General features: G+C 41.7%; 2 protein-coding genes across 3 annotated transcripts; both read right to left on the minus strand.

The window, feature by feature from the left end:
- Nucleotides 1–34,213: 34,213 nt before the first annotated feature.
- LOC309593715 (fatty acid-binding protein 5) lies at nt 34,214–39,500 on the minus strand. Its single transcript, XM_082318705.1, has 4 exons — nt 39,351–39,500; nt 36,346–36,518; nt 35,229–35,333; nt 34,214–35,107 (listed from the first exon to the last, which is right to left on the minus strand). The coding sequence occupies exons 1-4, from the start codon at nt 39,424–39,426 to the stop codon at nt 35,057–35,059; spliced, it is 405 nt and encodes a 134-aa protein (XP_082174831.1). The 5' UTR covers nt 39,427–39,500; the 3' UTR covers nt 34,214–35,056.
- A 4,662-nt stretch (nt 39,501–44,162) lies between these two features.
- On the minus strand, nt 44,163–56,173 carry MRPL53 (mitochondrial ribosomal protein L53). Of its 2 annotated transcripts, XR_014228962.1 has the most exons (4): nt 56,068–56,173; nt 54,450–54,562; nt 52,293–52,725; nt 44,163–49,235 (listed from the first exon to the last, which is right to left on the minus strand). XR_014228962.1 is itself a non-coding variant. In XM_082319495.1 (3 exons), exons 1-3 carry the CDS (start codon nt 56,154–56,156, stop codon nt 52,598–52,600), a joined length of 330 nt encoding a protein of 109 aa, XP_082175621.1. In that variant the 5' UTR covers nt 56,157–56,173; the 3' UTR covers nt 51,851–52,597. The 2 variants fall into 2 exon arrangements, 1 of the variants encoding a protein (XP_082175621.1); XM_082319495.1 differs by lacking the exon at nt 44,163–49,235 and having other exon boundaries at nt 51,851–52,725.
- Nucleotides 56,174–72,089: the final 15,916 nt, after the last annotated feature.

The following is a 72,089-nucleotide window of genomic DNA, read 5'->3' on the forward strand; positions in this document are numbered from 1 at the left end:
ATGAAACAAAACAGAAAAGGTCATCTGATACTTGCTTTAAATAGGCCAAGGGTCACAAGAGATAGGATAAAATATAATCATCAACTTATAGCAGCAACCTCGTGCCCAGCCTACTATTTTCCAGTGCATTGCAAAAGTCTAGCATTTTCATAATCAGGTCACAGATGACTAAAATCGGTTACAAAGGTTAATGCCTATGACAGCTCTTATTGGTAGTGGGTCTCAATTCATAGAGTATTTTCTCTGCTGTTGCAGTAACAAAACATTATTGTAAAGTAAACCCTATTACTATGGGAATCTATTATTGTTAGATTTCTTACCTACTATAACAATGCTCGACTTGAGAACAAAGACTCTTTTTTGTTAACAAAACACAGCAACTACTTCTGACTCTTCATCCCTTTTCCTGCAATAAAACCTTGCCACATTTTAACAGCATTTTGCAAAGTAGCCCTGACATATAATTTTCATAATTATTATTGTGTTTTAGTAGGGACCTCCTCCTTCGTGTCAGCCTTTCAGAGACGCGTCCATCCACCCTTTGACTCATGCTGAGGTAGTTGGCGAAGAAATTTGTCTTTGGTGCAATTCTCTGAGGTTTTGTTAGCTAATGGGGCAAGGCGAGAGCAGGAGGAACATAACATAGCTGCAACTATTTTACAGAAGCACCATTAACTTCCAAGTTGTACCTTATTTGTTGCCTTATAGGAGAGAAAGTTTTGCCTGGTCAGTATTTGGACATCAATCTCTCTAATCCACAGGGACCCCAAAGGAGGCAGTAGCTGCCCTGATTACATGCTTCCTATGACAGACAAAATGCAGGCAAATTAACTTCTTTAATGTTTCTACCACAAAGTGAGGCTATTTACTTGAATGATGATAGCTTGATAAGGAGATCATAAGGTTCATAACAGTATCTCTACAGAACCTAATTTTTTGCTTTACAACTGATGGCTCAACGGCTGCAAATTATTACACACAGGTGCCACTCCAGACAGTACATACCTGTAGCAGCTCCACATACTCCATGAAGCAACAGAAGTGCTCAGAGAGATGGTTACCTCCTGCTGTTCCATCAGGACTGATGGGACACTGCCCCAGCCTGCTTGAGGCTCCTCAGTCACACAGCCAGAGTCAAGCATCAGCATTGCTCTCAGCACACCCAGAGTGCCAAATTAGGTTTTCTAGTCATGGCAGAGGAGGTTTTAGACAAGGTGGGCATGGGGAGGGGTCAGTAAGGGGGAAACTGCAGAAAGACATGGGCAAATGGAAACAGGTAGCACTCTTTTAGAAGTTTCTAGAAGTAGAACAGAATTTGGGCAAGCAGATTTTCTCCTGCTTTCCCAGGCTTTCCCAAACTCTACAGTCCCCTCCTCCATCTCCCTTCCATGGTCACTTATGCCTCCTTCCATCATTGCATGCAACGTCCCCATCCATTAGCCATCAAACCCGCCTTCTCCCTAGGGCAGTGAACCTCTGCTGTTCCAGTTACCCTAATGCACCCTCCTCTGTTGGCACCACCAGAGGAATGATGATAGAGAGGAAAAAGGCCAGACCTTGACCCAGGGTGCACCTTATTGCAAAGTGAAGAGACGAAAGCTGAAGAAGCAGAAAGGGCAGAGAGCACAGAGGAATGGTGAGCAGGGATTTCTCCTTCTGCTCCTGTCATGAGTGAGGACCAGGTTTTTGCTTCCCCCTCTAGGAAGAGGAGCAGAACCACAAATATTTGAAATATTTCAGAACAACTGGTACAAAATGGAGATACTAGAAAACATTGCAACACACTGAAGGACTTGCAAAGTTACACAGTTTGTTGGACTCTGTAAATGTTAGCAAAGGCTCTCACATTTCAAAGACACATTTCTGTTTCTTGTAAGAGATTACAGCAGTCCATAATCTTTAAACTAATCCATATGAACAGACTTGAAGCTCCTAGAGTGTGTCTCTGCCAATTCATTTAAAGGCTCAGCACGTGGTGTGGCACAGTTTGCAGTGAAGGTCAAAGAAATCGGTCACTGAAGAAGAAGCTCTAGAAGCAAGAAAGCCACAAGCAAAAACTACATCAACATAAATTTATTTTAACCCATATACAAAGTAAAATGTTTTTTTACATTAAAAAAAGCCACTACGTTCTTTAGCACAGAGTTGGATCATATATTGAGGCATTGTCCTTTTTGCCATAAAGAATTTCATATCTTCGTTTTCTGGGCTCTATTCTGTTACTTGAGAGTCCTTTGTTCATATGTATTAAAAACATACATAACTATAGAAGAGGACTGAGGAGGCAGGCCTGGCCTGTTAACAGGCAGAGGAAGCAGGCTGCCACACTTTCAGGCTGCCCTCTTTCTTTGCTTCAGTTCCATGCTGCTCTGGTCACCGGATGAGGTTGTAAGAGTAGTCCTTCCTGCAGGATGTCCAAAAGGACATCTCCATCTGGATGCGCTATAGCGCTTTGAAAGCAAGCAAGGCAACTAATAACATTATAGTAAATGTTCCCACATTCATTTCCTTTCCTGAGACAAACACAACATTTTATATCTCTTTATAAAAAAGAACATGGCAAATCTCCTTCAGAAACAATTCTACGTTTCATTATAAGTAAGATTTTTTTAATTCCTAGTGTCATACTTTCTTGCCAAAATGGAGACAGTCTACACTCCTCCCTCCCCAAATGTTCCCTCAGGAACGCTTTGTACTTTCCCTTAACTATTCACTACATTTGCTGCAGCCCAGCTGCAAAAAAATGGCTCAACTTTGCATCTGGATTTCCAATCAGTCACAATTTCATGGCTGTTTTCCCAGACAGAGAGCAATTAAATGAAACCTGTAAAACCCATTACCAAAACCTCTGGAAACATCAGTTCATCCAAACAAAATTCTGTTCACAGTATTTCTCAGCCTAAGCTTTCAGGATTAAACTGGGATTTTATAAACATTTTGGGAGAAATCCTGTCCAAGTTCACCTGTCTCTTTCCCTCTCCTCTCTAATTCTCTAGTATTGTGTACCATTTTTTTAATTTTGTTTTGTTTATGTCTTACTTCCACTTGATCCACAAACTGAACTGACTTTGGAAGAGACTTTAGGTATCAGGCAGCCCAGCAGGGAAAACTGTTAGCCTCCATCCTTCATAGACCAGGAAAACTCAAGAGCTGCTGCTTTGCATCAGCTGCCTCACTGGAAATGACAGAGTGTTTTTTGTCTCTTCATGCTTGTTAACAGGATCAGCACAGAAATGTATAGTTTGACTAACACAACCCTGTACTGTGGTCAAAATAATAGTTTTCTAGAATGACATCTTCATATTATGCTGACCTGTTCTTAAAAAACACTTGAAGAACCATTTCATGTTCTTTTCATGCATTCTTCTCTAAGTAGGTATGCACTTGCCTGATACATTTTGAGTTTTTTACTAAGGATCCACTATACTCCAGACACACAAGCATACTAGTGGATCTGACATGCCTGTAGGGTGCAGAACTAAGATAACAGTTCAGTTCTGGGGAAACTAGCTGCCTTCATTGTTTTTCAATGCTGCTTTTGGAAAGAACATTCATAGTGCTTTCCCTTTCTATTCACAGGCCAAGTGCTGTTAAATAATCTGCAGGAACAGCCACATTCAAGTGACATTCTTCTGAAGACATTGTAGAGAAGAGAAGAAACTTATTCCTCTCTAAAAATAGCCCAAATAGAAGAAGGTGGCACCTGTACTATGCTGTGTTCCAGTTCTGTCCATTAAACCATGTCCGGGGAGCTACTGTTAAGGTTTCAAAATCCTAAGTAATCTCAAAAGCCCTGTCAATCAACCAGCTGAAAAACAAAATGGTTCACCAAACGTGACCAAGGCAAGACTCTCTTCTTTGTCTTTATACTCTGCGGCCTGGGATGACAGTGTCTATTTTTGCATCAGGGTTCTCCACCTTGCAAGCCTACAGCTGCAAATTGTGTCTAGATAAAGGGACTTAGACACACAGCCACATCTTCTTGAGCACTGTCAATTTTGTCGCAATAGGCAATAAGCACCTTTCTCAAGTTCTGCCCAAACAGTACTTCTTCCCAGGGCTTGCAATAGCAGTTTTCTTAAATTCCTAAATTTCTGAAGCCAAAAAGCAGTTAATTTCTGATCTAACTTGCACAACACATATTATGTATCACTCCTCCTGTAACTTCAACATCAAGCCCATAAGTTCTGCTGTAATTGAAGTGGTGGTACTAGTGAAAAAAAAAAAAACAAACTCTATAAAAACATACCTTTTATTCATAGCACTGCAACCAACTTTCTGGGAATGTCACTTTAATTAACATTCCCTATACCACTTCCCTACTTCTAAAAGAGTAACAGTGATGAAAATCTAATATGGCACTAATGACCAAAAGAATTACGCAAAACAAGATATTATCACAGAGTGATATAGATAACATGAAGAAAGATATCCAGCCTTCCAGCTATGTAGTGTGGCTTGAAATTTTTCTTTCAGCCAGAGAGTTGTAAAAAATGGGGATAATTTTAGTGGGATTGTTTGTCATAAGGCTCACAAAGACAGGATAAGGACTGGGCTAAATTTTTTGGTACTGATAATTCACCATAAACTCAAAAATATGCATCAATTAAGCACCAGTGTATCATGAAACATCTCCATCTACAGTGTTCCTAAGATCATTTAACTCCTAAATATGGCCTAAAATGGGTATAATACTAATTTACTTAGTACAGAGTTGTCAAACCTCAAACCAATCAACTAGATCTGGCTTGACAAGCTGGTTAATCTGGACCAGCTCTTCCTGCTCTCTTCCCTAAAGCTCCCACAGTGACAGGAGGAGACTGCTCCATAGTGCCAAATAAACTGGTCTGGCAGAACCAGCCAGCCTTGGCCACCAGCCTTCCACCACCTGGACCCATGGTCCCTCCCATCATAGGGTGACATCTGGGAATGGGCTGAATTCATTGCTCAGAAAATGGCAGCCTTCTCCTGGCTCTGTTCCTAGGGGCTTCTCAGAGGTGGTCAAAAAGCCAGCAGAAACAAGAAATATTCCCATGTTTTAAGAGTTATATTTGCATAAATTCAAGTCTTCAGAACATTGCAGTGCCAGGAGGAGATGAAGTGAATGACCATGTGCTTGTGCGGCCTGCTGTATGCGGCCTGCTCCCCCAGGCTTGGGGAGGAGTGGCTGGAGAGCTGCCTGGCAGAAAAGGACCTGGGGGTGTTGGTTGACAGCTGCCTGAACATGAGCCAGCAGTGTGCCCAGGTGGCCAAGAGGGCCAATGGCATCCTGGCCTGTATCAAGAATAGTGTGGCTAGCAGGACCAGGGAGGTGATGGTGCCCCTGTACTCGGCACTGGTGAGGCCGCACCTCGAGTGCTGTGTTCAGTTTTGGGCCCCTCACTACAAGAAGGACATCAAGGTGCTGGAGCGTGTCCAGAGAAGGGCAACGAAGCTGGTGAAGGGTCTGGAGCACAAATCTTACGAAGAGCAGCTGAGGGAGCTGGGGCTGTTTAACCTGGAGAAGAGGAGGCTGAAGGGAGACCTTATTGCTCTCTACAACTACCTGAAAGGAAGCTGTAGCGAGGTGGGGGCCGGTCTCTTCTCCCAAGTGACAAGCGATAGGACAAGAGGAAACAGCCTCAAGCTGTGCCAGGGGAAGTTTAGGTTAGATATTAGGAAATACTTCTTCACCAAAAGGCTAGTCAGGCATTGGAACAGGCTGCCCAGGGAAGTGGTTGAGTCTCCATCCCTGGAGGTATTTAAAAGAAGGGTAGACGTGGTGCTCGAGGACATAGTTTAGTGGTGGACTTGGCAGTGCTAGGTTAATGGTTGGACTTGATGATCTTAAAGGTCTTTTCCAACCTTAATGATTCTATGATTCTATGATTCTATGAAGATTAGGTGCTAGGGACTTAGTCTATCATCTATTTTATTATTGTGGTTTGAGTTGCATTTGTCTTTAATTAAAAGACAGTGCGTCCATTAGAAGTAATAAGACACAATTTCAGCACTTGGTCCAGAAATGGTACACATTATAGCACTAACATATGCAAAACAATACCAGAAAATTTGCAGGCTTCTGAAAGTGGAGAGGAGACAAAAGAGACTAAGCACATAAAAATAGGGTGGACGTAACCACTTAAAGTATATCTTAACCATTCAAGCAGTTAAAAAAAAAAGGTATTTGTATTAACATTTCTAGTTTAAATGGTATTTGTTTGCCTCAATATATATTTTCCACTGATGTGGGAGAAATATGCAGAAAATGAACAGTTGCAGGCTTTGTGGTTTTAAGGAATCATTTGAGGCAGTAATGCTCAGTGTGATGACATCTCCCCATGTAGGCAGCGCTGGGATATATAGCTAGAGTCAGCTTTTGTACCCATCCGATCCCTTCTCAGCTTTTCTATTGGTTCACAAAGCATCTTTCATGCCACTGTTGAAGACTTCATTCTGTAGGTTGGTGACATTGTGGCTGGACTCCTCCATTCACAAACCAGCACTGTCATCACCCCATTTTGCTATCTCACATGGTCAGAGGCCTGGGCTATTGCAGGCCATCTAGCAAAATCAGTAAAAGGCTGAACAAAAGAAAGAAGTGTTCAATAACTCTTTACTAGTCCGAACAGCTGCTTGGGTTTCTAAAGAAATGAAATTTTTAAAAGGGTTGGATTTTTACACACGTTGATTTATGTAAGTCATACTAAAAGGGTTTGTCCCTGTGCTGTGAGGTAGAAGGAGAGAATGAAAAAAAGTGCTCCAAGGAGGCATTATGTCTTTTCTAAGAGGGTAGCATTCAGAATTCTTGACTTTAGTGCCTTCTGAAATGCTGAGATCCCCAGATGCACATTCTTCCTTCATAGATTACATTCCCCTTGGAGCAATGAGCATACAGCAGCTGTCTTCTTTCCATCAGCAAATACTGTACCAGACGCTGCATGGAGACTTTTGCTCTCTGACGCAGTGCTATGAAAGGATAAACCATTCCGATGCGGATACTCCCATTCAGGGCAGGAAAGGGCAAGGAGCTGAGGATTACAGCTTTGTTCACACTACTGTAACAAAAGTTGGGTTTGATCCTTTGTGGTCTCATGAGTAAAAATTACTGCTTCTCCCTTGTCTACTTATCCTATAATCCACCAAGCAGATGTGCTAAGTAACTCAGAGAAAACTGCTTTGCAAAATACAAAATTTGGGTCGTGCAACAGTCCACATTGATGAATGTAGCATTTGTAGTCTCCAGCACTTTAATTTCTAAGGTCTTTAGTCTTTCCAGAACATTAACTTGTCACATTAGGTGCCTTAATCCACTTGTTGGGAACAAGGACATACACACATCCATTCTTCCCCTGTCATCCCATATCCATTTTGCATGATATCTGTAAATGCTGGACAAAACCACATGCCTGTCATTCAGGGCACCCTAGGGTAGATTCCCCCAAAGGGAGACAGCTGCATCTTTTTTGGAAATGTGGAAACAACTGTTGAGGGAGTAGGTGTCAGGAGAGCTTTCTCAGCCAAAACGCTTCCCAAGGCTCCTGCTGAGGCAGGGAGGTTCTGCACCACCTCCAGCACAGCCGGTACCACGCCACGCTCTGCTGACTCAGGGCTGAGGCTCATCTCCAGCCTCTCACCTGGCTGATGCAATCACGCTCTACTTTCAAACCATTTCAACCACTTGCCTTTCACCTGGGAGGTGCATGCAACATACAGCGTGCACTACGGGAGCCTTGGGTGATTTTATTTCAGATTGTGAAATGCTGGCTATTGGGCAATGATAAATCCACTTTAAGCTTCATTATCTCACTGCTTTCAGAAGTGAAAGCATATCTGCAAGCATATCTGAATCACACTTCCAAAATGAGGCTTTTCCACACCCTGTTTTGAATAGAGCTAACATATCCCTGGAAAATAACCTCCCCAAGTATCTTCTCTGCTGACCTGTTTTTAAGTGTGGTTATAGTCCCGTCTCATGGGCCTAGCAATCTACATTTATGCCAAGCAAATTTTAAAGAGGCTTTGAAATCAGTTCCTTTATCATAATATTGTCATCATAAATATGGCCACAATGCAAAACTGAAGTCTTTAGTTACCATGTTCTCAAAAGACCATGTGATTCTTCCAGAAAAACCAATAAACCCAGTAGAAAAAAAAAGTGACATACAAACGTATCAGTGTGATCAAAATGTCTTGAGAAGTGATGTTCCTTCTTCCTTTTGGGCCCCCTAATCTCTTTACTTCTTCTATCTCTCCCTGCTTGTTTTTTCTGTTTATGCAGAACGATGAGTCAGAGAATACAGACAGCTCTTGTGTTTTTTTTAAAGAACACTTAAAAGCATGGAAAACTACCATGTTTTGGCAGGAAGGTGAAAGCAAATGTAACATAACACCTTCGTGGCAATGAGCTGAAGTGCCAGATGTAGTGCAAAGTGAAGCATCACACTGCTTTTTACTTCAAGGTCCCATCCTGTTCTCTTCCACTGTTCTCCACTCATGGTACTCGCTGGACTCCTGGTAGCTGTATCCAACTATTTTGTGGGACAGCCCCTTTTGGTCCTTTTCTTCTAAGTGCTTCAGTCTGTCCTTGACTCTAGACAATGTGCTTTAATATCACTCCTGCAACAGTATCCTTCTTCCAGGTGTCATTTCAGTGTACATTCCCCTTTAAATTGTGGATTATTCACAGTTCAAAATGCTTCCCTTTCAGCTTCACCAAAGTAGCACTAGGTGTAAGTGGTGGAATTTGCCCTAGACATTCACTTTAAGGGCACAAATATAGAGGACCTAGAGTGGTTCTGAAGAAACAAAGGCCACTCCTTAACCCAATGGACAATTTAATCCAAGACAGAGATTGCAATCTCAGTTCTTCTCCACAAAGATCATTGAAATGTATAGGACACCTTTATGAAGGAGTCTGCCAGAATTATAGCCACCATAATGCCACAGTACAGGGTACTAAGCAAACAGATATTGTGTAGAGTCAGTCCAGAACAGGCTACAGAAAACCGTATTATTGTTGCGAACTTACCATTGTTCCAGTTGCACAAAGCTTTAATTCCACAATCACAGTATCTACAATGCCTATAAAGGATGTTCTCTAGATCTGCAGGTCAGCTAGTTGTTCAGACGCCATACTTTGAGTACATCCTAAAGCTGTTAAGTTTAACCCCCTCCACCCCAAAAAGGGGGAAAAGATGAGTCAAAGGATCTGCTACAGGAGGATAGGAAGAAGCTTACTAATGGGGGAGAAAAAAAGAAGAGAGGAAACCTTAGTCAGAGTGAGAGTGCTAGCCTGGCACCAGCAGGCATCAGTTCCTTATTCTGGTGAGGGATTTGGTCTTTGGCCCACGTTAATGGGGCCTTTGTGAGTGCCTGAGTTCAATTAGTCAGTCTAAAAATACCTTTTTAAAAAGGAAATTTTTGGCATCGCATTCTGATACTAAATGCCCCTGCAGCAAGGACAGCATCACCAGTGACATGGTGAACCATGTGCTGAAGGACAGTCACCTCCTCTGCCACCTCACCAGCTCGCTACGCACTCGGGCTGGACATCTCTCGGCCTGGCAATGCCGTGTCACGCTGCCAACACCTCATGGGTCCCTGCCAAGTGGCAGATTTTCAGAGGCTTATACCTAATGAAATAGAGACCAGTTTTCACCAGTGTAGTATAAGATATTCCCCTTCAGTGGGGCTTATGGCTGGCTCACTCCATGCTTTTTGATTTTTTGGTGCCAGATTTGTTCAAAAAACTGTGAGTGAACTTACCACGGGGAAGTTATTTTCTCATTCTTCCCGTAAAACTCAGCCAATAAACAAGAAATACTTCCAATAGCCTCTCTTTTTTTGTGTGAAAGCCCAGATTCAAGGCACTTGCAAATAGAAAGATGAATGTTTTTGAGAAGTATGAATTGTTTCCCTCATGAAAACAGGAACCTGGAATGGAAATGTGTAAGCAACCACAGGAGTTACTGGTGCTCCAGTTACCTTACAATAAAGCTAGACAGATTTGCTTGTGTGCATGCATGTAAAATGAAACTGCAAATGAGTATGCATTCTTCTTTTAGCTAAATATTTCAGCTACCTCAGTAACATGTACTATTACCAAAGAAAAAGTGATTATAGAAGAAATAAATGTATTTTGCTAGTAGATTTCTTTCTCATCCACAGTGAGCACTCTACATACACATGCACAAAGTAGCACACTCTGTGTTCCTCTTTCCAAAAAATCAACTTTCTTGAGAAAAAAAAAAGTTATTTTATCCACAAGAACATGCATGCTACATGCATGAGATGTTTATTGACCTTCCTACTGAAAGACACCCAATTCTCCAAGCTGTCAGTCCGTACATCATTTCTAACATTCTTTCCAAGTACATGTATAATTTCTCCATACATGTGCAAGGTACTCATCAGCAAGGCTGTTTTGGAAATAAGCTATCTCAGATAGTATACTAATGCCTCAGATCTATGTCTCCAGCTCATTTGGATATGAATGAAAGGGCTGAGAAACAAAATGTTTGATTTAAAATTAAACTACTGAAATAAAGGATTAAAAAAAGAAATAATTTCTATTAGTGGGTGTAAAAATCTACCATTTTGTCACCTAAAATTAACATCTGATTTGCCATCAGCAGTTCATTTACTTACATTAAGATGAAATTTATCCAATTTGATTCAGAAAAAAAATCAAGATTTTTTTTAAATTAAAAAAATTTTAACCTTTATTTCATCTAATTACATTGTTGCAATTTTTCACTTGGAAATGACATTTTGACACAAGATTGAGACATCTAAATGTGTAATGGGTGTCTCTCTGTGCTCTTGGTGTATAAATCCCTTCATGTTCAGCAGATATCTAGCTACTGCAGTCGGTAGAGCCTGTACTGCTGCTTAGCTGACCAGTGAATAAGTGTCTACTTTAGGGTGAGCTGGACCACCAGGCTCCACTGACTGCATTGACTTGAGGCTAATTTCAGCTGCCTAAACATAGGCATTCAGTGCCACCATAGGGCCTTGGGTGTCTACCTGGTCTCCAGCTGCCTCCAACAGGCCACAGGACTTCAGTTGGTCCCACATGGTAACCACCAGCCATGTGGAGATGACCCAGTGCCTCCCAAATGGTGCCAGGCACTTGTGCAGGGTCATTGGACTGACGGAGACCCCTAAAGCACATGCAGACACCTAAGAGAGACACCCAAATTGGATGTCCCAGGTGCGAGCTGAATCCTGCATTTTGTTTCTTTTTGTTCAAAAGATTAAAACCAGCATCCAAACCCCTGATGGTTTCAGCTAAAAAAAATTATTTTTCTCAGAACAATTTTTGAACCTTTCCGTTTGGTCAAAAAGGGAAAGGAAAACAGTTCTTCCCTTCCATCTCTATCGCTATATCCCATTTAGCCGAATCCTACCAGGGAAGCTAAAAGCAACAGTCAAACTTTAAAAGTACACATTGGATCATGAATATTTTTTGGCCATAGAGCTAATACATGGCATTTCTAACTCATGTGAATGTTTCAGTTACATGGCCTGTTTTTTACAACTGTTCATCTTTCCCCATTCATGTCCTTTGCCTTTGCTTCCAGTATGCACCAGTTTTTATTCCATCCTTCCTGCTTCCTCACTCTTAGTACTCCCCTTTTCTAACAAAGGACCTGTCTGTTGGTGAAACTCATACGTTTATTTGTATGCTTTCCTGTGTAACATAATTCATACAATGATAACCTGTTGAAGAGCAGAAGGTACTTGTGCCTGAATGTCATATTTGCCATCAGTTTCCTTAGAGAAATTGAAGAAAAAAGGCCTAGAAAGTCTCTGCTTTCTGTGTTAGAAGAGTTCACCTTGCAGGAGCCAGACACAATCTACACGTGGGACACTTACTCATTCCATACTTCAAACATCCTATTTTTCATTAGTAGAGCATTTTTAAATCACCTCAGTTGATGTTTTTGTGTGTGAAAAAGCGCAAAACCATTTGCCCTTCTGTGAAATTTCCCAATATTTTTATTCAGCCTTGTAAAATCAAGTTAGCAAAAAGCAAAATAATCTAATCAATGTCCCAGGCAAAATTTCCTTCAAGAGTATCTAAACGCTCCAACAGTACAAAACAGTATAAAGTACCAATCGAGCAATCTTCCTTAAAATTTGCCATAAATTTTGAATGTATTTTAAATGCATTTGAATGATCATAGTTGCTTGCTGCAAATTCCTGAGCCTTTCCTCAAAACTACCACAAAGTAAATATTTAACTTTCTAAGCTACTGTCTGTGCTATCATCCATACCCCTGCCGTAATAAGACGCTGTTTTCATTTTCTAGCTTGATATACAGTACTATAGCAAGAGGCGCTTTTAAAACACCCCAAAAAAGCACACAGCTCAGTTTACAATGAAATCCACTTAAAACTGTGATTGATTTTAGTTAATCTCACATCCTCAGACGTGTCTGATCGGTTGTCCTCACTTTCATGATCAGAGAGTTAATGCGCGGTTGCAGATGGCTAACTACGCAGAATCACGCTCCTTATCAAGGTAGAGTTTCTTCTTATGTAAGAGGTAACCAAAAGATTAAATTGAGAGATATGACTGAATAATCCAGGTGCTAAACTGGAAAGCAGTAGCAACTTGGAAAGATATTCCCATTTTTTTGGCTGGAGAAAAAATAATAATAATAAAAAAAAAGGCTTTTGATAATTAGTTCTGTAACTGCAAGTGGTTTTACCTTTTGTTTTGTTTAGGTTTCTTTAGGAAAAAATAGTTTCATCAAATGCAAATGTAGTCAATTCAGAGCACGGCTCCAAGAAGAAAGCATTGCCTCGCCGGAGGGAGGGGGCAATGTCGGCCTCCCTGGTGCTCGGGGCACACGAGACAGGCTGGAGCCTGGCCACAAGAGCCCTGGAGCCAGCGGGCTCATGTCTTTGGGGAAAGGCGGGAGCGCACAGGCCTTGATCCAGCGTAGCTGCCTGGAGCCAGCACCGTGGGTACCACCAGGCCTCCAGCCACCTCCAGCAGGCCCCAGGGCTTCTCCACCTCCCACCTCATGCCCACCAGCCCATGGCAATGCCTGCGGGGAGGCAGGGCACTCGGGCAGTGCCAGCCCCATGCTCCGCTCCAGCTGCGCGCTGTCTGAGCCGCAGCCCCAGGACACCCTGGACACCCACTGGCACAACGCAACGCTGCCGGCAAAGCCAGGCCCAGACATGGTGTGAGCTCCTTCAAGGATAGGCACTGAGGTCTGTAATCTTTTTAGAAAATATCTAAAATAGAAAGAGTATTTGCTGGGGCTGCTGGAGCAAGAGGGAGGTTTCTAATGCCCCAGTGGCTATCACTTGAACTTGTGCAATAGCAGCTCTTGCTCCAGGTGCTGGAGGCTGTCCCGCAGCAGGCGGGGGGCTCCAGGCCATCCTGCCGCTGCACATTTCCAGGCTGGCCTGCTGTCAAGAGAAAACAGGAGCCTGAAAATGCCTAAGCAGGATTTTTGGATGGTCTGTCTCCACGCAGTCCCTCTGTGCTGGCACCGGCCCAGGCCCAGCTGCTTTCCCACGGGCTCCTCGAGGGCCAAGGTCCAGCAGCCATGCCCAGGGGCTGCACCCAGCCCTGCTGACTGCTTCTTCGGGTACAGCTATCCCCGTCTTGGGCCTGGTGATTTCTCCTGTCTCCACACACAGCCATGTCCCCAAGTGCCGGACTGCTACCAGGAACAGTCAGTTCACAATTCAGCACTCGTGTAGGCTTTGTGCCTTTCCCTTCCTGGCCGAGCGATGCCTGCATGGCATTGCAGCGAGGAGGGGCGTGGTGGAAACGGTGTCTTCTGTTTAGTAGGTTTCCACAGAAAACCACATGTTTTCTGTCACGCATGGACTTTAGCACCAATATGTGTCCCACAGGACAAATTGAGAGATTGTTGTGAAGCAATGCTTGGCCCATGCAGGGTCTCCATAACATCTCCTAAATGTGGCACATGGGCAAGAAAGAACCTGCTCTCCTCTTGCTTTCTTGGATGCCATGGCTACACATGCATAACTAGGCACTGATCACTTTGGTTACTGATATTTAAATTGAATTTAATTTGAACAGCAGAAGAACAAGGTTGAAAAATCTGAGTAAAAGAAAAAAAATATTTGGCCACTTCTACGGCCAGGAGAGAAAGGAGCTAAACTCAAATAGCCTTTTTCAAGGACAACTCTCAGTTTGAGTGAGTTCAACAAAAGTGCATCTCCAGAGAGACAAAATGTTCCTTTCCAGACAGTAGTTGCTTTTTTTTTTAAAAAAATAAAGACTGAGCTTCTGGTATTACCATAAATTCTGACTTAAAAAAAAAAAGACTGGATAAGCCTGCGTGGCTTTACTTTTGTTGCAATCACAGGCAATACTTTGTAAACTTGCTTGTAGAAAGCAAGTGGAAATTTAATGCTATTTACATCGCTTGGAAGCAGAGATCTGGTTGAAATTACAGTTTCATTGAAGTTTTAGCTGCCTGTGCTGCAAAATGCAATATTAATGAAAAAATTTGAGGGATTAATTTCTGAGGCTTAAAAATACTTCTGTGAAGAAGGTAAACCTCATTTCCATGCCATCAAATTCCTCATTTTCTAACTGTCACAGGCCAACTGAAATGAATAGTTGCTTGAATTCAAGATATCAAATGAATAATACACAGAGCAAGGAGTGCCATAGGAAAACAGAGTGAGTATTACAATTTTTTCTAATAAGAAATGAGACCAGAAACACCTGTTCCTGGGTGTAGCCATTTTGAAAAGTCAAAAAAAGTAACAAAGAATGCTTACTGGATAAGCTGAGCCAAAGGACTAGAAATTGCTGTAGCCTTACAGCCTCGGTTTAGTGGTACAAATCAAGCAGGGGCCAGTTGCGGGGAAAGGTTATTGATATATGATAGCAGCTCTTCTTTCATCCCTAAGCTGATATTGTTAGTTCTGCTCCCATTTTATATCAGGAATGAGATGACAAAAAATCGTGACTACATTTGATGCTGATTCAGAAAATCAGCAATAACCTGAAGGCTTCAAGTATGGAGAACGAATTTGAGAAGGTGCCTTTGTAGCTCACAGTCAAACACGAGTGGTGGGGAAGGCAATACAGGCAGCTTTACCTGCTCTATGTAGACAGAGGATCCACTGCTGCAAGTGTATCATTTTTCCATGGCACCTTTAAGATAAAGTTTCCTTTTGATATGGAAGGCAATGTGTTAAGGAATATGCTGCTTTCAGACTGGAAGAAATCTCTCCTGCCCAACTTTTGTGGAATTTGTGAAGGAAGATGAAAGTTATTAGGAACAAGAGAAGCATTCAGCGAGGCAAAAATTGGACTTTGAAGAAACCTACTGAAAGTTTTACACGTGACACACCTACATTGTAAATGACATTTTTCCTTCACAGAGGAACACACAATTCAGTAATTCAGCCCCCTCCACCATAACGCATTAGAAGCCAGCGCTGCTTGTCCATTCATCCAAAAGTGCACATTCTCAGAAACTGGGAACTGTGCAGTTCCTAGTGGGCTTCCTGGATGATAATAGTAAGCTGTTTCCTTCTGAGCCCACTTAATAGAGATTAATACAGCTTAGGGGATGGTGATAATCATAAATTTATAGTGTTGTCCAATGGAAAAAGGAGCCTTTACCAGTATTTACCAGAGAGCTATAGCTGGGATGTGCAGGTTACCTGGGGACAGCTGCACCTCTTGTACAGACCCTGACTACAAAATGCTATTGAGTTTTATTATGCCTAGAGGAGCATTGGGCAGACTGTACTTGATAAGTTCTCGTGACATATCATTTCCACCACAATTATTCCTAGCTACAAAACCTCCACCCCTCTCTGGGTAAACTGTTCTCTGGTGGGAAGAGTGAGAAGCTGTTGCTTCTGGGTTTGGCCCTTGCCTAGCCAATGCAAATGAAGACATTTCTTATGCAGCATTCTACCTGCTGCCCAGAATAACAACAAATCAAATCTGGATGTATGCAAATGGAGTCGCCACTTTGGACTTTTCAGGACCCAGCTAGAACAAAGCTATGGCTGACCTGATGCTGTACTAGTTGTAGTCCTGCTTCGAGAAGGAGGTTGGACTAAATGACCTCCAGAAGTGCATCCAACACTTGTATGAAGCTATGAAGTGTGTATAAAAGCCTTAGACATTTAGAACGTGTTGGTTTTGCATTTAAGTTTCAATTGTTTTGCAATTGAACCAAGAATGCTGTATTTAATGAAGCTGGTGCTATTCCATCAGTGTGTCCAGGACTTCTGATGACACATATTGTTGCACATCATACTTTTGTAGCTTGCCTATCCATTCCATGGATTACAGAGGTCTTTTGATTTCAAAAGAGGAAAATGGAACATCAACAAGTCAATACGGTCCCTCCCATGCACGAGGGATGCAATTAGCTTCAGTCACTGGCCTGACCTGAAAGCAGAGGGCCATGGTAGCACAGGAGCTGCTCACAGTGGTTAAAGCCTGGAGGAGGAACTTCCAACATCTTGTAAACAGCACAAAGCCTTCAAAAGAGAGCAAAATAATTACTAAATAGAGGTTAAGTAACCTCCTTTATTCCACTGGGTGGTTTTAAAGTCTGTAAGAACTGTAATACCTCCATTACATTTTGATTATTTTCGCATGTGAGGGATCGTTTCCGCTGAAGGGTTGACAATGACAACAGCCTGACCAAGAACGGATAGATACGGTGCTTGAAGACATGGTATAGATGGACTTGGCAGTGCTAGGTTAACGGTTGGACTCGATGATCTTAAGGGTCTTTTCCAACCTTGACGATTCTATGATTCTATGATTCTATGATAAGACTGAAAGGGAAAAATGGTGGTGCTGAGTGATGGAAACTTCCAGGAAAGCTGAAGGGAAAAGCTGTAAAGAGAAAACTCCCTTGTTTTTCAGGATCTGAATCTGAGGACAAAAAAGCAGACCTTATCTGTTTCTGCGCATGCCACATTAATATTTTAGTGAGTGTGGGGGCAAAGAATATCATTTAAGGTGGGGCTGATGAAGGTGTGGGTCTTTTTGCATAATTTTAATCCCAATTAGTGGGAGGAAGTGATTAGCATAGTTTTTAAAATGCGTTGGTGAGTTGCTCCTCTTCTCATAGCCTCTCCCTCAACTGCTTCTATGACCCCATTATTTTAGTGTGTTGAGTATTCCAATAAATGTCTGTGAGGCAGAGAAGTATTATCATGATATCTTTCAGATGAGAAAGAAAAGCACAGAGGCTACAGGCAGATGCTAAAAGACACATAAGCACATGGCTTTGAAGATCTATGCATAAGCAACTGTATTTGCTCAAAGCAGTACAGAAGATTAGTGTCAGTGTCTTGTAGTCTTGCTCACTAACCACTCTAATAGCATTCTTCTCTGTTATTTATTGCTCAACAAATGGATGTAATTAGGTGACCCTCAATAGTTAAAAGCACTTGCTCATTTGTCTGTTAAGATATTAATAATAATATAGTCCTGTCGAAGTCATGTGCTGTAGTCCTCTGATTTATTCTGAGAATAATATTATAGTAAATAACAATGTTCCAGCAATACTTTTTTTCATGGGTGTTTCCCATGTTTGTAGACTAAAAGGTGTCAAACCTCCTCACATCAAGATTTATGAAAATATCATTTCAATTTTCAACCAGATACAAAGCTAGCTGAGATATGACTGATTTCTAAATAAGAGGAGAGAGAGAGAAAAAACCTGTGCTGAAAAATCTAGCACGGTCATGCTTTTTTCTTGTTATCCAGTAGATAGAGAAAAATGTATTGACAGAAATGTGTGCCTTAATAAGGAAAATAACTTCCTCTTTACTTTTCAACTTAATCAGTCGAAAACATCAGCATCACAGCATGGAATGTAATATTGCTCTTGCGTACTGAGTTGTTCTATTTATAGTCATTTTTCATTTTTGTGCAATTTATTTGCAATAGGAAATACGCTAGCAATGCATTGAGAAATCGATATCTAACATTAACTTGGCTCTTTTTCAGTGCATGATTCTGTTCTAAAAGCCAATGGGAAACCTGTGCACAAACTTTACACTGTATCATTCCCCAAGGCAAAAGCCAAGAGTGCTCCAGATTGGAACTCTGCAGAATTTAGGGCACAGACTAAATATTTCTCAAATTGCACAGAATTTAAATGACCCATCATTTACATTCTCTTTATACCAGTTTTCATCACTTATTTCCAGCAGGCTCAAGGATTTGCCTGTCTGACACTTCCCTGATTGGCCTCTGTTACTAAAACCTCTTTCAGTTTTCCACCTACAATATAATTTAATTTTCCTTCTTGATTGCAGATATGAATTTCCTTCTTTCAAATCAAGTCTTTAAAAAAAATCTCATTTAACAACAGTCTTCAGAGGAAATATTACATTTTAAAGCTAGTAAAGTGTAGTCCGTTTAGTTAATCTATCAGTTCATCAATCAGCCATTCTTTCTGAGCCTCCTTTATCTATGCTTCCATATACCTGTGCACACTATCTATCTTTTTTCTGTGCCATTTTCTTTATTTCACTCTCACTCATATTCCAAAACAGATTTTACTTCTTATATCTTCCCCACGCACCAAAGCAAGAGCCACCACAACTGTGCTGTGACAAGTTCTTGTAAGAACAGACATGCTTCTGAAAACTCGGTAACTGGAGGTGCCAGCTGAACCTAAATTTGACCCTGATGCCTTATTAACATCTGACACAATCGTCTGTCTTAAACCTTGTCTAGACCCTGCACTAATGACCATCTGAACATTACCTTCACAGACTGCCTCTGATGTATGGGCATAATATCCCACGTGTGATATTTCTGCATGAAAGACAACACAGAATCACCAATCATTTGTGCCCGAAGAGACTTTGGGAGGTCACTGTGCAATCCCCCGCTCAAAGCAAGGGCAGCTCTGTGTTCAGACCAGGCAGCTCAGAGCTTTGCCCCAGCTTGCCATCAAAATCCCACAGTTCTCTGGGCAATCTCTTACACTGCACGGCTGTCCTCAGGGGGAAAACATTTTTCTTTATATTGAGTCAGGCATTCCCCTATTTCAGCTTATGATCATTGCATCTCATGATCCCACCGTGCAAGTTAGTATTGAGCCTGGTCCCCTTAGTAATCTCCTCATAAGTATTGTAAGGCTGCATTTAGGTGCTCCCTAAACCTTCTCTTCTCCAGGCTAAACATGCCCAAGTGGGTTGGGAAGTGCACGAACTGTGGGATTCAACTCACTTACTTACTTAAATGTCGTCTTCTAAAACTTGGGTATCTCAGATTAGGCTTATTGGCTAGGGTAACCTCACCAATGGAGGAAAAGAGAGGCATATTCTTAGGGGAATACTCTCTTATAAGATAGGTTTGCAAGGGAGGTAGGGTGAACTCACCTCTGCAAATGTCAGAGATTTCCTGCTAACAAGACAAAGAACTTAACTACTTAGCTAAAAGCAGAGCACTATCCAAATGGCAAAATTCATGTGCAATGAATCTTGCTCGTAGGGACATGGGCTTTTTCCTCTGGTCTTTGACTGGTATGTTTGCGTGGCACTGGCCAAGAAAAAGCACCTTTTCATTCTTCGTTTCCTCTCTTAGAAGAAGAGCACGATGACTGATCTGAACATTTTGCCAAGTGGCTTGATTTTCACATAGAAAAAGTGCCAGATAAATGGAAAGGGCGCTGGTCCAGCATGAAGCTGTAGGAGAATGAATTACTGGGGAGAAAACATAATCCTTTTAAGTGGCACACCCCAGTGGCAACAAAATGTAACATTCTTTTTTTTTTTTTTCAGTTATTGTTTCTGGTTGGTAAATAGAGGAAACATCCCTAAAAAGGCCAGGCCTCATAAAAGGAGCTAGATAGAGAGATTTCTGCCTGGGAAATGCCTGTTCTGCAGAGAGAGCTGGCCTACAAAAATCTTTCCTTGTTACAACGTTACTCTGAAAACATACATAAAAACAGAAGAAAGCCGGCACCTCCTTAATCTTATCTTTGTAATTGCACCTATTATGGTTCAGGACACACCTTCATAAAGTTCAAAATCTTTCTGAATCAATCTGATTTTTTATTTAAGTGTTGTAAGAAAATGATTCAACACTGTAATTACCCCTGGCCATAATTGATTGTATTTGTTTACATGGTAGGTTATTAACAAAACATTATCTGGAACTGAACTCTACCTTTAAACACAGTTGATTATTGCAGCAATATACCAAATATAATGTCATAAATGTGCAGCAGGTGGCTACTTAATAACAGTTAGTAACATTCAGCATTCTTTCTAAAGAGTGCATTTAGGACCAAATTAGCTGCCTTGCATGAGTGATTAATTTGACTGATAGTGCACTGTACAGTATGACTAATAAGCATTATGCAGTTTTATTAAGCAATAACTCACAGCTACATGGTGATGTCAGTCTTTATCTTTGAAATACTGTTTTAGAAAAGGAGTGAATGGGTTTTGCTTCTTTCAGGGTGATGCATTCTATTCCAGGAGCAGTGAAGTACTCCTCAATGCCTAAATTCGCCATCTGGTACAGCCCAAAGCTCTCATCTTGCCAGCTTAAAATGACAACATAATCAGCCACTCCAGATTTATAACACTGTCTGTCTGTTTGAATGTCATGCAGTAATACCGTATTTGATCAAATCCTTAACTGCATGTAATATTTTAGATTTCTGTGTATAAAACTGTGCTAATTTTTAGGAAAACATTTGTAAAATATGGAAAATGAGGGAGGCCATGTTCCTGAGTATGCTCAGAACAGGCCCGTGGAAGCATTAAAACTTTTCAGCAAGGCTGTCTCCCACACATCTCTCTTCATGCTCTCAAACCAATTAAAGTGCTAAAAGAGTTGAAGTCAGTGATGTGGCAGACACTGGGATACAGAGCCATTGGCATGCAGTTCACAGAATTTTTTTTAAATGGATGAGAAGGGGCTTACAGGGATTGGGGAGGGGGGAAATATAGGGAAGCCAGATCCTCCTGCCCTGCTGCAGTGCCTTCAGACTCCTGCTGCAGGATATTGGGTGGTCTTGTAGTTTATAATACCAGCAGCAGGATTGTCACTAGACTAATATTCATACATACCCCTTTTGCCATGTACGTCCCATCACCTGTGGTCATCTCCTTCCACTCTTGTTCCTTGCTTCACCTGAAGACCTAGCTGATGTAAGCAGATGTCAGTGAGAAGCTGCAAAGGCTTGTGGCTGCCATGGGACTCAGCTGAACTGAGGTCCCAAATGAGAAGATTTGGGTTTCCCTCCTTTTAGATAAAAGATACTCTCTTGTGCTGTTTGTTCAATGCACAGTATGATGGTGCACTGAGCCTTGCCTCAAAGAGAAGCAAAAGGGCAGATAGTGTACATGTAGGTAGATGTACTGCCTGGTGATGGCGTGCTTGAATGGTGTTTTTTTTGGTTATTTTTTTTGAAGAAAAGTATACTTGGAAATGAAAATGCCTGCCTGCAATTAAAAAAAAAATAAAAATGTGGGTTTACAGAGTTAAGGAAAAAAACCCTAAAAAACATGTTTTGTAACATTTGAAAAACTGAAATGTCATCTTCAGAAAGGATCGGTGTCTCAGGCTCCCACAGAGTCAGCTAGTGGTGTACTGTGGGTCTCACTGGGGAGCTGAGAATATATCTTCCCAGACAGTGTAAAACATATCCTGCTAGGCAAGAATGATTGATTAGTTTATAAACAGACAGATGGGAACAAGAGTGGGAAGAAGAGGAAGATATGTCTGATTAGTGGCATGGATTACTCAGTTTTAGTTTGAAAATCATCTAAATTTAATCTGAGGATTGTTCTGTTTCTTAACCATAAGCTTTTTTTCGTGGTAGAGCTCTTTCTGCATTCTACTTCTACACACCCCGTTTCACCAGCATATTTCTTTGTGTTAGATACAGTCTGTTGACTTTTCAGATCACATCCAATTTATTAGTTTTCTATGGTTAGCTGAATTAAGGCTCTTCAATGACAGACATAACTCCCTTGTATGCTAAATCGTTTGCCATGAAACATTATGGACCTGCTCTGTAAGCACCAGCTTAATGCATCTGATTTTTTTTATTACAGCCAGCAGCTCCCACATTTACAGCAGGTCTATGCCCCAGTTCTTGGCCCCCTCGATAAGAATAAGGAAAATATCAAGAGCTGCGGGATAATATTTTAGAGGATTTTATAGTTTAGATGTGAGTACTTCTGACACCTAGTGGTTCTGGCAGAAAAATGCAAATATTTGAAGAGGAAGAGGAAGTAGGGGGTGGGTCAGGGAAAGGAAGGAGGGATTCAGTATTACCTACTGGGAGATAGTTACTACAATAACCCGAGAAAACACACAGCTGAGCAAATTCTTTCCCTGGAGATGTGGCACACCTGTTTGAGGCAACCACCCTTTGTAACCCATCACGTAAGCAATGGAAAAGTTCAGCTATATGAAACACTTCTGGGATGGGGTGGGACAAGGTGATTATAGGTGTTTGGGTAAGGTGGTCAGGCAACTGCCCAAATCCTCTTTGTGAAACAGGAGGTGAGCACAAGAGCTGTGGGTGATGGCATCAACCCAGCATCAAAAGAACAACTTAAAGGCACACCTGGGATGGAGCAAGACTATTCAGGCAATTCCACATCATGAAGACAAAAAAAAAGGAAAACGTTACAACCACTTCATTGCTGGCTCTTTACAAAAAGTTCTTTAAAAGTCACACTTCAGCAACGTCCCATCACCCAAGACTTTCCCTATATTCAATGGAAAAATATGGATATGTCCCAAGCCAGGGACTCAGATCTTAGGTGGACTGAACTGCTCTGTGAAGAAGCCTGTTTTAATACAAGATCCCTTGAATTGTATGAACTTTGTAAAAACACAAGATCGAGAGCAGACACCCACCTGATGCATAGCAAGCCAGCTGGGGGTCATGGTCAGATGCAGTGACTAGGCAGCGTAAGCTGTGCCAGCTGACTGGGAGCCTGCACCTAGAAAGGCACAACCTGCTTGCTGTTGCAGGGCATAGCTCTTCATCAGCTACCCAAGCTAGTGACCCAAGTGTGCAAAATCTCAAGAACCTCCTATGTTGGAGGCTCTTGGGAGAAAAACGCTTTTGATGGTAGAGATAACAACATCCAATGGCTTTTAGCAGTCTCTAAAAGAAATCAAAACAATGGAGTGCAACATAACGCAAAACTCCCTCAGAGACAGGTATTCACAATTAATTATTTCTGTGCAGTTGTCCGTTAACACAAAATACGCATCTGAAGATCTTTAACAGGGATAACATAAACCAAAAATAATTTAGTTCATAACCGAACAATTTTGCACAGCTAGATAACAGATCCATTAAAACACAGCTTGTAAGCATGCAGTTACAGAAATATACATATGCATGGCTTGTGTATACTTAGTGTGACTCATGAATTGGAGTACGTGGTGTGATTCACACAACTCCTGTGAGATTTGTTGGGTGATGGGTATGCTACGTACTTCCTACTGTATCATGGCTTCTAGTGTTACAGTGCACCACTGTGTGTCTCTGGAAGACAATGAAGTGTGTTTGCAGTGGACTTGGCTGTTTACTCCTCAAACTCTGCCACCTGGCATTTCCAGGTCACGTCTGCCCTTCTTCACTGCTTTGGCAGGAGCAAAGCACCTCAGTTGGGTGCTTCAGGTTAGGTTAGGTGAGATGGGTCTTACCCCACAGTGTGCCACAGTTGCTCTAACGCCTCTCAGATGCTATTGCTAGATTTGTCCAATGAAGCAATAAAGCTCAAATCACAGTAACTGCATGATTTAAGTGTCTAGAAGAAGTATGTGAACAACAGATCCTATGTCACTCTGAAAGCTGCTCTCAAACATCGCAAATGGTCATTTTGCTTGGGCTGCTTAGTTGCAGTTGCTTGTCTAAGGGACCATTGTTAGGTGTCCCTTTGTAGATGGTTATAAGAGAAATAAATATATTTTGTGGGAGTGCTGCTACTACAATGGCAGGAAGAAAGCTGATCTCCCCTAGTAACCAAGGTGTAAGCTGTATGTCATCAGAGATAGGAGTAAATACTTCTCATATGGAAAAGTAATAGATCTGATGGTGGGAGTGAAACTATTCAGAATTTGCTAAAGAATAATTTCTGTTTCTTCATCCCAACCCTAAACAGCGTAACTGCAGTTAAAAATGGAAACTGGATTGATTCATTCCACTTAGTACCATACTCCCATTTTCCCACGTGAACCCTCAGGCTTGTAGGAAAGCCAAGAAACTATGACCTGTTGGGTCAGCAGAGTCACTTCGTAGGGCACAGCACCACCAGTGACCCGGGCAGCCTCAGCATGCTGCTGTGATATATCCCAAGTCTGACTAGACTCTGCCTTTTATAAGCCCAGAGTAAACAGAACCTGGAGAAACAATCAGTTTGATAGTAAGATCTTATCAGTCCCTGCTCATTGTCAACCATGCAGATAGCAGAACACCAGATGGAGTTGCCTTGCATGCATAGACAGAGCCTGTAGGAAAGGTGGAAGCAAAGCCACGGAGTGAAAAACTCTTAAGAGATGGAGTTGCCAAGAAAGCGATTGTCCACTTGTGAAGAATGGTAAGAAGAAAAAGACCTTAGTCGGGATGTCGGCACCCACATCAACTTATGAGATAGAGGCCAGGGACAAACTCTGCAACAAAGGAAAGGACCTATCATTTTTCTTCAATATTTGAAAAATATTGCTAAGGAAGGTTGTGGAATCTCCATTAGTGAAATGCTTTAAAAGTAGCTCAACTGTTATTTCTCAGGGACAACACAGACATCATTGATTCAGCTTTGGGACAGAAGAAGGAATTAAATGACCTGTGAAAGATCCTTCCTGCTCTACTTTGTATTTTTCTGTGATACACTTCTTAGAGATATAGGTGGAAAATAATGAAGAACAATGCTTACAGTAAAACCATCATCTCTCCCTTGCAATCTCAAATATGTATTGTAAAGATGAAAGAAAGAAAGAAAGAACAAGAAAGAAGAAGAAGAAGAAGAAGAAGAAGAAGAAGAAGGAGAAGAAGAAGAAGAAGAAGAAAAAAAAGGAAAAAGAAAAAGAGAAAGAAAAAGAGAAAGAAAAAGAGAAAGAGAAAGAAAAAAGAAAAAGAAAAAAGAAAAAGAAAAAGAAAAAGAAAAAGAAAAAGAAAAAAAAGAAAAAGAAAAAGAAAAAGAAAAAGAAAAAGAAAAAGAGAGTAAGAAAAAGAAAAAGAAAAAGAAAAAGAAAAAGAAAAAGAAAAAGAAAAAGAAAAAGAAAAAGAGATGGGAAGGAGAAGGTGAAGGGACAGGGAAGGGGAAAGGAAACAGGGAGGGAAAGGGAAAGGGGGAGGGGGAGGGGAGAAAGAGAAAGAAATAAAGTAAGAAAGAGCAAGCTATTGCAAAGCATACAAGAAACTAGGAAACTGGTTAGTTCAGGATCATCCCAGAAAAGAGTAAAATTACATATTTGGCTTGAGTAGAATCAAACTTCATTTGCACTGTTATACTTGAGCTCAGCATCTGAGTCCATTCAGCTTTAAACTTGTGTTTCAATATCTAGAATAAATCTAGTATACAGAACTAGCACAGTAAATACCCATAAAGAACCCTGTAGAACTTCCCCTTTTACTGAAGTGGGAATATTAACTACTAAAGGGCTCATAAAAAAAGGAAAGTTGAATGAATTCCACTAAATTCATCTTGTCACAGATAGGAAATAAGCAAATCCTTCTAAACCCCCTAATAAAAACATGAGCAAAATGAGTAAAATGTTCCAACTTTCCTTTTGAAGAGGCCTTTCACTATGCAAAATGCTAGACCTAGTCTCACCAAAGGATAAAGAGGGGACAGAAAAATATGCTGTGGTTGCTTACCAGTTCTTCACCATTTTTTCTTTTGCAGAAATAAAAGCTTTGAACAGTACGTGCTTTTTTTACTTCCAGGGGGCATTGAGTATTTTTGGGTCTGCGTCTGAAGGAGTACTGTTTTGTTGGCCAAATCAGACACTGGTCATTAGATGAGCCAATAACTTCTAAGATCCATCAGAACTCTCAAGGACCACAGTTTTATTTGGTAGAAAGGCAAAGTCTTTCATAGAGGTTATGCTGCTCTGTCCTACAAGAAGTGCGTCTGTGAAATACACCTATTAAATGCAAATCACATGAGAAAACCTGCACTGGTTCTTCTTGGCATGGGCATTAAGAGCAATTGTGTTAATAAAATCATGCTTTTATTCATGTAACCTGTTATTATCAAATGATATCCGAAATGACATCAAATTACATCCAAGCGCATCTTTCAAAAGCAACAGGTGAAGTCATGAGAATTATCTCATATAAAATAATTAATAATTTTGCTGGTAATGTGAGAGCTATACAAAAAATTAATCTGGCTTTTCCAGATTTGTGTTGGATCCATTGGACTCACAGTAATAAAATAGCATCAAATTTTCCTTTTTCTCCCTGATGTAACTACATGCAACTTAATAGGCAAAGAAAGTTGTTCTGCTTAGTAAGTAGCTGGCATTGTATTACATGAAATTAATTTAAAGACTTGCAAGGACAACACCCCATTGTATAGGGTAGTGAAAAATTAATTACAGCCTTCTTTTCAGCAACATTAAATAACTGTGCAGGCATGATTGACAATATTGTATAATGTGTTTTATTGGTGTTTTCTTAAAACGATATCCCAATAAGCATTAAACTAAAAAAAAAAAGGCATTGGATCCCAAATGATTTTTCCTTGTTCATATGTCATCATAACATTACTGAAGTTAACAGTGAGATGTTATTGTAAGATGCAACTGAATATCATTCCTACTAAAATCTGTTGATACTGTTCAAGGCCAATAAACCATGTCAGAGAAATGTTTTCTCTATGATAACGTAATTAAACAAGAATAACACCAAGAGAATGCAATATATTTTGTTCTCTACTCAATTCCACACATTACTCTTGGGTTTTATTCCAACAATAAGACAGCAAGAGCATAATAAAACCATACCAGCAACGGTGATCTCTCCTTCCTGTTGTAAGTCTTAGCCTCATCAACCTATCAGAATAAATAAGTAAAAATATGAATCTATCAAACTTTACTTGCTGCTCAAATTGTGTTCCCAGTGAACTCTCTTATCACGATAAGAGAGGAGGAAAATTTTATAATCTAATCTTTAAAGAGTCAGTAACATCTCTTAAAATTAGTCATTCATTCTTGATCTCTAATATTAGCTTTCAGTTACTAAAGCCTAACCCAATCTTACTGAAGTAATGCAAGGTTTTCCATTGATATAGAAGGCTGTCACTTCATAAGATACCATCAGTGCCTCTATAATAAACGTGCTTAGCTCTTGATCTTTACAGGAATCCAGCTCAGAAATTCAGCGCAGTATGCTTCAGCCTCAAAGCAGCAGTTAGCTCTCTAGTAAAATCTATAGAAGAAATTATGGAAAAGTGCCAAGCATCTCCTGAAATTTAAAGCTGTGAGTACAACAGGACCAGAGAAATCTCACTAAATGGAGAAAAAAAAAAATGGATTTTATCTTTAAGAAAATAGTTGATCACAGTGGAATGAAGACACAGCTGACAAAAATAGTTATCAGCTGGAATAAAGGGAAATTCCACTAGACGTCTGGACAACGTCTCATACAAACCGTACTTTTACTCACAAGGAGGGATATCCAGACAGTCCCAAATAAGTCACTATCTACATGAATGGGAGCTATGGCTGATGACCTAAGTGTGCAGAGCTTTATCTAAGACTTTTTAAATGTTCCAAAAGGTTTGGTACACTTATTTTCCAAGGATAGGTAATGTTTCATATTTGTGTTTTCTTTAACAGACGAAAATGTCTGGGGAGACCTTTCTTCCCAGACTTATTATTTTGGACATATTATGTCAAAGGATAATTAACCTGAATTGTTCCTTCCCTCTCCTCTAGAGACCCAATGAGGAAAAATAAGTTGAGAAACTTCTACAGACAGTGTCTTAAACATTGACCACAAGGGAAGGATATCATTGAGTGACTTCTCAAAGCAATATATGTATGACAGATGTCAGTAACTTACTAGGAAAAGATCTAAATTATGAGGGAAAATCTCAGAACCCTGTAAATTAAGATAGCAACAAGACAGAACCAGTGAAAATTGAGCTACAAATTTTAAAGTTCCAGCTTGAAACTTGTGTTCCAGTTCAATCCAGATATGATCAAACATCTTCCAGGTCCATAGAGCTCTAGCTGACAGATTAATAAAGGAACCAGATTTTTTCAGATTAAGTTGTTTACTTCATTTGGTTATCATAAGTTACATTCAGAAAATAACAACACTGTCACTATTAATAAAAACCTCAATCCAGCAGAGAATTGCTTTTTGGGAAAGCACAGATCTATCTACTTTCCTAGATCAGGGCTATACTGACTAGATACTGGAGAAAATTCTGCTTAAAACCATTTCAGCACAAGCATAAGAACAAAGTACATGTGGGACCAGTTAAATCTGTGGCTAATATTGCTTAGGCATATACTACTTTAAATTCAGACTTTCAAGATGGCTGCCATGGATAACATTGCATGTATTTAGAGGGAAAAGCTATACACTTAGTTTTCTTCATTCTCTTGGTGCTAAAAAACAAAGAGTGAAGAAAAGTAAAAATTTTTGTTTTAAAAAAAGGAGAGACTGGACAAGATGCAGCTATATTTATTCTTATCTTTCTTAATCCCTATTCCAGTAATCACGCCAGCTGGATGCTCAGAATCTGAATCCAAGAGACCTGATAATCTTAAACATAATAGGAAAAAAGAAGACTCTTCATGAAGAAAGTGAACATCCAAAGGGATAATGTGTAGGCTCAGATAAGCATGAGTTGTATTGTGCAAATACATGACAAGGGGAAAAGGGACTGAAGATGCTAAGCCACTGAGGCATCTGTGATTGCTGTTTTAATCAATTGGCTTCCTCTCTTGGAGAGATGCAGAATGAAAATACAAGCTGCATATCTTTACTGGGGACATTGTTTGAATCATCTTTTTTTTTTTTTTTTTTCATAATTAATGCAATATGGTTCCTCTGTTTAACCAAATATGATTATATTTCTCACCAAGAGAAAAAAAAAAAAAAAAGAATAGAAACATCCCGTTTTCTGAACTTTATTTATATGCAATTAACTGTATACAAAGCAAGGTGGTTTAGGAGAATGAGTGGAGATGAGACAATAGAAAGCACGGAGAGCAAATCCCAGTATCAGTTACTGCTTTACATGTTTTTCAAATGGAAAGTATTAATGATATCTTGCCTTAATTGCACTCTGCAATAGGAGTAATTCCTAACCTCTACTTCACTGGGCTACTTATAGAATTAAATTGCGAAGCCATCACAAGGCCTGGCCATAATTTCTAGGGCAAGGAGTCAGTCTGAGTTGCCTTCAGCTCAACTGTCCATGTACCCAAAGAGCCCTTGTACTCCAGGAGTTTCCAGAAACTCCCTGTCATGGACTCTCTGATCTCAGTTCAAGGTTGCTGTTGAGGTCAAGAGATGCAGGCTGCCCTATTCTTTATGTTTTCAAATTTGCTGTTCACCCTACAGGACTATACTGGATGGGCCCAGAAGACATCAAGCCACAGTGCAAGAATGCCCCTGGGGTGTGCAGCAGCCATGCACCACCAGCCCAGCCTGAAAATTGCACTCAGTCCCTTGATTTTCTGTTGGACACTTGCACTGCAGTGCTCACTACACTGAGCTACATCCTTAGCTAATGCCTTCTCTGAAGGTAGACTCATTGAATTCAAGCATGAATTTCTGAGGGAACCAGATGCTATGCGTGTGGGAGCAAATATCCAGTCCTAGATCAGTAGTATGCATGGTCCTCAGAGTGGGATACTTGTCTTCTGGTGTATAATTTTAGAGTGTACATCTGTGATTAATGACAAATGTGTTATTTATTTTAAAGTCTCAACTGTAATATTTGGGATTCAGTAGATGTTTGCAGGACATAATCTGAAACCAATTCTGGATTGCATTTATTGATGAAACTTTACATTTCTTCTGAAACTATAATGGACTTCACCCACAAATGTCTCCAGAATATAATTAAGACCATCTGGTAGAGGGAATTGATTTTGGAAACATTTTTGCTGTAAAGGTAGCCAAGTTCACTCTTGGGAGCAGGGTCTCTAATAGTGTTTCCTTTTCCTCCGAAATAACAGTGTGAAGTAAAACCATTCTGGGAAGTGTCAACAAAAATCTTAATTTGATGTACAAGGACTGAAAAGCCAAAGCTAGAAGGAGAGCCCAGGGACAAAAATGTGTTTACACGGATGCTGGATTGTCTCCAAAACCTATGAAAATAGTGCTAAATCCTCCCAGGGCTGAACAATGGGACTGAAATGAGGCATCAAAGAATAATTAATATATGTTAACTTGCTCCAACCCACTATCACACTGTGTGGGATTTTTCTCCCCTACAAGCACAAATAATCAACAGTGCAAAGGGTTTCTAATCCATTCATTGTGTTAGCACATACTCAGGCAGGGAAGGAGTCACCAAGAAGGCTTGATTGGAGCTGGCCTCCATTACTGCTTTTATTTTTGTAAAACAACTTTAAGTAGAATACAAGCCCTTTATAAGGCACTTCCTTCACAGAAATGAGTTTAATGCATGAATTTTTCTGTAAAATCTGCAGGTATCTGAGCTGGAGAGTCACCCTCTGAAAACTAGCTCAGGCACAGGCTGACACCCCAGGCTGAGCTCCTGGGGCTCCTGGGCTCATGGGCAGGGGTCAGGGGAAGCCCCGTGGTCAAGGCCCCTTGGGGCCCTGAAAAGTGCTTACAGGGCACTTATTTTCAGCATCTGACTTTAATAAGAGTTACTTTGAATGGACTGCTTTATGAACAACAGAATATATTGGACATAATACTATATAGAAGTAGATAAAGTTTTTTATTGATTGTACTCACTAGAATCAACAATACTAGATTTTTAGGTTCTAACCTGAAAAAAAAAAAATAGAGTGCCTATTCAATGATTCATTTTCTTTTTGGATGTTTGAGTCTCACAGTTAATATTGCCCAAGTAGCTATTGGCAGAGCAAAACTATCTTGCTACACTTGACCTCCACACTTGAAGAAATAATCACTGCCTTTTTTTAGGACAGCTGACAGCTAACAGCTAACAGTGGGATCATAACCTCAGAAAACTGAGAGATTTCCCATCATTGACTTTGTTTTTTAAAAAACTTTGATCTGAAGTGCATGTGTGAGCTAAGGAGGGGAGAGGAAGAGGAAAGGCCAGTATTAATTGCAGAGACTGCAGGCAGAGTAGAATAACAATTTTGAAATAAATCATATAACCAAACCATAACAGGAAAATCTTTGATAGTCTGAGCATTGTATAGAGCCAGTACGCTCTCCCCAAAGCACAGTGCCGTTTCATTAGTATTCCTGGAAAGCTCAGACAAGAGATTTCCCTAACGTGGTAGAATATCAGATCTAAATTGCTAAACAACTTCATTTTCTACTCCTTTACCCCAGTTCACCACCAAAAAAGCCCCCTCCAAACCCCCCCAAAAACCCACCCAAAAAAACCAACCAGACAAACAAAACCCCCAAAACCCCCTCCTATGGAAACAGCAGAACTACACCAATTTGAGAAGACAGTGAGATATAGAGGTAGAAATTGGACACTGCTCATGACTTTAAATGTTCATGTGTTGGAGTGGATAAGGAAACTGCTTCTCTTTCAGCAAGTTTTACTGGCAGCTTCAGTTTGCTGAACATGTTTCTTTTATCCCTCCAAAATATTTTCAAAAACATGCACTAACATTTCACAACAAAACTTGTCTCCTTATTTCATAGTTCTGTAGCATTATAAAGCAGTCCTGGCTGGATAATGTATAATTTCTTCTTTTTCAGTTGTTCTCAGAAATCTTATTTTGCCATCTTACATGCTATAGTGAACTACAGAGAGTTATTCAAATCTCACGACAATTGGTTATTTTACACTGATGAGAACATTGTGTATACACACTTAATGACGAGTAAAACTTTTGGCTTGTATAATAGCAAATAGAAGGAATTTGGAAATTGATTATATTTTCAAGTCTTGAGCATTACGAATCTTGGCTTGCAGTACTACAAAGCAATTGTCGTTTTAAGTATATGGTCTAATCTAACATAAACAGGTTGCATATATGGTAGTTCCGTGTCACAGCACACTTAATTACATTGAAGTTACCAGCAACACAGGCTGATGCTAACATCAAGATAAAGCAAATAAATATGTGAGCCTAAATAGTTCTGGAGAATTAGCTCTAAAGAATTCCAGTTTCCTGTTGATCTGCATCTTACCATTGGTCAACTTTTGTGTTTAAGATGATAACTTCTTATGTGTGTCAAGAGGGCTTAAAATGTTTTTCTTCCATTTAATGTCAAATAAAGTGTCACTTCCATGTGCAGTCTTTCCATCATCAAAGCACTTTAATGGTCTATCCCCTTCGTCAGGCTGCCTATTTTCATGACATTTGTGGAAGAATAATTATCTTTGGGACCTCTAGCCTCTACTTCACATGTGGCTGAAATCAGAGAGCGTGCACACGTAAACACAGACTTTATAAGCCTTGTTTCCAAAGGAAATCACTCTAAAAAGATACTCTTCTGCCTTTTGTTTTACAAGAAGTCATCTCATTGTAATCAAAACGGATGTCCTATAAAAGACATTGGAAGCTTTTTCCATGCAAATGAAGATAAACAATTAACACCACCCAGTATCAGAAGAGTAAACAAGCAGCAGCAAGTGAGAGACCAGTGACCCCAAAGATGGCATAACGTCCTGCTTAAAGCACTAATGTTGTTTCTTTTGGAAGGGAGGCAGGATTATCATATCATGCTGTGGATTGCTGCACCCATTCTTCTGCTACTATTTAGTATATTTCTGATCATAGACTTATGTCCTGGTTTCAGCTGGGATAGAGTTAGTTTTCTTCCTAGTAGCTGGTATAGTGCTGTGTTTTGGATTTAGGATGAGAATAATGTTGATAACACACTGATGTTTTGGTTGTTGCTAAGTGGTGCTCACACTGGTCAAGGACTTTTCAGCTTCCCATGCTCTGCCAGGTGCACAAGAAGCTGGGAGGGGGCACAGCCAGGACAGCTGACCCAGGCTGCCCAAAGGGCTATGCCATACCGTATGACGTCACGCTCAGTGTATAAACTGGGGGAGTTGGCTGGGGGGCAGCGATCGCTGCTTGGGGACGGGCGGTGAGCAGTTGCATCACTTGTTTTTCCTGGATTTTGTTCCTCTCTCTCTGTCTTTCATCGTTTTCCTTTTCGTTACAATTTTTATTATGTTTATTATGTTTATTTATTTTATTTCAATTATTAAACTAACTGTTCTTATCTCAACCCATGAGTTTTCTTACTTTTGCTCTTCAGATTCTCTCCCCCATCCCACTGTGGGGGAGGGTGAGCAAGCGGTTGTGTGGTGCTTGGTTGCCGACTGGGGTTAAACCACAACATACCAGGTTCCTCATCAGATCAGTTTCTTTTCTGTTTCTATTGTTTCTATGGGGAGAATCCTTCCCCTAATAACAAAAAAAATCTGTTGCTACTGTCCTGTATAAGAATACAGCATAGATCTTCAGGCAGGGTTTACATTAAAGTCAGGAAAAATACTAAATGAAGGTGATATGAAGATTGGCCAACTTAAAAAGGAAGCATTAGGGGACCAGAAAAAATATTTACTTTTATACAGATCATAAAAAAAAAACAATTGTAAGAAATATGCTCCAGCTCTAAATTCTTTCAGATGGCATAGGTAAAGGGGATGACTCATAAACAGTCAGGAAATTATGAAAAGGATAAATGGTCTAAAATTATGGGAAAAGTAATTTTCCATGGTTGATAGGATGACCATAAAAGAACAGACTTTTCTGCTATTACGGTAAGCTCAGTAATATGATACATGCACTGAGCAGCTAAAATATCAGTAGGGTTGAAGTAGCAATGGATTTTGCAACAACTGATGCTGCAAAGTGGAAGTGTGCAATTGTATGATCCCCCGGGCTTCTGAATCTGATAGAAATCTCCCCATCACCTCTTGCCAAACGGTTTCACTTTTAGGACATGTTTGTCTGGTGTGACAGAAATTCACCTAAACCTTTTTAATTTTGTCTGATCAGGCATCTCTTTGGAAGAACAGTAGCATTGTAGGCTCTGTTTCCCACCCAGTGTAAAAGTAATACTCAAGACACCGATATTTCTGAATATTTATTATGGCACTTTAAAGCATATAAACTTCATTGCTAGGTGTTTCAAGCCAGTTCAAAAAAAAAAAAAATAAAATGAGGCTTTACGTTTTAGGCAGCATTTCAGTAGATTTTGGTTAAGAATTTTTAGAATATTACTAGACAGGAAATAAGAATTTTGCTAGGAAAACAAAGAGTCTTCTCAAAATAAGGCTTCCTTTCAGTAAAGCATGTATGTGCTTGCTTAAGTTTCTCATGTCCACTGGCTCACCAGTATATATTTTTTCAGATAATAAATTTGTGGGTTTGAACCATGAAAAAACAAACTAACCCCTCAAAATACATTCCTCTACTTAAACACCAACAAAGCTTATCTCTTACTTATACCCACCTAATTCTATTTTCTTTGTAACAGCAAGTTAGAAACAACTGTAGAGCCTGAACACTGAATGTTTTTTTCTATTTCAGATTTTACTACCTTAGCAGTTAAGGATGCTGGTCAAAATTCAGCTTGCTATTAACTGTTTGTTGCCATACATTGCATTATCTTGAACTGAAGGCAGTTTGTAGTAGAGCCTAAAACCAAACTGAGTTTTTATAAAACCTCACTTTAAAATTCCACTACAGTAACAACATTTCCACTTCATATATTTGACAATTTTATTTAATAGCCTCATAAGTTCAGAATAGTTACATAATAGTTACATCACGGCTTTTAAAAAGGATTGCACTCAGCTACTCAGTCCATTGAAATACTAGAAAACAGGGAAAAGGAAAATACGGAGTGTATAGGAGCTCTGTCCACTGAACTGAGTTGTTTGTAGCAAGTTCCCACTGAACATGAAGATGTCCTCATGCTTTCTGGTAGACTCTAACACACTTGACACCATTCATGTCACATTCCTAGAAGACAGAGAGATGGATTTATTAATTTGCTTCAGGACAGTCTATAAGGAAAAAGCTCTTTTAGAGTTATTTTTCAGGCCAGCAGCACTCAGGGATCAGAAAGCGAGACTGAACTCACCACCACCAATTGTCCATCAACTAGTTTCCGTGTTATTATGGTCTTCTTGCCATCCCATTCCTGCTCCTGAATCAATGACCCATCATCTTTTAAGCTGACAAGGGTCTGAAAGAAGAACCCGAACATCAATATCTTACCCACGACATTTGACAGAGACTGAGGTTTTCTAACACCTTATTCCAAAGGAAAAATTCCCACCCCAGCTCACTCAGTAGTAATTTTGCCATTGACATCTACAAAGCCAGGATATTATCTTAAATGTTTTATTGATCCTCTTGTTACAGTAGCTCACTGCTTGTTCACTCACTGCTCTGACACATTCCTGCATCAGGCAGACCTTTGACAGCATGCACAATTTCAATTAACAAGAGCAGACGATGTTCTCTGTTCATCCCTTTGTACACGGGCTTTGAGCTTTTGTGTAACGTTTATCTGATCTTGCAATACTATTATCGCAATATGAATGCTAGCGTGTGGCTGGAGGCGGGGGGGTGGTGGTACACAGAGAGCACTCACACAAGGAAATGAGAGAGACATATTTGAGGCCTTCTTTGTGTTTAACCTCCTTTTGGATGAATATTCTCCCTACTTGGTGCAGGGAGAAGCTCTCTGCCTTCTAAAACTGGAGATTAGAGACTGTGATTCACATGTATGCCTTGTGTGGCTGTTATCCCACTGCACACTGAACCAGGCTCTCTTCTTATGCAAATACGAGACTGAGCGGAAAGGTTAACCCTAGGGCTGAATTGCCTCTGATTAAACATCAATGGGATGGGATCCACAGGCTTCAAATGAAGTGACATTTGGCTTTAACATGGATTTAGAGGTCTGTTAGTTTTACTAACACAATGCTTCTGCTACAAATTGAAAACAACAAAATACACAAGACATTATTGGTTTCAGCATATTCCCTCTTTGGAAGTTGCTTAATCCAGGGGAAAAAAAAAAAAAAACCAAAACAAAACCAAGAATTTATTTCAATGAGACTTACAGTGACAGCTGTTCATGAAATAAAGCATTGTTAGTACGGAGGTCAAAACTGATTTTTAAATAGCGTCTCCATCTGTAAAACACCCAAAGAACTGTGTTTTTGCAGTAGAAAGTCTAGTATACTGACCTGAGTTTTCCTGCCATCTAATGTGTTTTCCTCAAATTTCTCACCAAGCTTGAAGCTGAACTGTGACGTTTTGAAGGTGCTTTCTGTTTTTACGGTGATTGTGTCCCCATCCTTAATAATGTAAACATCTGGTTTGGCCATGCTTCCCATTTTTCTCATGGCCATACCCACACCTGCAAGGCGAGAGGCACAGGGTGTCACAAAGTCAGTTAAACCCTAAGGCTTAGGGCCACACAAGAATTCAAACACCTAATTCCCATTTAATTAGGCACTTAAGTACACTTGAGAATCAAAGCTGAGGAGCCACAAAGAAAGAGGATGTTTTAAATTATCCACTGATGAGGAAGGAAAAAAAGCCTATTTGCAGCGTTATTCTTTCGCTTCCTCAGGGAGTTAAAGTTAAAACTATTTTGCCCGGTGGAGGACTCGCAGAGGTCCCAAACCTCAGCGCTGAATTTTTACAAACAGAAATAAACAATAAACAGGAAAACAAGCACAAAAGCTTAAACTAATATGAAATTATTCAAGTTCTGAACACTTTAAAAATTCCACAGATGATTTTTAGTTGACAGATTAATCCACCTGCATATTTATTTCAACTTACTCAAGAGATACTCTTCCATCACTCTGCACACAATTGCAAACACGCAGTTTTTAATATAAGTTCATCTTCTACATCCTGTATCCAAAGTATGGACTTGTGAATTAGAAAACCACTACCATGCAAAATAGTGCTTACACACACACACACAAAAAGGACCCGTGAGAGAAATGAGCTTTGCAAATGACTGAAAATTCATCATCTGGAGACAGCAGCCCTCAAAACCGTTCAGCAAAAAAGATTCACCCTGCCTCAGCTCAGCCCCTGCGTGCACAGTTTGGGTCGTTTGCTTGAGTCTTTTTGATCTGAAGGCTGAAGATAGGAATAAGAGGGTAGTCAGGCAACAAACATGAATCCATCAGACTGGAAAGTGCGGATCCAAACCAAGAATTGATAAGCAACCAGAAGGAGCAGAAAGTGCCACCAAGTCAGTGAGTGCCTGGGCTCTGCAGCTGGTGTAGTTAGAAAAGGTTGTCACGTAATGGCGCAGCACTCCCCCGGAGTGTACAGGATACCTGGGTGAGGGCAGAATCCACAAAGCAAAGATTGCGGTTTTCTTGGGAGGTGGAAATAACAAAGTACTTCCCAGCCACTGCTTCTCCAGACTCAACTGAGATTCCAGGACTAAGCCTTAAGCTTGAGACTGCAGAGCAAAAACCGGTCCTCCTCAGTCCAGCTTTCCTGACCAGAATTGGAAATTATTGTCACAGTGACCCCCACCCACCCACCCTTTTCCCGTCATCCAGTCCAGGGTAATCAGTGAGTTATCTGATCAGCCACGCCTTGGAATCCAACTAAACAGAGATAAGCCGCGTATGTTTTCCATATGGCAAACTTCTTTATCCTCAAATGTTCTTTTAGACAGACAGCAGAATCTGCAGAATCTCATTTATGGTGCATCAACAGGATCAAAGGCAGAGAGTTTCCTAAGTAGTCAGTGAGGGTGACATCCAATAAAGGACTGGCTCCTAAAGTATGACTTGGAGTAAATTTAATTGCCTAAATTGCAATTGTAAAAAGGAAAAGTGACTGGTTTAAAATTGCGACCTAAAAACAAACAAACAACACTCAGTTGCTGCCTACACATGGGAGGTGCTCTGCAGTTGCAGCACTTAATTTCTACTTTGAACTTGCAGTTTGGCATATGCCTAGCCCTGGCTGTTAGACGTGAACGCCGTGGCATCCTAATCCGCGGCTGAACTGAGCTGAGCTTGAAATTCTTGAATATCCTCCACCAAAGTCTCCCAAAGGGCTCAGTCCAGAAGGCTTTCTCACATCATAACTACGACGTATTGACAGGCCTCTGACAAAATGCAATTACAGCCACCGCTGTCTGCAGAGTGTAAATGCAGTGATGCCTTTTGTATTTTACATGAAGAGTGCAAGACCTAAATTCCTTCCTCTCCTCCCTCCAAAGACATTCATGGCCACATCCTTCACCTCATGAGAAAGTATCCTAGCTTTCAGCAGTGAATAAATTGCAGAAAATGATAGCTCCTGGGCTACACAGACACTGCAAGGTGTCTATCACCCGCGGCCAGGATGCTCACAGGGCGGGGGTAAATCTGAACTTGCAGAGGAGGCTCCTCGTGTTAGGTCTGTTCTTGATTCAGTAACTCCGTGTTGCAAAACGTACAGCAACCTGGAAGTGGGGATAACAAGCCAGGACTGTCCCCCTGAGACAAGGGTGCTAACCACAGAATACAAACAGCCCCCGGCAGTGCAGTCAGCTGCCGGTTACCCATAGGCAGCCGATCCAGTTTGGCTTTCTCCCGAGGAGACACCCAAGGTGACTTCACGGGAAGGCAGCCCGGGCTCAGCAGGTCTGCGTGCGGCCACCCCGGGCGCTGCCAGCCCGGCCCGGCCCCGGCAGCAGCGCTGCCCTGCAGCCTCCACCGCCCGCCGCCGCCTCCCCGGCCGGGGCAGCGCCGAGCCGCCTCGGGCCGGTGCCCCAGCGCCGGTCCCGCCGCCCCGGGCTGCCCGGGCTCCCCACCCCGGGGCATTACCCGGAAAAGGAGGAGCAAACTGGCCTAATCGCAGCCGGGCTGATGGCACCGGTTGATAATCCGGGGTGCTGCCGGTGGGAGCGGGCGGTCGGGCCGCAGGGAAGGCGCAACACGGTGCGGCGGGAATGCGCCTGCCGGCGCCGGCACCTGCCTCCCGGCGATTACGGTGCAAAAAGGGTTGCCGACATCTTTAGGACGCGGAGCCGGAGGCGGCAGCTACCCCGGGAGGAAGGGTCTGCTCCCGGCCGGCGCTCCCTCCCCGGTGCCGCACCCCGGAGCATCCCGGCATCACCCCCCGCCGCCGCCGCCCAGCTCCGGGGCCGCGGCCGCCGCGGACCTTGGACAGAGCCTCGCCGGCCGGCGGCTCCATCCCCCTCTCTCCCCCGCCGGCTCCTTACCCAGCTCCTTCATATACTCCTCGAAGCCCTCGCTGGAGACGAGGCACCATTTGCCTAAAAACGCATCGACGGCCATGGCGGCGGCGGCGGCGCTGGGGCTGGCGGTGTCCCCGGGGAAGGGCGGAGGCAGCAGGACGGGTTGCAGCGGGGCCGCCGCCGCTTTTATAGCGGGGCCGGCGACATGTGCCGCCGGGGAGAGCCAATGGGGCGCCCGCCGCGCCCCGGCCCCTTCCCCGCCGAGCCCCCGCCCGGCGAGTCCCGCCCGCGGCAGCAAGAGCGGGCACGCCGCGCCGCTGCCCGCCCTCCTCCCGCACACGCACGCGCACCGACACACGCACGCACTCTCGGCACCCCGGGCCCGCGGCTCCCCGCTGCGCCCAGAAACCGTGGGACACCGGCGGAGCCATCCCGCCAAGGGATGTCGCAGCCTGAAGGCTTCTTCGGACACAAACAAGCACCCGGCACCCACTGCGGTGAAAGAGTCCAGCGCGCTCTGCTCTGGCACCCATGTGGTCCGAAACCAGTCTCCAGGATTTGGGCTCCAAGGAATTTTTTGCAGTCTGAATCCTAAATTATGCCATTGATTATGAATCACGCTTTTTATGGGTAATTCAGGAACAAGCAAGCATGGGGCATCATGTGGCACAGAGACAGAGCAATAAGGAGCCAACATCCCAAAACGGTTTATCGGGTTTGGTTGCAGGCCTTCCCAGCATCCCCCCAAGTCCCACTGGTACATCCCATAATACTGAACTCCAGCAATCCATAGCTTGCTGCTGACCTGGGAGCAGACCTGTTACATACACACAGTGATCAGGTAGCAAACAAGATCAATCAGAATCCAGAACTAATGGAGGTACCTGTAGAACGCCGGAAAAATCAAAGCCTGAATGCAACCTCATGCTTTAGCACTGGAAAAATGCAGAATTGGTACCTTGGTTTTAGTCCCTACTGAACTGTGATGTCCTAATTCCTACTTCTTAAAGGAAAACACAGCAGTTGCCACTGCTGCACACTCGCGCAGGCATACCGTCATAAAATATACGCCGTTATCAGGCCCCGTGAGGGCTGGGCCAATCTTTTGTCAAATTCTGTCAGGTGAGCAGAGAGCTTTACTGTCACATTCTGTGAGAAAGCTGCTATTTCTAAGTCACAACAGAAATCCCAGTTCTAATGTACCCTCAAGATTCGTTTCCACCATCAGGATTATGCCAATCTCTGCCTCTTTTGGCCTTGTGTCAGACAGGATGAAACCCAGAGCTACTTTCTCCTGACCAGAAAAATAGAAATCCAAAGACGTGCCTAGTGCCTGGAGTTTTTTGATGCAGTAGCCGTGGCTATGTTTCTTTGCTAGTACTTTTGTGGAGGAGTTTGAGATTGAGGTGTTGAAACCGGAGAAGACAGCAAGGTCTCTGCTGGTTCCAGCATTTCACATGAGAAGGTGCCTTGAATCCAAATGTTACGGTGCAAGGAGGATTCTTCCCTTTACGCTTTGCAGTGATGCAACTTAATAGAGCTAAACTGAATCAGTTTGAAGGTTCAATACTTTCTAGAAAAGGTCCGATTTGTCATACACTAAGTAATCAGCTCATTTTTCAACCGAGATTTAAAAAAAAAATCCTTCCGTTTAACTATCCTTCCCTACTGAGCTGCCTTTAATTACCTTCCACTTCTCTGACTACATGTTTGCTTTTAATATGTAAACAATGCTATAGCGTCTTCTCATAAGGCAGCAAGCCACGTTGCTTTTTTTGTCATTAAGTAGGTACACTGAAAGACAAGACTTTCAACTTCCTTCCACTTTTATCTTTTTTTTTTTTTTTTGGTCTTGCACAAGAGACTTTGGAGTAAATTTTAAATTAGGCTGATGTTTACTACCTAATTCATGGTAGCAGAACCAAAATGCCATCTGTCCTGTAGTTCTTTTCTGGTTGGTTACAGAAAGGATAAATGAAAAGCAATTAGATTAAAGACCAAACAGAATCATCCTTCAGGAATCAGGAAGCCTTGTAAAAGGGGGACAATTTCTAGAAACAGAAATCTTGGCTTTACTCCATGCATGCCAGCAAAGAATTTCGGATCCCCATTTCTGCAGTGCTGCCTGCAGATGGCTTATGATATGCAAATAGTGTTCAGGTATAAGTGCTGATAATGCAGCAGAAGATGTAAAATCCACTATTTCCATCTAGTGGTGAGACAGTATTCCTGGATCTGAAGTACATGGAGATCCAGCTACCTACCTGTACAGAACATTGCTATGTTTTTGAATCCTCCCACAAGTCATTTGTTTTGATTTATTCTCCTTACAAATTTTTCAGGTCTAGGCATGCAAATTCATATAAGACGTAACAAGAAAAGAGAATCTTATCTCTCTTTTCTGAAATGCAGACTGTTAGGATACAGTGAAAAATCTCTCTGAGTTTTTACAGAAGTCTAATGTTTTGCAAATTAATCCCATGATATAGATTACTGGCTCTGGTAATATCAAAGCCACATCTCAAAACTTCTTTGAAACAGGGTAGTGCTGAAATTTGTGGTATCTCACATAGCAAATAAAGTAACTAGAGGGCCCAGAGATGTATCCTTCTGGGTAAGGTACAAGCAGACTGGGCTACAAAATATATGGGTTTTTTTACTATGTCCGTACAGTGTATGTATTGGTCAAATATTTCAAAGGTGAGGGAATGCAGCTCCCTACTTTGGGAGTCAAAATAAAATGGTCAGATATTCAGAGATGCTTGGGCCATGGGGCTCTGCCTCTATAAATCCCAATTCCTGCCTGGTTTCAGGCTGACATCACGGTCAGATGTGGTTTGCGTGTGTAGTCTCCTCTTCTCTCTAGATATACCCAAAGAGAAGCAGCAAAGATGTGTATTCATAGGGAAAGCATTCAGTTCCTATGCCACATATTACTGTTTCAGCACAGACAGCTGAAGTTCTCTGAAGTTTTGCTCATTTCCACGTTAGACTATACATTGTCCAAGAGAAGCAGAATCAAATTCACAATGAGAGGTGTCAGTTTTTCCGTGGAAATTAGCTGCACGGAAAGCACGTAGCCACAGTTAGGAGCAACCACCACCTTGGCAGCTTGGGCCTGCCAGAGTGAATGTTTTCCCAAGGTAGTCAAACCCTTGCGTCCCGTAGGAGGGGAGGGTATTACAGTCCTTCATTACCAAGTGCAAAGAAAAGGACCAGGGCGAAAGAGTGCACAGAGACCTTCATTCTACTCCTTTGGGCGAGTATGCGTCGTGCAGTGATGCTTCGTCTGACGTGAGAGTTGGGAAGCTGTGGCCAGCAGTGTTTGATGTTTCTCTTCACGTAGCCAGAGCGTTACCCACTGCATGCAAGCCAAGCCATATTTTGTCTTTCGAAGTCCTAATACCTGCTGCTTGGGCAGGGCAGAGCACCACCACCTCCTCGTCTGCAACATATCGCTGATCAAGTTGCACAGGCGGTGTAACTTTTTCCCTAGACCTTTACTCATTAAACTGCCCATACGTTTAACTTGGAAGGAGCCCAATCTGATAGCGCTATACTTTGTTTTACTGTGTAAAAGGGAGGATCTCGCTTTCCTTCTAGCGTACAGACATATCGTGTATATATAGTACCTTCTCTAATTGGTAGGCTTCTTCTAGACAAGATTACCTCTTAAGAAAGCCTTAAAAAACTGCCAGGAAAATTGGGCACCACAGCCCAAATTTTACTCTTCAGCCTATCCCCAGCTGTGAAAAAAATTAAAGCAGTCCATGAATAATAGTTACTCACCCCCAAGGCATGGATGAGAAAAATTGCATAGGTAGCACAGCTTTGTTTCTGTTTCCTTGTTATACAAGTGTGGTTTTCCCTTCCCAGCCATGTCATCACCGGGCAGACATGATGAAACACGTGCTATGGTTGCATAGCTGGCCTAGGTAAGCTTTACTCCTGTTCAGGAGCTCTTCGCTTGGGCAATACTAGACCAGGGATTATGAAGCAACACATGAACCTACAAGTTTTCATTTTTATGTCAATATGCATAAGATCTTCTAGCATATTGGCATGTCATTACCTCTGAGCTAAAAGAGCTGGCCATAGCCTCTGTTTTGTCAATGGGCTTTCCGTGATACATCTCAGTTTTCAAGTCAAAACAAAGCCATCTTACTCTCCAGCACGGCTGAGTCTAAGGAGCACGGATCCAAGGAGCCCTTGCTCTGGATCTGCTCACTGCTGCATCTGCTCCGGGTGGCCGGCTGCTGGGGACGGGCAGGCTCACGTGTGCCCGCGTTCAGTGCCGAGCCTGCCGGAGCCCCGATCCTTGCTGATGCCACAGAGCATTACTATAATGCAATTAACACGCCGGCAGCCTCAGCGTATGTCCTGTACGCTGTCAGCAGCATGTTCAAAGCAAGTTTAAAGGGAAATGCTTACATCGAGGGCAAAGTTTACTGCGGCAATGGTGTGACAGCTCACCAGTTGGACCCTGCCTAAATGACAGGAGAGAAAGCTCCAGAACCTACAGTGACCAGAAAGAGCACTCCAGGCTTCATTTAACTCGTGCCAGACAAAAATGACCTGATGTCAGTTCCAGCCCAGCTCACAGTGACTGCAGATACACGAGCATGTGTCTAACTTTGGAAGCTTTGAAAAACCCTCTTTATTTAGCAGCAGTATCTACCCTGAATAGCAAACATCCACACATATTAGCATAAAAATATTTTTATTTATCTTCAGAATTTGATAATCAGCATAGTCATTACAAGGTTAAAAAAGAGATGAGGATGACTACAAATTGTCCATAGCTGTAGCTTTAGCACAGAAAAGGCCTTTGATCGGCATAAAACAAAAGCATATTAGCAGGGGATACCTGCTCACAGAGGAGACTTTCAGAAAGATAATACTCTGGCGTGGCTTTTTAGAAACCTCAGATGTACAAAAAATTATCCCAAAGCTCTATAAATAAAGCCAAATAAAACCCTCGACTTTGTCCTTTCTAGGTGGTCTGGAACAATAAGGACATAAGGGCAAGGACAAGGAATGGCAAAATGATTTGGAATAAATAATGACAAAAGAAATATTTCTACCAATGATGAGTAATTAGCCTATGAAATTTAGAATCACAAATTACAGATGCGTCCACTGGGTTTTGGAAGGGGTGTATAAAGATTTAGCATTATTTTTTTGATTGCATATTATAAGCAGAGTTTCATTACTAATGATATTAATCGACCACTGTGAAGGTAACCTCAGGAAAAAGGTTTAATTTATAGTTATAACGCCTACACTACTTTTCGTCCTCAGGATGTCACCAAAGAGAGCATCACAGCTATAGAAATCTGGAGGGCAGAGCCTGACACTGGTCCTCTACAGAGGAAAGGTCTTCTCAGCATGATGTGATGAGGAAACGTCCTCAAGCTGCGCCAGGGGAGGTTTAGGTTGGATATTAGGAAAAACTTCTTCACCGAAAGGGTGGTCAGGCACTGGAACAGGCTGCCCAGGGAAGTGGTTGAGTCTCCATCCCTGGAGGTATTTAAAAGACGGGTAGACGTGGTGCTCGAGGACATGGTTTAGTGGTGGACTTGGCAGTGCTAGGTTAACGGTTGGACTCGATGATCTTAAGGGTCTTTTCCAACCTTAACGATTCTATGATTCTATGACACCAACACCTTTCCCAGCAGCATTGGAGTGAGAGGGACCGCAACTGCTGCTCTTCGTGTTGCGCAAAGCCCTCTCATAAGGAGTTAGGCATATGTGTAGCCCGTCTGCCAGATCAGGGCTCACAAAGGACTTCATCCTGGAGCGACAGGGGCGTAGGTGTGAAATAGATCCTCGGGGCCCTATTGGTGAAGGATAGCTTTTGCCAAAAATCACAAGTCTCCTCACACCTGCACGCATCAGGAAGAGGCAGAGTCTCCGGGGTGTCACTCAAGCATTAGCTTCCAGTTCTGACTCGCCTTTCAGAAGAGACCTCCTCTTTCACGGACTGTAGAAGAACCTAGGGAAAACCATTTGGAAGCTAATGCTAGTTTTTACTATTATTCCATTCCCATTGCCAACACACTAAGTTTGCCAAGCATGTTGACTACATGGCTTGTGTTCAAAGGATCTTCTAAGAAAGTTCTTGCCTCTGGCATCTCAGGCAACCACGCAGGACCGACAGGTATTCTCCAGTTTGCTCTTCTAGACTTGAAAAGCCTCATGGTGTTTGGGTTTACATCCTTGATTCCTTCTCAAGATGTGACCTTACATATCTAACATCTAGGACAGAGAAAATCCATAAGGAGGTAAGAAATTACATTGCAGTTCCCTGATTTTTCCTATGCTTCTGCCACAAGATAGTTTCTGGTACTGATTCTGGCACTTTTTCTTTTATGTGCAGCTTGACTTGATACTGACCTAGCTATGTGAAGGAAAGGAAGAATTAATCATCCGATTCTTAAATTTGCCATTTCCAGTAAATACTTTGAAATTCATTGGAGAAGTGGATTTTGAAGACAAGTTCTGTAAAGCCTCACCTAGAAAAAGAGACTTTAAAAACTCCATGAAAATAATTATTGTTTCTTTTATTCGTGCAAGTGATTTGAACCACTCAGATTCACCAGTAATGAAAAGCCAATTCAGTGAAACTGTGCAAGAATTGTGTTTGAGGTGACAAGTTTGCTGGCTTTGCATGCTGACCATGCTATTTTTACAGTAAGGCTGGTCTTTGACTCCTTGCTAAAAAAGGTTGGAGAAGTCAAAAGAAACAGAGAAGTAGTGCCTGAGAAGGAAGGAACCTGCTGCTTTGCCTCCTGCCCGTCCCCTGAACTTCCTGCAGGGATTGCCAGTCTGAGTTGTGAAAACCTGCACATGAAGGACTCCTCTTCCCCACGTTTTGCTCCTATTGACTGAGCATTCCCTTCACAAACAGATCTGCTGGTGCACTTTTCCAGCTGCTTTGTCTTAAAAGAAATGTTCTTTTCTTATGTAAGCAAGTCAAACTTGCTTCATCCAGTGAAGCACAATGCAGAGATCTCCTTTAATATGCTATTAACCTCTGCTGACAACACTGCCAGTAAGTAGGAGACTGCTTTAAGTGAAGCAGGGTCTCTACGCTCGCCTTAACCCTGCTTTCGAGCACCACTTTGAAACTTAACGAGACACAATCAAAACAGGTCAGCAACTCCTTTGCCCTCACACCTCTAACATCTATCCCTGGGCACGGCCTTAGTTTTGTGAAATCTTGAGAAGGCCAGCTCAATGTAAAGACAATTTGTTGTTAAGTTAAAGATGATCAGAAGCAAAGTAGCACCTCTAACCGTTCGTGCTGCTCTGCCCCGATGTTTCTCAGCATACAGAGCAAGGTTGAGCAGGAAGAAGAGAACAAGTAGTCGTCTACCAGGAGCAAAGCACCTTGGCTGCTTGAAGCTACTCTTGGCAGATGATAAAAAAGACTCAGAAAAGTGTCTTGGGCCTTCCAGGGGAAAAGGTGAGACTGGATGAGATCAAAGTACCAGGAAGGAAAAAGGCTATTACACTAGGAGAAGGGAGGGGAGGGAAGTGCAGCTGGGAGAGGGACTGCTGATGTGTGTCCTGTCAGTCTGAAGGTGGCTCCAAACCACTCAGGGGAGACGCAGGGCCCGGCATCCAGGGAAACTGGTTGCACATTTAGTTGATGAGGTGGGCAGTAAGCCAGCAATTCTTAAACTGCAAGGGGTGTGTACACCTGCACAGGGAGAGCACGCACACAGAAGATAAATTTGGGAGCAAAAGTCTTGAGAAGTGTTAAATACAGTCCAAGGATATTTACTTTTTTTTTTTTTTTTGGCTTCCTTACACCATATAAACTCCTTGGTCATTCAAAATTCATATATAGAAGAGGTGAAGAACTAGGCAAAGCTAACCAAAACTAATGCATTCTTCCGCATCCAACAGGGCAATTTTCTTACTTGTGGGCAATTTTCTGAAATTAGTAGATAACACCTTTTGCATGTTCACAAACAGCAAAAATGTATTAGATTGCAACATTTTCAAAATAATTGAGATTTAAAGCATCTTGCACTCCTCAAGTGGGGTTTGCACAGCAATACTGTATTTCACTCAGCTTTTTCTACAACGTGTAGCATGAAATTGCCCTAATTGAGAGCCCCGCAAACAACAAAGAACAGAATTTGCACTGGCATGCATGAACTACCTCTGATAGCATGTTTCTACTTGTCTCTACCTTGCAAGAAAGGCATCGGGACATTGTAATTTTGTACTTATTCGGGCCAGCTAATAGTTAAAATTTGCTGTGAAAATGTTCGCTAACACTGCTGCTCCTGGTTGAAATCTTTAATAAAGATACCATTATCTTTTTCTAAAAGCAATGCTGCAGATATTTAAAAAGGGAGTACCCTGAGCAGCTAATATTATCTGAATGGCACATTCATCTGTTTCAGGACTATTTTCCCTATGCATTGACAAGAACTTCTAAATAAACAGGTATTTGTACGATAAAGAGGTCTAAGATGATTCTAATCATTGTTTTAAATCTGCAGGTATTAAAGATCTGGACATTTTAGTGTCATCACCTGCTATCAGGCACCCTACATGGACGTGGTGTTTGTATTTAGTTAATCTTAGTGTTTTTAAGGCCTGTTCCAGTTCCTTTTATATTTAGGCAGGCACCCACATTTTAGGTGGGGTATAGTAAGCAAGATTAGTGGGCTAGAGAATAATAACATGCAAAGTCAATGCTCACTCAGCCCTGCTTTGTTCTGCATGACTGACCTTAATACCCTCTCCATCCACAGCCCTAGACTCTGCATGTCAGGAAGACGTGAGAGCAGCAGGTCGCTCGGCTTTGTTTCAGTCAATCAGCAGCAGAAATTGATACCGTATGAACAGCTTGCAGCAAAGTTATCTAAATGCTTAGAGAAGAAATTCATTAAAGATTATCTTCGACATACTTGAAAAATAAATTAGTACCTTTATCTACATGGCACAGGGAGAGCAATTTTCTATGTATTAGCATAATAATCACCAGAGGAGTACCTCCTTGCCCATATTGCTTGTTTCTATCACTTCGATATCTTGTAGTCTTGAGAATGCAAGTTTTTAGCTTTATTGTTCTGTCCTGTATGTTTTCCTTTATACCTTACATATTCAAATCCTAGTCATTCATTACTTCTTTTTCATGCACAAAACGTATTGGAGTTTTACCACTGCAAATTGCAGCTACCGGCACACACAGCAAAAGCAGCATCAGCTAACATCTCACCCACTGAATTGTCAGTCGTCTCTCAACAGCTACATTACAGGCCTTTGGCCTAACCTAAGTAAAAAGGCTGGGCATCTCTGGGTTCAAATGAAAGCACCTAGTAAGAGTATGTCTTCACAGAGCAGGATGCCTATCCATGCGAGTAAAGAAAAAAAAAAACACCTTACTTCAACAGTGAAGAGGATTTATTTTGTGTCTAAAAAGCCTGAAATAGGATCTTCATTTTTCTCCCTTTTCTCTTCATAAATATAAACCCCAATCTTGGGCCAATATAAACACTATAGAAACTTAATATTACTTAACCCCTATTTTACTCTTTAAGTGCTTACAGATTGCTAATTGTTTAAGATGGATGTAAGTGCTTCACATTTAAACACGTTTTACACACTGATGTTGTACAAACTGTCAAAGAAAAAACTAGAACAAAAAAATCACAAAAATCACTGCTATATTACAGTAAGAGGGCTTTTGAGTGTATATATACATGAAAGTCAAAGAAAGCGTACCCCCACTGATGAGCAAAACTGGCAAACTGGTAACAACGGTCAAGGAGAAGGCTGAGGTACTCAACAACTTCTTTGCCTCAGTCTTCACTGGCAACCTCTCTTCCCACACCTCTCGAGCGGATGGACCACAAGGCAGGGACTGGGGGAGCAAAGTCCCTCCCACTGTAAGAGAAGATCCTGTTCGTGACCACCTGAGGAACCTGAACATAAGTCTGCGGGACCTGACGAGATGCATCCCAGAGCCCTGAGGGAACTGGCTGAGGTAATTGCCAAGCCACTCTCCATGATATCTGAAAAGCCATGGCAGTCAGGTGGAGTCCCTGGGGACTGGGAAATGGGAACCATTGCACCCATTTTTAAAAAGGGCAGAAAGGAGGACCCTGGGAACTACCGACCTGTCAGCCTCACCTCTGTGCCTGGGAAGGTCATGGAACAGAGCCTCCTAGCAACTATGCTGAGGCACATGGAGGACAGGGAGGTGATTTGAGACAGCCAGCACAGCTTCACCAAGGGCAAGTCCTGCCTGACCAACCTAGTGGCCTTCTACAATAGTGACTACATCAGTGGACAAGGCAAGAGCTACGGATGTCATCTACCTGGACTTCTGTTAGGCCTTTGACACAGTCCCCTACAACATTCTTCTCTCTAAATAGGAGAGAGATGGATTTGATGGGTGGACTGTGCAGTGGATAAGGAATTGGTTGGATGGTCGCATCCAGAAGGTAGTGGTCAACAGCTCTATGTCCAGATGGAGACTGGTGACAAGTGGTGTCCCTCAGGGGTCCGTACTGGGACCAGTGCTGTTCAATATCTTCATCAATGACATAGACAGCGGGATCGAGTGCACCCTCAGCAAGTTTGCAGATGACACCAAGCTGAGGGGTGCAGCTGACACGCCTGAGGGACGGGACTTGGACAAGCTTGAGAAGTGGGCCCATGTGAACCTCATGAGGATCAACAAGGCCAAGTGCAAGGTCCTGCACCTGGGTTGGGGCAATCCCTGGTATCGATACAGACTGGTGGATGAAGGGATTGAGAACAGCCCTGAGGAGAAGGGCTTGAGGGTACTGGTGGATGAAAAGCTGGACATGAGCCAGCAATGTGCTCTCGCAGCCCAGAAAGCCAACCATATCCTGGGCTGCATGAAAAGAAGCGTGGCCAGCAGGTCGAGGGAGGTGATTCTGCCCCCCTACTCCACTCTGGTGAGACCCCACCTGGAGTGCTGCGTCCAGCTCTGGGGTCCTCAGCACAGGAAGGACACGGACCTGTTGGAGGGGGTCCAGAGGAGGGCCACAAAAATGATCAGAGAGCTGGAACACCTCTCCTATGAAGAAAGGCTGAGAGAGCTGGGTTTGTTCAGCCTGGAGAAGAGAAGGCTGCAGGGAGACCTTATAGCAGCCTTCCAGTACTTAAAGGGGGCTTATAAGAAAGATGGGGACAAACTTTCTAGCAGGATCTGTTGCGATAGGACAAGGGGTAATGGTTTTAAACTAAAAGAGGGTAGATTCAGACTAGATATAAGGAAGAAATTTTTTACGATGAGGGTGGTGAAACACTGGACCGGGTTGCCAGGAGAGGTGGTAGATGCCCCATCCCTGGAAACACTCAAGGTCAGGTTGGACGGGGCTCTGAGCAACCTGATCTAGTTGTAGATGTCCCTGCCAATTGCAGGGGGGTTGGACTAGACGACCTTTAAAGGTCCCTTCCAACCAACGCAAACTACTCTATGATTCTACGATTAACTAGGGAATGAATAATTCTGCAGTGTTTTTCCACTTGAACAATTCTCACTTTCCCTGTAAATCTTCTTCAGGTAAAGTCATGCTATACGATGTTCTTCTAACCTGGGGAAAAAAAAAAAAAACAAAACAAAACTGTCCTTTGAACAGCCTTATTTCTATTTGGTCCCCTTTCTAGGATACTCTTCTAGCTTGACAGGATTTTAAATCCTCTCAAACCGTTTTGTAACTCCTCCACTGGAAGGGAGATCAGCACTCCGAAACCACTCGGAAGAGTTCGTGGCCTAATAGAAAAAAGAATAACAGACTGCAGAGAAGGCATTCATCCCAGACTAAGTCATTCACATCTATTGTTCCCATGTCTCAATTTCATTGACCCATCTGCCCCAATCATCTTCTCTCTCTCTCTTTTATTTGTTGCAAACACACGAAGGAGGCCACCATAAAATATCATCAAACGTCTTTAGCACAGCTCTGATTCTCCAACATAAGGTATCACCTTGACTTCAGCATCCTGGTGAAGAAGTTGCAAAGAACTAGCTTGACAGTGCTATTTAAAACAATGTTGCTTTCAGAAAGGACAGCGTCCATTTACAAATCTCGGCAAAGGAAGGTAAAACTAGTTTCAGATTTGTGCCCTAAATCTGCTGCCAAATTAACTTTGGAAATATATGTACTACAATTTTATAGAAGTCGGTCATCTGATTAAGAACAGGTAGAACTAATGCCCTGCAATTTTCAAAACTTTAATTACATTTTCATTATGAATTGAACTAGAACAAAACTGATGCACATGAAATACATGTGCAGTTGACACCTTCACCTGCACAGCCTGAGGAGAGATCAACCCCTGCAAACTCACAGAGCTTTGCAATACAGCTGAGACACCTAAGCACGCACTTTAATAAATAATAGGGTTGGGCATAGGGCTATAAACACCAAATAAAGCTCTCCCTTTGATCTTTATAAAATATTTAATGAAATCTCCCAAAACTGAGTGAAAAAATATTACAAAACTGAACTTCAAAGATAGACCTTTTCTCCAATTATCAAAAAAAACCCTAACTTACCTTTCCCTTTGAGCTAAACTTAGCTACTTTTATGCAGGATGAGTAGCTCTACTGTGTGTTCACAGTCCCATTACCTTGTTACTTTAATTGCTGAGCTAAATTTATATTTAGCAAATTTCACACTTTCTTGAAAAAGAGAGGAAGTAAATGGCAGGGACTTAGCAACAGATGTGTTACAAACATAGTGTTACAAAATCTGCTCTGTATTTGCAGCTTGCTGTCCCTCAGCTAAGTCAATGATGAATACTTTAAAAGTTTTCTTCAAATTTTTGTATTTAACGATTTTCAGAAATCATAACCACTCTAATAATATTTTCCATTCCACTGTATAGAAATTTTGTAGGAAATAATGTCTAAAGAGATTTGTCTTCACTGTAATATTAATTTAATAGCGAATGTGCATTATTTACATTTATATGCAAATACATGTGATATTAGTCCGACATGCAGACGACTGAGAGGCAGCTGCATGGAAAGACACATTCATGCATCTTAAGCCACTCTGACCCACTAGTGTTAGAAGATTTGTTGATCCACTATGTTTTCCTTCAGGTGAAGAGAGGGAACATTTAACTGTTTTGTTCTGCTGCATGTTAAACTGGTCAGTGTTTTGGCCATCTCTCTCTTTCAGATTTTGTTGCATAGGAGAAAAGCCTTCTGTGCAGCCTGCTGTTTTTAACACATGTAAATGCAAACACAGTTGTTTTTCTGTTCTTCAAGGACTCTTCTGCTTGCTTTTCTGTTCTTCCTTAAGCTCTTTTGCATTACATCTGGACCCCAATGCTGTTAACATTTCTATTGTTGTCAAGTTGGCTCCCTTCATTATCAATCGCTCTCCATCAGCTGTAAGGGGAAAAAAAATTAAGAAGTCACAAAGTCTAAGTCACAGTTACTTTAGTGTGCAGTTCTGTTTTGTATATATAAATCCAAATACCCTGTTCATCTTGTCTGACTAGAAAGTATTCCACTTACCAAGAAATCTGATTATGCACCACCACCAAACAAATGTATTACACTGCACACAATACATGTAATTTTCACTTTTGTATTGCATTATTGAAAAATCTGAAACATTTGTCTAGATATACCTATAGTAAGAGCACATATTTGATGAGAATGGCTCATACTATGCCCTCAAAACAGAAGGCACAGAAGGCACTGGAAGGCGTAATTTCCACACATGGCTCAGCATTTTAGCAGCATGTTGTCTATGGTCCGTTTAACTTACTTCTTTAGCCAAAACAACAAATTGGTTTACACAATCTGGTGATTATAATGTAAAAAAGTAGAGAGCACTAGGATTTCTAAAATTCTGACAGAAATTATTTTAAAACAGGGAGGAGGCAGTAGAAGTTAAGTATTGTACCTAAGTTAATTATTTATTTTTGCAAGATTTGCAAATACAAAAGCCATACTCAAACACATATAATGCAATACCATGCATGTCATCCAAGTTCCAGTCCCATGTTTGCCAACTACAAGGGCTGCAAACTCTTCTCTTGGAAAGTAATCAGCTCTTAGAAAACGAAGAGTTCAGAGCTGTAGCTCTTGGCATTAGTGAAATAAATTGTTTTGGTTTTACACTGTGAAAAACATTAAGCTTTACTGCTTAAGTCTTAATACATCACAGTTAGAGACAAGGATAGGAAAGGCAGAGGCAGGGGGGAAGGGAGAAAAAAGCAATGTCGACAGTGAAATAACTAGACTTTCCTAAGCAAAATGAAGTACATTCAACACTCTTGACATTTCTACCGATTCAGTAAATATATTCCTATACTTGATAGAAAGTTTAAAGAAAAGGAGGTAGCGAGAATCAATAATAATGAAAACTTTATTGGGCTACATGACATATTGGTCCATTACAGCACAGCAGGAAAGAAGATGCAGCCAGAGAAAAGGACAAAAGCAGATTAGAGCCATCTGTTCACGGCCTAGAATCTGGGCCGCTTCCAGAACTGATGAAATTTCCACCATCAGTTCCCCGCCTGCTCACTATACCCTCAAAGGAAACCAAGAAATTTGTTGTACATCAGTTGACCTCATTCTGCAAGTCCATCTGCACATGTATGGTCTTACCCATATGAGCAGTTCCTTCAAACTGCATACTAAGTTACTCAGTTGCATAAGCAACTAAAGGCATTCAACTTTTCTGTTCTCAAGACTGAGATACCTCCACCACAGCTAACATTAAAAAAATTACAGAGAGTGAACATTCTTACATCCAACCAGAGCTACACTACTTCCCTGGAGTGGTACCTGACTGCAAGGTCACACAAATATGTCACTACAAAAGTAGACTCAACCCTAAAGTTAAGTCAGTTCTTTGATCTAAGATCCACTAGATCTAACTGTAGTACTAAGACATACATACATATTTATCTAGACATCAGGCTGTTAGTGACTCCTTCTTCCTTTTTTCCTCCGAGCTGCACAACACCTAGCTATGGACTAGAACCAGAAAAAAGTAACAACAGTAAAAAAAAAAAATCACAGAGAAGGCAGTAACATCATAACAACACAAATGCAGAAGGTCTTTTTTTTGTCGAGATTAAAAATGAACTCCTTACCAAACATAACATCTACAAGTGGTTCAGACCCATCATGTCTCACATCAGCAGTCACTTCACAGTTTCTATTAGTGGCCTGGATTTTTTTATGGTTTATACATCCAAGAAATTTTCTGAAAATATATTTGGAAAGATAGTAAGTATGTTGTAGATCGAAATTTTAGTAAGTATACTTCTAAAACCAATTTGAATATCTTGATATTGCTGGGCAACAAAAGTACAAACAAAATAGGATTTGTATTTAATAATTGCAGACAGGTACTTCTTATGAGATAATCACTCTTAAAAATCCAAATGGATAGTACTTATATGCTACATGTAAAAAGCATACCAAAGAATTTTGCAACAGTTCAGTGTATGCACTTTCTGCATTTCTCTCAGCTGGGTTAGTTAACATAATAAAAAAAAAATCAGCAAAGTAATTTTCATTTTTCTTTATACACCAGTTGCTTGCCAATGTTTTATTGTTTGGGCTTGAGACAGCATTTATTTATTTAACATCATCGGTCCCCTGCAGATTTCTGAAATGCATCACGGCTACTTGACATTCTGGCAGCTTAAAAGACATTCTAAGTTAAGTCGTGTAACTAAGTTCATTTCAAAAGTAGATGCGTCTGTAAAGCTATTGCAAAATGACATTTTACCGTTGTTTGGTGCAGAACTTTTACATCACTCAAGAAGCATAATTACTTAGATTTCTCTAACAGTTAATTACCAAGATAGAGCAGCAGCTGTTGCCCCCCTCTCTCCCATTACCAGCATTTGAACTAGTGACTACAGACCCTCACCTACAGGCTCAGCAATGGAGAAGGGCATCTCCCTGGGTGGTTGGGTAAAGCTAAATGCACACGCCTACATGCAAGGGTCTACGTGTAGGCACAGACATCCTCCAAAAATCAGCAGAGAATGAACGCTGTGTGCATCCTGGTAACACCATAAACAGAGCCCTTGCGACAAACACAGCATTTTCTCATTCTGAAACATTAAGGTTCTGCCTAGGCTAAGCTATGAAGCCCTGATAAATGCAAGCCTTCAAAGACGGAGATCATGAACGCTACAGTACAGCGGATGCAGAAGTTTGGGAAAACAAGGTTCTTCGCCAGAGAGGGTACACCAGATGCTGCCATTTCCCTCATGATTTGCTCCCAGGACGTCTTACTTTTGCTGGCTACAGTGACAGGGAGTCAGGGGGCCCTGCAGCGACAGCCGCTTTAACGGCTCCGTGTTGCATCTGCCACTGCCGCGACCCGGGCGGCGGCCGCTCCCCCGCTCCTCAGGGACCCTCCGCGCTTCCACGGGCGGAGGGGAGCAGGCCTGTGCCCCGCCGCAGAGCCCCGGCACAGCGAGGGGCACAGGCCGCACTGCGGGCACACAGACCCCCAGCCTCTACCCGAATAAATAAAATTAAAGGCAAAAAGTCCAGCCCTCGCACCTGCCGTGAAACGCACAGAACCCACGCCCCGGGCGCAGGAAGGGCGTTGGGTGGCTTACAGGTAGGCGAGCCCGGCCAAGGCCTCCCCGCCGGGCGCAGGCCCGACAGCCAGAGCATGCCCAGGCCGCCGCGGGGCCGGGGCCGGGGCCGGGGCCGGGGCCGGCGCTTCCCCCGCAGCCCCCTCACCTCGTGCTCTCCACGTTGGACTCGAAGGGGCAGAAGCGGACCACGATACTCTTCACCGGCCGCAGCACCACCCGGATCCGGGACGCCATCTTCTTTCCGCCCTCTACTACAGCTCCCAGCAGCCCCCTCGCAGAGGCGGGAAATGGAGGCGGGCGTGCCGTCCGCCCCGCCGGCCCCTGGGAAATGTAGTCCGCGGCGGCCTCCCGGCGCCTCCCCTGGCTCTGTAGCACAGTAGATACAGTTAGAAAAAAAAAAAGTCACACTTTTGACACAAAATTGACACAAAAGACCGCCTCTGGGCTCTGCAGCAGAAGTAGCAGGCCCTTGTGCCGTTAAGACTTGCATGCAGGAGGCAGAGGGCGTGGGGTAACGCTTGTGGGAAGCTATAGTATGTAGTATCCATAAACTTACGGAGCAAGGTTGGGCTTGTTTTCTTTATGTCAAATCTACCCCTATGACGTCACAGCTTTTGATGTCTTCCAGAAGTAGTTTATTTAATACAAGTGGATAGACAAGGATATTAATGAGGATCAGTAAGGAGTAGCCGATATGGCTAAGGATAAATTAGAGGCAATATTTTGCAATAGATCAGGCTGAAGAGAGACTTGTGAGGGGCGATGCTCCTGGGAGTGAATCCGTTTGGTTTTTTTTCTGGCGGGTTAGTTGCACACCTGGCCTTGAAACAAAGGGGTTTGGATGTCGGTGTGGTTGGTGTCAGCTGTGCATTTTCCACCAGATGGCAGAAACCTCCCTGATAAATTGCTGCAGCGGTCTCATGGCTTCCTTCTGCTCAACAGCACCGAGGTCTTCAGAGGCGTTAGGGATGGGATGGAATCAACCCAGTAGCAAAGGCATTTAAACACCCGTTGTGAATGGCTGTGGAATAGTCAATATGGACCCATTCCGACCTACAGGAACTGTAGTAAATACCTAGCATCCCTTGTTATGGGTAACCCATTTTTAGGAGCTTATCTTTTTTTTTTTTGGAAGCCCTCTTTTTTTAAAAAATCACCTAGTCATTGAGAAAAATCATCTTCTTCACTGAGATTTAGCCAAGAGAAATTAAGTAGCAAAACTAAACACAGCAGAGTCAATACAGTTTTAATATTTAATGTTTTTATTCTTTTTTATATCATAATCTTTCCATTATAGGAAAAAATACACTTCTCTGAGATATCTTTTGAAAGACTCCACTGTAACCAGTAAATGGCTGATTTAAATAGGAATTTTTGCTATTTAATAGGATCAGATACAGGACCAGATAGGTAGCGTATTTTACATTTAGAAGGCAAAAGTAACTGACAAAATTTTGGCATCTCTTTCTTCATTATAACACAAAGACCTTGATGTATTCCATTTAAAATCTGTAGCAAAATTTCCATTAGCTTCTATGGCAGCACAGAAGAAATAACATCAGCAAAGGACTGAGGAAGAAAGAATGATCACTGATTTCTCTAAGGGCTCCATTCTCCACACTGTTGGTACGATGGCATTTGCTGACTTAAAAATATGCATGGCAAAACCAGCTTTATATTTGCTGTTATTGCATTTTGATAGTAACTTCATGAAGAATGTTTAGCTTACGTTGCACAATTAAATGAAAAGAAAATTTTGTTTACTCCTTTCCGTGCTCAGATTGGTTAACTTTTTAACATTTATTGTCAGCAGTAAAAGTTGCATCTTTCTCCTTAAGTGATCTGTTTGGAATAATCAAAAACCATCTCTGCTTTTTCAAGTTTTTAATTTTTTGAAGTCCAAGAGATTCACAGTAGCATGAAAGAACAGGTATCTGGTAACTGAAAGGCTCTGTGTTCTTTTCCTCCTGTCAAAAAATAGACTGTATCTGTGAAATGAAACCAAGGGACCATGAGTAGGAATATCCCATCCTTGGATGCTACCCTACTTGTTGATGACCAAGTCTTTCTCAACACTTACTCTAGATGCAATAGTTTTAGCTGATGGTAATTCTGGTGAGAGTGATAACTTTTACAGTTACTAAATTAGACAGATAAACAGCAAAGTGACACAGCTATTTAAAAAAACCCAAACATTTCTCCATCTGCCTTTAAACCCAGGTGGTGGTTAACCCCAGTATGTTGGACTACCCTCAATTTATACCAGCGTAACTCCAACTGACTTCTGAAGCACAATATTTAAATGCCACTTCAGGAAAGCTGACAATTTATCCATGAAAGACCTTGAGTCAGTCTCTCCAGCTCCAGCAAGTAATCTGGGAACTCTCAAATGTCTGCATTTGAGACTGTTCTCTGGGGACGTCCTTGGGAAACTGAATGATTCATGGTTCTTATACCTAGTGATAATCATACACATTCCTAAAGCATAGTAACATGAAGAGGCATAAAAGTTATATTATTATAATAGAAACAATTTTAGTATTCCTTTCACCAAGCTGATCTTTTTTATTATAAATGCTGCCTCATCCCAAGTCTACAGACTTTCATGTCATTAGTTTCACTGAAGTGTAGTCACGAGCCCATAGATGATTTATATCTAAGCACCATACATGGCAGGAAAAAATGCAGCCATGTTTTACACTTTAATTATGAAGACAGGCAGAAAAAGACTATCATATTAATTATAGTAAGTCAGTGTTCCTCTTTTCTCATTGATCCTCCCAGCTCTCTTAGATCCAGGGAGGATTATTCTGCTTTTCCCCATTTCTTACTTATCACTTTCATTTTCTGTGATGTTTTCTGACTATAGAAAGGCCCACATTTCTGAGCTTTTGAAATCTAATTTCTCCTTAGTTTGGGCATGTCTGGTTTTAGCACCTTGGCTCTGGCTTTTCATTGCTCTTTAGTTCATTTCTTCCCTTAAAATCTGGTGGTCTTTCAGATTCTTCTTCCGAAACACTGTATGAGAGAGGGGTCTCCATGCTGCATTTCAGGTACAGTATGACACCCTCATGCACTTACTCGGTTCTGGAGTCTTGGATCATTATCTCTGCCTGTCCTCAGCTGATTCCTTCCTCTACATCTTTATCCTTTTTTTCCTGGGTCTTTCTCTGAGTCTTGTCACAAACGTCAATAGGCCCAGAATTTAGCAATCAAAACGTCATGTCTGCACATCTAGTTATAATGCTGTTTAGTCCAGGAATAAAATGTAATGCTGCCTTCAGGGCAGTAGCCAGTACTGAGGGGAAGCAAGCCAACACAAATCCAGCAGCCTGCCTGTTTTGCACTGAGGTGATGCTTCCAGATGGCTACCCAGGAGAGGCTCTTTGAGAAAGACGGTGTGCTGGGCCTGACAGGAGAAACAAATTATTTCTGGAAACAGAAAAACACTCTGACAAGTGCAGTGTCATGGGGCATATCTTCGTAAGAGCAATGGACAGAGACGGTCAAGATCACAAAGGACTTGTAGGAAGTCATTACAAAATACTAGTGCCACATTGAAGGACGTGTTGGGATGAATCCCCTACCATACTGGAGGAGAAATGCTTATTGCACTGAGTCACAAAAATATAAACCAGTCTGTGTTTTCTGTCTGGTTTTGTTTCTTCCTTTGAACTGAATATTCTTACACCATATGTCAGTGACTGAATTTTAAAAATATTTCCCCAAAGAGAAGAGCTCGTAAAGGTCCTTAATCCTCTGAAAATTGTAGAAGTCAAGCATAGTTTTATACCAATAACACTACTAATTTTGCCTATCATTTATAAATCAACTAATAGTTGTATGCTGTTAATGTGGTTTTCAGAAATAAAACTAAACTCAACCAGCAAAGGTACCACTTAAAATGAGCTTGGTTTACAATTCATTCTGAAATAGTAACTCTGCATATCAGTTAAGAAAAGCTTTTATGGGAGTGAATAAACTGATTCTCTAGTTGCTCTTTCCTCCTCTGCAAACATGTTATTTCTATTGCCAGAGGTTAACTACTGCCAGCAGAAATGTTTGCTAAAATAATATGCAGCATTTAACTGTCTGAGAACATACTGTGCCCGTTCCTGACTTTTGTAACTTAATTTCTTGAGGATAATACTGAAGTTTTTCAAGCTACACCTTTGTACAAGGTAGAGCAAAAGCTTTACTTCATCTATTTGTCTTGCCTGTCTAATAAATACTACATTGGATACATGCAACTATCATTTGGATTTTTATGTTGATTTAAAATATGCAGTTGCTCCCAGCAAAGAAAGTTCATTATCATAATAGCACAAGGCACAAAGATGAGCTGAAATGAACAGCAACCATCCAAGGTTAGCACCTGAGTCCTTGAGGTCTGGAATCTGTGCTTGAAGCTCCAGGTAGATTAAATGTGTATATTTTTAAACGTTCTCGCACATGGTGATCCACGGGTGTGTTCCCATTTGACAGACCTAACTCTAACAGAGACATGGTCATAATTTAAGAGGGAACAGAGTTCCAGAAGTGCAGAATTTGGAGAAAGGAGTTGTATTGGAATTTGAACTATATGTTCAAAGACTTCCTGAAGGTTTGTCTGTGCTTCAGGTAACTTGTTATGGATTTTGAGCAGCTCAGCAGCATATTGACGTTTGTACCGCTTCTGCTAAGGGCATACTCTGGTGTTGTGAATATTGTAAGCAAAGCAGTTTGTTTTCACTGTCTTCTGCTAAGAATAGCCATGCCTATAGATTGATGTCTTAAGTTATTAGTATTGTCAGCAAACTATAATAATATTGCTCAACTGAACGTGGTGAGCAGCCAATATAGTCTCTCTATACATTTTAATTCTTTCCATGGCAAGAACTTTCACCTGATATTCTACAAGCTTATTTATGCACCAGTTTTAACTTCTGTTTTTGTAGACTTCAAGAAGGTATCTAGGCATTACATAGATGTAAGCCATAGAATACATACTTAACACAGACAGAAGCTGGAACATAGAGTGTCTAGTCAGCAGACATAAAGGAACTAGATAGCAAAACAGGAGATTTTTATCTAACCATTTTCTATAACTAGTTTAATTTCATTTTATCTATTTATTAATGTAGGTAAAAGGTATCTCCTCAAGAGAGTCATCGTAATGAATTCTTACCACCTATGTGACTAGAAGACCATATTTCTCTAAACTTGAAAACATATCGGCATCAGTGACATGCTACTGAATTTAGTATTGTAATTCCAACATAAAGGTAGTTTGCATTACTGAGGGGCTGTGATAAAAATATTCTCTGGTGTAAATTTAAATATGCCACAACATCCTTTGCATGAAGCTCGTTCTATGTTTGCACTCCTATGCTCAGTTACCAAAAAAACCCACATGAAAACCCCTAGCAACTGGATCATGAATCTGTTGGTCTGACATTATATTAGAATAACAGATGTACGTTTGGTTAAAAGCCTGCACAGCACAGAAAGAGTATAATTCAGTTGGTTTCACACAAGAATTCCAGGTGCAATGCGGTCAATTATATGCATAGACGTACTACAGCAATTAGTAGAATAAAGATCTGAGCCATTTTGAAGTATTTGTCAGGTATCTCCTTATGTGATTATAATAATAGTGTAATAATTACATTATTCTGTACTAATTGAAGTAAGCATGCCAGAAGATAGAGGAGAACAAATAAGATGATAACGCAGGAGTTGTTACACATAGAGAAGCTACATTATATCAACAATAGGCAGCAGATGACAATTTAGATAGGTATTCCCAGGGAAATTATGTTACACAGATGAAATTAGGGATATGGAATGCCATATAAATAGAAAAACTGGTGAATTTCATTTAAGCATATATTGCCAGTTAATACTGGAATGAAGCAAGTATAATTTCTTAAAGAAATGGTTTTCAACCTGTGGACCCTTAGTCATCTGTGGACTGTTTGTAGTGGGTTCATGAAGGATTACTTTTCAAATATAATTCTTACTGTTGGTAGGCTTCCAGTCAGGATCAAGGAGTCTCAATGTCCACTTGAAAACTGTGAGGATCCACAGATCAATAAAGATTAATCAGCACACTGTAAGTGGTCACTGTTCAGCCCCGACGACATGAGATAGCAGAGCTTTGATTACTAGGCTAGTTCCAAATGGTCAGATTTTCCAGACAGGGTTTCTTAATGTTTTAACGATATCAAAGATTCTTCTCTGTATCTCTCAAACCAGAAGAAATCATGGCAATTTTTGCTCGGTCTTGAATAACTGACAGCATATCCACATTTCATCCCTCTTTAACTACATTAGCTAAGTTAAATATCTCAGGGCCCTTAGGATAACCAATTCAATCCTTACCTTTATTCACTTTCTTGCATGAAGTATATACATATTAAACAGAGAATGTATGCGTCAGAGATTTCAAACACTTGTGTATAGTTTTGTGCATATAATGCTTTTGTTCACATATTGAAATTGCTTGATCAAATTTCACTTAGGTCAGTCACATTGCCCTCTCTGGTACTGATTGATAAAAATTAACCAGATGATTCAACACTATAAAACTAGAAATATTTGCAATACATTTTTTTTTATGCTGTTTTCCCATTTTTAAATGAATTAGCACCGTATAAAGACAAGAGATTAGGAATTATAAATATAATTGATTTTCCAAAGATCATTTCTAGCAGTAAGCAAATTCATCTCTGCTTCTCAGCACCTCATTGAGAAATTTAGTGAAAATCAAACACTTGTGACCAGGTATTACCATACCAAAATAGCTCTACAGAGATTCAAGCGAATATTCAAGGGATAACCACTTCAAAATGAAGGCAGAGAAATTGTGAACTTAGCCACATTAAGTCCATCTCCATCATGTCTGCAATGAGGGAGTATACATTCATTTACTATCTACTGTAGTCCCCCCCAACAAGTCCATATCACCAAAGAAACAGTAAAACAGCATTTTCCAAAGCGGCTTTTTCTTGCAAAATGCATCAGTACCGTGTTGACTCCAAGTACAGTAACAATACGAGGGTTGGGGGGTACAAGCTGTCCCTGTCTCTGTATCCCTTGCACAGTGGTAGCTGGGTTTATTGGCACTACTAGAATTATAGTGATGTCTGACCATTCATAGCCCGCTCCCATGCTACAGGCACAAACCAGGTTTGTCTCCGCAGACACTCTCTTGTCCAGGCTAATAAGAGCGATGCTCTTGTCGTGACTGCACAGAAAGGAGCACACCATTTGAAAAAGGCAGCAGTGCACAGCAAAGAGGCAACTGCCTGTGGCTTCTCACAAAATACGTTTACGACAGCAGACAGCTCCCGTGGAATACTTGTCATGAACCAAAGGTCTCTGTTGCCTTACCCTGGGCTGCCTGCAGCAGCTAACAACCCTGCTCTGCCTTTTGTGGGGCTCTCATGTAACTGTCTGTAACCAAGCAGAGGTAATCAGCTCAGAGGGACAGATTGCTTCTCCCAGTCTTATACAAATATACATAATCTATTTCAGTTATTGATTTGTGCTATTTGGTAGTGACACATTTAAGTTTTAAATCCTCCGTGCTTCTCACTGTCTTAATAAGCTGCTCCTGCCTCCCCCTCTCCTGGGGCTTTCGGGACATAGTCAATACCTATAAACTCTGAAGATGTGATGGGAAGTTTCATCTCATTAGTGCTTCACGAGGGGAGATTTCTTTATTCCCTCTTGTGATTTGTGTCCACAATTTCTGACCTTTAATAGCGGGGTTGTCTCACCGATACATTGTGTGCCCCTGGGGAGTGTTCCCAAGTATGTCACAGGACTTACTAGGGGATTTTTGCTTCCTTATGCACTATAAGAGTATTCTCATCTGTTTATAGATCACTGCAATAGCTCAATGAGTAAAATTGTTCTTCTAGAAGATCAGCTTCTGGAGAAATTACTTATATTGCTTTCAGATATTGCTTTTCTACCGTATTTTTCACTGTACTTATGTCAATAATGCAATTTTTTTACTCTTTAATGGTACAATTCCTCAGTAAAGACCAATTATCTTTAGGAATATCATAGCTGTCGGTTTGTTTTTTTTTTTTTTTCCACTGTTATCATACCTGTGGTACTGACTGTGTCATGTTGCTAAGGTTTCTAGAAACTGGGTTATGACTCATCCTCTTTCTCCCTCTTAGAGCACCTCCAGGAGGCTTAAAGGGGGTCACAAAATAAAAATACAAGTGAAGGAAAAGCTATCAACCTTCCTAACCCTACAATAGTTCAAAGAGTCCACATACTTCCAAGTGTCAAGGGATTGTGGGCATGAGATGACAGTAGGTTCCCTGGGCATCCCATTGCTCCCTTGCAAGCCAGCAGTTCTGGCTTCAGCAGTCTCTCCTGGATCTCCTGCTGCTAGATATTCATATTAACCAGTCGGCCCCATGTTAGCACGGCCTCCCTCTGCTCACGCATGCAGCCCCAGCATAACAAATTGCACTTGAACAGCTTGAGAGCTGCAGGTGGCTAAAGAGCCCCAAAACTACCACCCACCATCTAACAGCAGCCAGCAGTTTCCAAATTTATTGTAAGTCCTTGCAGCTAGTAACTACAAACATTTATCATTTTCTCTATCTAAAGAAATTAGGCTGCTGCCTTCTCATCCTAGAAATGTGGGCAGAACAAGTCAAAGGAGGGAACTATGCTGAAAGGAGTCTCACAAAGACAGATGGGGCCAGAAAGAAGCTGTACTCAAAGAAATACAAGTCTAAACCATTCTCCATTCTCTGTGTTGCTAAAATTTCATTTTACAAAGAGAAATGGCTGATCAGGATTCTGATCCTCACCAGAAATTTGCTGAAGTCACCAATGACTTTACCAAAACTGCTAATTCTTGAGCGACACTGCACACTCTTGCATAAAAATGCTTTCTGTCAACATCAGGTTTATATAGATATGCATAACTGGCTCCACATTACTTGAGAATGATCAAGTTCTCAGAGCAAAAATCGAGAAGCTATATAAGGAGAAGTGCAATGGGAATGACAACATTTTATGTATTTATGAAACTTTTCCATCCTAACTTTTCCATTAGGAGGAGTAGTCAAACATGAAGCAGTCTTATTTTGCTTTCATATATGCACTTTTCCATAGGATTCACACAGCACAAGACTATGCATGAAAATAGATAACATCTAGATGAAATGCAAAAGTGATATCAATCCCTTTGGCTGGTATCAATACGTTAGAGGGACTGCTTTGCCCCTGTAGGAGCCTGATGTGATCCCAGCAGCACTGGTCAGCCAGTGCTTGAAACCTTGGCTGAAAAGGCTCACGCTTTGTTCTTTGGGTAACCATTCCAGAGAAACACTGGTTGCAGTAAGCTGAAAAAGACATTTTATTCCAGGTAACATTCAGTAAAGATAAATAAGTACACTTTAAAGCCTTTACATATTGTATCAATTGCAGAAACAAAATGAAGAATTAAGTTGCTTGAAAACTGCTGATTAATGGTAAAAGTTAATACAAGCGTAGAAGAGAGAAACAAGGGATAAACTGCCAACCTAATTCTTGAGTTGTGATCTAGAAACTACTGAAGTCAGGTAGCCAATAATGATAGACTAGGAACCAAAAAAGCCCCCCAAAATAATAAGCCAATATCATGTTATATGATTTTCAGCAGTTTGAGAATGAAAGATAAGTAACCACAACAAACTTGGAAATACATCAGGCTCATGGTGCCTTGGAAATGCAGTAGGGGCATGGGCACTGTGGTGGGTTGACCCTGACTGGATGCCAGGTGCCCACCAAAGCTGCTCTATCACCCCCCTCCTCAACTGGTCATGGGAGAGAAAATATAACAAAAAGTTCATGGGTTGAGATAAGGACAGGGAGATATCATTCACCAATTACTGTCACGGGCAAAACAGACTCGACTTGGGGAAATTAGTTTAGTTTATTACCAACCAAATCAGAGTAAGGTAATGATAAAATAAAAAACCTAAATCTTAAAACACCTTCCCCCCACTCCTCCCTTCTTCCTGGGCTCAACTTTACTCCTGATTTCTCTGCCTCCTCCCCTCCAGTGGCACAGGGGGATAGGGAATGGGGGTTGCAGTCAGTTCATCACATGATGCCTCTGCCGCTCCTTCCTCCTCAGGGGAGGACTCCTCACACTCTTCCCCTGCTCCAGTGTGGGGTCCCTCCCATGAGAAACAGTCCTCCATGAACTTCTCCAATGTGGGTCCTTCCCATGGGCTGCAGTTCTTCATGAACTGCTCCAGCGTGGGTCCCTTCCACGGGGTGCAGTCCTTCAGGAGCAGACTGCTCCAGCGTGGGTCCCCTGTGGGGTCACAAGTCCTGCCAGCAAACCTGCTCCAGCCTGGGATCCTCTCTCCATGGTGTCCACAGGTCCTGCCAGGAGCCTGCTCCAGCACGGGCTTCCCATAGGGTCACAGCCTCCTTTGGGCATCCACCTGCTCTGGTGTGGGGTCCTCCACGGGCTGCAGGTGGATATCTGCTCCAGCGTTACCCTCCATGGGCTGCAGGGGGAGAGCCTGCCTCACCAGGGTCTTCTCCATGGGCTGCAGGGGAATCTCTGCTCTGGTGCCTGGGACACCTCTTCCCGCTCCTCCTTCACCGACCTTGGTGTCTGCAGGGTGGTTTCTCTCACATATTCTCACTCTGGCTACAATTGCCATTGCACAGAAAACTTTTCCCCCTTCTTAAATATGTTATCCCAGAGGCACTACCACCGTTGCTGATTGGCTCGGCCTTGGCCAGCAGTGGATCTGTCTTGGAGCCGACTGGCATTGGCTCTACTGGACATGGGGGAAGCTTCTGGCAGCTTCTCACAGAAGCCACCCGTGTAGCCCCCCCACTACCAAAACCTTGCCATGCAAACCCAATACAGGCACCTACCTGTATATTGCACCAGAGTTTGTGCAGAAGGATCTGATGCTTTCCGTTGCTAATATTTCATTGTAACGGGGACCCAGGCTTATGCTGGGGTACATCCATTGAATCCACTGGTGTTCTGCGACAAAATGCAGCCCGTCCTGAGGTGGCCCACGGGGCAGTGACTCCCTGGGTAAGCCTCTTCAAGTCCATGGGAGCTGACTTCATAGGGTCACCATTTTGTTCAGCACGTGCATTTGGGTCCATTCCCTTTCTGGTTTCCTGTGCTCAGGGAGTGATTTTTCTGTGCAAATGAGGGAGGAGAGATTCATCCAAAACCTTCCCTGTATGTTAAACATGTTTAGGTATGTTAACCTGTCTCTCTGTGCTTGTGTCTGGGATGGTGCTGGTCAACAACAAAACCTGTGCTCAGTTAGAGTCAATGGTTAGCTGCCATTAAATTTATCCAGGTGACATTGGGTCAAAATTCTTGTTGAAATTTCTGAATACAACTAAATAAAACCTCTTTAATGCCAGAATAGCCTTCTAACTAATACCAATTTAGTACGAGTTCCTTAAAAAATGCTGAGTGCCAAAGAAATGATGACTGTGTCTAATTGTGCCAACACTATGTGGAGCTCACTTGTATTTTGCAGCTAGACAAGTTGTATCAGATTTGCTTTAATGGATTTTCCCAGAAAGCATTTTCTCAAACTGGTGCACAGCTGAACGACCAGAGCTTGTGCAATTCTTCTCTTGGATGTTTCACAATGTCATTTTTCAGCCCTCTAAATGTGAGATTCCAACTAAAGTAACAGAGCATGTAATGTTGGCAATAGAAGCAGGTAATGTGAAATTCATACCCCACACCTGCTTTTCTATGCCACTTAGGCTGTGCCAAAATGCTACTCTCTTGTTGGAAGCTAAGCAAATATCAGATGCTTTTCATTTCCCTGACATGTGTGCCACATGCCACAATGTGCTCCAAGTCTTATTTGCATTTGAAGAAGAAAGAATCAGTCTTTTGTGTGCTTTTATTGCAATCATCGTTGTCGTAAAGGTATTTCTTTCCTGGCAGGTATAGATTGCCTAATTGGTCCCATCCATCCAAGTGTCTGTGGTTTTTTTCTACATTATCATCCTGTTTGTAAGACTTGTGCTACCCTGATTTCTTTTCCTAGTGCCCTAAACATGTGAGGAAGATAAGCAAATGTAAGGTAAAAGGCACCCCACATTTTTTACTTTGCTGTATTTCTTGCTTCTTCTACTGGTGCTGGCTGTTTTGCTTTGGGGCAACACTGATCTCCAGAACTCCAGAGAGTCTTCTATGAGTTACAGGTGTGGCAAGCCGTGTGTTTAAAGGATGCAGGACTTCTCTATTGCCTTCTAACTTTCTTATTCTTCACTGCCACAGGCAGCCTGGAAACATTCTTGACTAGACTGCTGACTTTGGATTTCTTTGGTGGAAGATGAAGAATGATGGCAGAAGAAAACTCTTGCTGGCCACGATGACATCCCCCACTCTGCCCTTCATTTTTAAGGGTAGGTTCATCTCTCCTTCTGCTGAACTCGTGCAGAGATTTGAAAGGATCCAGGAGAAAAAAGAAGTGGTAGAGTGCTTCACACTTGCACAGGCTCCAGCTATCTATACATGGGTGCTTGCTGTTATTTTAGACAGTGGGTTCATCCTGCCGGACCTCCAGCTGCCCACCTTATGGGAAGGTGCAGTTCTTCCCATAAGTCCCATGTCATATCTGCCAGCCTGTGCAGATGACTTGGATATCCCAAAGTACCTCCAAAGGATGTCTTAAGAAGTGCACTTACATCACTGGATTCTGTAAGCATAGCAAATATTGCAATTTAATTCATTGGAGGTGGGAATAAAAATTTGAACTGATCTCACAAAAATTGTAGCTCTCTTCAGTAAGGCTTTTACAACATAAGATTCTGGTATTAGGAAACCAAACAGAATTCAGTCTCATTAACAGTCTATCTGCCAAGATCTACAGAAGAGGAAATGAAAGAATATTTTTAATTTTTTTTGTGTATTTTTCAGTCTTTCTTTGGAGTGTGCAGTTGGTTCATGAGCAGAGATCAGCATACCCAATAATAAAAATAAAGGGGGATAGAATATGTATTAGTGTTATTATTGTTATGGAAAGTCAGAAAAGAACTAATAGTTTGCTTGTAAAATATGCTCTTATATGTGAGAAGGAAAGGTCAGCAATAAATAATTTCAAGTGAGGAATGCAGCTAGATTTGGAGGATTTTCTGGGAATGTGATTTTCTTCCTCCTGTGCCAACCTAACAAGCAGAATGAAAGTAAATGAATGGCATCAGCCTGTGAGTTTGATTTTAGTGAATACAGTCACTGATAAGTCAACCTAGCTGTTGCTAGAACTTAGCTGCTAGATGAGGTTGGAATGGCTGAACATGCTGTCAACAGTGTCACCAAATTACCTCAGCTTACAGCTTGCCTGCCGTGTCTTCCCAGTTAGATATAAAATCTATTAGTTCCTTCTTGCCTGCCCAGATGAATTTCCTACACTATCACGAGAAAGGAAGACCTCTCCAGCTCCCAAGCACAACCAACAAGAACCTATCTATCTTTAACCTATTGGGGTTTTTTTTTCCCCATGGGCCAGCCCAGTTGACCGGTCTGGCCATTGCTACGCACAAACAGCTCGCTAAGCTGAGAGTTTTGTGCAGCTTTGGAGCAGAGTGGGCTTCACCTGCAAGACAACTCCAAGCTAAGGACTCCTCTTTAGAAGAAGTGACTTGGCAAAAGAGATACTAAAGAGATACTACAGGGGTGTTCTGTACTAGGTATGGTTTTGATCTGCTGAGTAAAAGCTATAAATATTTCAATTCACAGCAGTTTAGAATTTTTCAGAGGAAAACTTCATCTTCATGATGTTTCGTGATTATATGGCATCAAAAAATGTAATTGGGAGATATGAAGGAACAGCATGGGTGTTAGGAAGGAAGAAATCCTGATACAGATTCAACATTGCCTGAGCAGGGAGAATAATGGGAGTTAGCTACCCCATCATAAGAAGCACAGTTCAGATGGACTCCTTTGGCCTTTCAGGTCTAGCAACACAACAGATCCAATATAGTTTAATTGCAGTGGTAGTAATGAACAGGCTTGAAGAGTATAGAGAGAAGAATCACATCTTTCTCCCTTGGACTCCTCCCAGCAAGGTTTCAGTGGTGTTGGTTGCCACCACAAGAAGCCGTCATCTTGGGTCAAACCTGCAGAAATGTTCGGATGTGCCTGGGAAGTGCTGCCTTGCCCTGGGGTGGCAGCTCTTAACTGGGGTGGAGCACCTCCTGTCCTAAAATATGTGTCCACATTTGCAGCTTCACAGTTCGCAGCCTTCTTCATTGAGCTCTTATATAGCAGGGTTTTGTTGTTGTTATAACAAAGGGCTTTTGTGCTCTTTGAATTTAGCTAAACAATCAGATAATTTGATGAAGCACTGTAGGTGGAAACAGTATGTTTTTTCCACTGCAAAGTGCACTATAATAATAATAATAATAATAATAATAATAATAATAATAATAATAATAATAATAGTAATAATAATAATAATTTGCCTGGTAATTTTTCTTTTTTCCTTTAATACGTTCAAATTAATGTTCTTTAGATAATTAGACTCCCACGCTACTTAAATGTGGATCACTCCAGTGGCTACTTCAGCCGTATGGAAGCAGCACACAGCAGCTTCACACAGAGAGGGAAATAATATCAGCTTTGCTTTCCGCCAGGAAACAAACAAATATGTTCTCCACTTGAAACTAGTGTAATTTATCATTTCCTATACACTAACAGGCTGCTAGGTTCAACGTAAAGGTAAAGGTGAAACACTGAAACAAATCTGGAAGACCTTAGGTTATATGAAATAGAAATTTGTGCTGCAAGGGATACAGAGAACAGGAATAGTTTTTATTGGTTCCTTGTCAGTATTTAAAATCAGAGTGACAGCGGTGGTGTACTGGTACTGCCTGGAGGGATTGGAGGGAAAAGTTTCTGTAGACAAAGGTAAAAATACATGTTTTAATCTTTCCAGCTCCCATAAGAAAAACTTTAACAGATTGATCAATATTTGGATGGAAAACATCTAAAGAAACCCAAGTGACTTTGGCTGAATGTAATTGTGTATTTTCTGTTCACGGAGTGTTCATATTTCCTTAAATTTATGTGACAAGGACTTTAGTGTGAACTGTTGAAATTTGAGTGATAAGATGTTGTAATTGATCGGATTTGTCCTAAGCTATTCCCTGACTGGGTGAGTAGGTATGAATGCAAATTTTCAATTACAAACATGCTTGTCCCAACAGCTTTGAAGTACACTCTTTGAACATCTCTGCCAGCCAGATAGATATATATGGGGCTTTTTTCAAAGTTTCACAGGAAGAAAACATAAAAGTGGGCTTAAAAGAATAAATGGCTTAAAAACAGGATTAGAAAAAATCATGAAGAATAGGTTTATCAGGTGCCATTAAGTACAGCAGCTCCACTTCAGCTCAGCTCCCTAAACCCGATTCCTGGAATGAAGAGAGTTCACAACAGAGACTCCTCAATATTTGTGGCTTCCTTATATTTCATAGAATCATAGAATCACAGAATCATAGAATACCAGGTTGGAAAGGACCTCAAGGATCATCTGGTCCAAGCTTTCTTGGCAAAAGCATGGTCTAAAGAAGATGGCTCAGCACCCTGTCCAGCTGAATCTTAAGAGTGTCCAATGTTGGGGAATCCACCACTTTCCTGGGAGATTATTCCAGTGGCTGATTGTTCTTATTGTGAAAAATTTTCCTTTTGTGTCTAATTGGAATCTCCCCAGAAGTAACTTGTACCCATTACCCCTTGCCTTTTATACGTGACTCCTTGTTAAAAGGGAGTCTCCATCTTCTTTCTAACCACCCTTTAAATACTGGAACAGGGTGATAAGGTCTCCCCTAAGCCTTCTTTTCTCAGGGCTGAAAAAAAACAGATCTCTCAGCCTTTCCTCATATGGCAGGCTTCCCAGTCCTTTGATCATCTTTGTGGCCCTTCTCTGGACCCTCTCCCATCCTGCCCACATCTTTTTTGCATAGCAGGGACCAAAACCATGGTATTCCAGGTGGGGCCTGAGAAGCGCTGAGTAAAGTGGGATAATGACTTCTTTATCTCTGCTGGTGATGCCCTTGTTGATGCAACCCAGCATCTTGTTGGCTTTCTTTGCCGCAGCAGCACACTGTTCACTCATATTGAGCTTGTCATCTACCAGGACCCCTGGGTCCCTTTCC

Source organism: Platalea leucorodia (genome assembly GCF_965183815.1).
Source record: "Platalea leucorodia genome assembly, chromosome: 1".
Classification (NCBI taxonomy): domain Eukaryota; kingdom Metazoa; phylum Chordata; class Aves; order Pelecaniformes; family Threskiornithidae; genus Platalea; species Platalea leucorodia.

What these genes read in the sequence shown, in the direction of transcription:
- LOC309593715 (XM_082318705.1), bottom strand. Translation starts at nt 39,426, where the DNA reads ATGGCCGTCGATGCGTTTTTAGGCAAATGGTGCCTCGTCTCCAGCGAG. An exon ending in TAGATGGCAGGAAAACTCAG is followed by an intron (nt 35,334 to 36,345) that starts GTCAGTATACTA and finishes TTCTTCTTTCAG; the next exon opens with ACCCTTGTCAGCTTAAAAGA. An exon ending in TTGATGGACAATTGGTGGTG is followed by an intron (nt 35,108 to 35,228) that starts GTGAGTTCAGTC and finishes TCTGTCTTCTAG; the next exon opens with GAATGTGACATGAATGGTGT.
- MRPL53 (XM_082319495.1), bottom strand. Translation starts at nt 56,156, where the DNA reads ATGGCGTCCCGGATCCGGGTGGTGCTGCGGCCGGTGAAGAGTATCGTG. An exon ending in TCCAACGTGGAGAGCACGAG is followed by an intron (nt 54,563 to 56,067) that starts GTGAGGGGGCTG and finishes ATATATTTTCAG; the next exon opens with AAAATTTCTTGGATGTATAA. An exon ending in ACTTGTAGATGTTATGTTTG is followed by an intron (nt 52,726 to 54,449) that starts GTAAGGAGTTCA and finishes TTCCCCTTACAG; the next exon opens with CTGATGGAGAGCGATTGATA.